The 60948-nt window shown below is 46.3% G+C and overlaps 1 protein-coding gene and 1 pseudogene across 2 annotated transcripts; both read right to left on the minus strand.

Moving 5' to 3' along the window:
- Positions 1–9584: 9584 nt before the first annotated feature.
- On the minus strand, positions 9585–53801 carry LOC142583267 (cytochrome P450 4V2-like). 2 transcript variants are annotated; one of them, XM_075693664.1, is made up of 13 exons: positions 53571–53801; positions 52662–52734; positions 47994–48260; positions 31040–31152; positions 30875–30960; positions 29409–29596; positions 15041–15110; positions 14833–14959; positions 14454–14606; positions 13321–13494; positions 12278–12344; positions 10786–10959; positions 9585–10313 (listed from the first exon to the last, which is right to left on the minus strand). In XM_075693664.1, the coding sequence occupies exons 3-13, from the start codon at positions 48229–48231 to the stop codon at positions 10135–10137; spliced, it is 1569 nt and encodes a 522-aa protein (XP_075549779.1). In that variant the 5' UTR covers positions 48232–48260; positions 52662–52734; positions 53571–53801; the 3' UTR covers positions 9585–10134. The 2 variants fall into 2 exon arrangements, with proteins under 2 accessions (XP_075549779.1, XP_075549774.1); XM_075693659.1 differs by lacking the exon at positions 52662–52734.
- A 2339-nt stretch (positions 53802–56140) lies between these two features.
- LOC142581991 (uncharacterized) lies at positions 56141–57001 on the minus strand (annotated as a pseudogene).
- Positions 57002–60948: the final 3947 nt, after the last annotated feature.

Genomic DNA, 60948 nt, shown 5'->3' on the forward strand with positions numbered 1-60948 from the left:
ATTAGTGAGATGGGGGATAGTATCATCAAGCACATCGTGCGCAATCTGAAGTAGGGCATCCTGCGCAGATAGATGCGCACGAAAACTCACTATACTGTGGGGGAAAAGGTGATTCTCTTCCATGTATGTTGTTAGTCGGGCAAGGATTATTTGCTCAAAGGCCTTGCCGAGAAAGGATGTAACAGAAAGGGGGTGGATGTTCTCGAGGGTGATGGCTTGTGGGGTTTTGGGATAAGTATGATTTTTACATGCTTCCACAAGGCAGGAAGGGCACTTGCTTCCCAGCACTCGTTAAAATAGGTGACTAGGTGAGATATGGAGGCATCATCAAGATTTCGGATGGCAGTATTCATACTTTGATCTTCCCCGGGTGCGGTATTGCGCAATTTGAATAGAGCTGCGCGAAATTTTGATTCTGTAATAGGGGCGTCAAGCTGTGGTTGGGGTGAGCCCGTGTACTCGGGATGTTAGCAAGGAAGACCTGGGGTGGTATAGGTGCATTTCACCTGCACGAGGAAGGCGTCGGTGTCCTGTCGATGGTTATGAGTGAGGCGGCGAATGCTAAGACACGTCTGAGTTTTAGATTGCGTGGGATCTAGCATGTGGCATAACAGGTGCCAAGCGCGGGTTGTGGAGAGATTGCCTTGGAGGCTGTCCCAAACCTGAGCCCAGTTAGCTTTGCAAAGAGTGGCACTATGATGTTCTATTTAGGATTGAAGCTGGGTGAGTTTTAGTTTTAGTTTCCTGTTGTGCTTTAGAGTTTTCCACCGTCCTGTTATGTTGTCTTGAGCTTAAAGAAGGTGGGCGAGCTTAGTGTCGATAACCGGGATGTTTGGGGTAGTATCGAGCGTTTGGGTATGTTGGCGGATCTCTTTCTGTAACTGAGCAGTCCAGGTGTCTAGGTCGAAGGGGGCCTGTGCTGGATGCGCTTACCTAAATTTACGGAGCTGGTCCCAATTAGTGTGCCTAGCGGTAAATTTGCGCTGAGGTCGGCGATAGTTTACTGCTATGCGAATTAGGTGGTGGTGGCTGCCTAGTGTGGCTTGCGTTCTTTCCCACTGTATGTGGGCCAAGTTTCTACCAAGCGTGAGGTCGGGCTAGTATTGGCAGTAACACTGTTGCCAATCCACGTAGGTAGGCTAAAATCATTAAAGATGGTCAGCGGGAGCACTAGCATTTCATTGTATAAAACTGTGCCTCTGTGGTTGGTGCGCCGACAGCCCCAGTCCCCGTGAGCGCTATTAAAGTCGCCGGTAACTAGTAGGGGAATTGATCCGGCCATTTGGGTTTCAAATTTGAGGAGTGGAGGAAGTAGGTGCATAGGCTGTCGGGGGGGGGGGGAATATAGCAGTGAAGAATGAACAGGGGAGATTGTGCAGGGCTGGAGCGTAAAATTTTGGTGAAGGTGTGAGCGATAGAGGAGGTAATGTCGTCAGTAATGCAAGGCGTTACAGACGTATGTAACCACCTGAGGAAGATCAGTGGAGTCAGAGGGAACAACATCGTATCCTGGCAGTTGCCTGCAAACATTGGCGTCCTGGATAGCGATAATGTCTGGTGGGGACAAAGAATTGGCGATAATCTGCTGCAGAGGGTCGCGCTTTCGCCGAAAGCCCCTGCAATTCCATTGAATCATTTGTAAAGAATTATGGCCCCTCGGAGGAGCCATGTTCAAGGGTGGCGGGTCGAAGGAGTGCGGAAGGTGGGACTGCGGGAGGAGAGGCCGTTGAGAGTCCAGGAATAAGGTGAGCTAAAAGCTCCTCTACCTTGGTCATGATGTTAGGTATGTCCCTATTCATTATACTGGTAATGGTAGCTTCAATCATAATCTGGCACTCTGCAGTGACCTGCGCAGTGATGCGCTCTGTAAACTTGGCTTCTAGCCTTTGGGTGAGGTCCTGAAATTTGGCTTCCAGGTCTACAGCTTGGTCTGGGCTCTCATCAGGCCTGCTCTTTTTCTGAGGAGGTTGGTCAGAGGGGGAAACGAAGAAGATGGGGGTGGTGGAGTGGGGGGGGGGTAAAGCAGAGGTGGAGGTAGAGAAGGCTGCCTTGAGCTGCCTTACCTTATCCCACAGAGCCTTCACTTCCGAGTCCGGGGAGGTCATGATGTTCGTCTCGGCAGCCTTGGAAGCCCGTGTAGAGGTAGATGGGAGGATCGTGCTAAGCGGGGGACGTTGGTAGGACACTTTGTTTTCTGTGGCGGAGGGCTGCGTCGTTTGGTGGTGGCATTCATTGCCTTGAACGAGCTGGTGACAGTGAGGTGCTGCCCTCCCCCCTCCCCCCCAGAGAATGCAGGTCGGGATGCAGGAGAGAACATCTTGCGGCTCATGCTTGTCCCCGCACCGCGGGCAGAGACCACTCTTGGGGTGGAGGCACGCTTCGTATCTGTGGCCCGGTCGACGACAGTTTGTGCACGCGTCTGTACTTCCCTTGTACGGCGTGCATCTATACAGTGCACTCATGTAGCGTATGGTGTCAGGGACTTGCCCATGCGCAAATGTGATCAATATGGAGTGGGTCCTACTACCTTCCGGGTTGCGCGTTTGGAGGTCCCGTAGCATCTGTTCCGGTGTTTCCGCCCAGTAAGCTTGCGAGATGACTCCGCACGCAGCAGTGGAAGGCGGTGCGATGTAGGCGGCCACAGGGTAACTGGTCTTTTGGAGGAACACTTCCTTGAGTTGGACGAGGTGAAGGGCCGTTGACTCGTGAGGTGTAGCGACCGTGAAGGTGTTATTCGTAGGGTGGATTCGGAGGTGAAACTCTCCTAGGTCCCGGTCCGTGGCGGTGACTTGCAGAGCTTGCATGAGTGGCTGCGACATGGTTTCGTTCAAAGCGAGGCCTCCTCTTGGTCCGAAAACTACCCTTATAGTGCCGGGAGGGAGTGAAACAAGTTGCTTACTTCGCAGTGCGACTGAGTGCGTCACGCGCAGCTGTTGCTGTTAAGCACGGTATTTCGGCTTGAAGGTCGCAGGGGCAGCGTCGGGCGGAGCACCGACGGCGGACGCGGTAGACCTAGCTCGAACAGGGGCTGCATGAGGAGGTACAATCAGCGTTTCCGGGCTTGCTGTGCCACCCTTGTGCGCGCAGAGTATCGTGGTCCACTCCCTGGGTCTGAGCATTGTCGGGTCGAAGTCTTCATCCTGCGATTGCACCTCCATGACTATTGGGGGTGGGAGCGCTGCCGGTGATAGGCCTAGCCTCTAGTGAGGCAAGACCCAGCGCGGCGGCTGGCGAGGAGCAGACTTTCCGACGTTGATACAGTCCGAAAAAAAGTTCGGATGCAATAATGGCCATAACGGTTGAAAATAGCTTACCTTTAGGAAGCGTTTGACATATGAGGGTCGCACGAAAAGAAGATTTCGCCCGGAGCCTAAGCGTGGCACGTCTGGCTTCTCGAACGCGACGCGCTTCCCAATCGCCTGAGGAGTTTGCGTTCCTACAATGGAACGCAAGCTCGTTGTGGCGGCGGCATGCAGAGCTGTGCGAGCACGTCCTGCAGTGCGATTTCGACGTCTTCGCATTGTAGGTGATGTACGCTGTGACCGAAGACCTGCGGCTGCCCGGCTACGAAGGCTACTCCAGCGCCACCACCTGTTCAACAAGCAGCTGGACAGCGGAGCACTGCTTGGCTGGTGACCACAAGCCCGGCAAGCCAAGGACGGCAGTCTACGTCCGCAGCAGCCAGGCTCATGGAGTTATCCCGGTTGCCGACATCATGGGTGGCCCCTTGGAGTCCTGCGCCGTCACAGTGCGGGTAGGCAGCCAGGACACGATCGTAGTGAGCGTATACGTCCGTCTAGGGAAGCCATGGCACCCCTCCAGCCTTGTCCAGCTGCCTGCATGTCTCGGTGGCCATGTAGTCCTGTGTGGGGATTTCAACGCCCACCACACAGACTGGGGAAGCAGCAGCTGCACCCGACGGGGCAAAAGCCTAACCGATGCCATCACCAGAGCTGGAATGGTGATCCTCAACAGCGGAGGTCCCACCTGCGTCCGCTGAGGGATGAGCACAGTGATCGACCTCTCCCTCACTACAGAGCAGCGCTCCTACTCCTGGGCCACAACTCCGTAAACATGGGGGTCTGATCACTTCCCCATGGTATTATCCCCTATCGTCTGGGAGGAAGCCCAGGACACGAACATACCCCGTCACGGATTAGTCCCTGTTCAGGAAGCGCTGAAGTGAGGTAGTCGGTGGCTGTGACTTCCTGGGTGCCATCGCGGACTGCGCCCAGGCGGCCACCATCCAGTGCTCTGCCAAACCAGATACCCCTATTCCGGATCTCCACCTGCTCAACCTTCGTGCCTCCAGGCGCCGCACAGAGCGCAGAGCAATCCGGACAGGCAAGGCAGAGGACTGGAGCGAGTACAGACGAGGTGATGCCTGCTGCAGAGGACCCATGTCCATGTCCCACCCATGTCGAGCACCCATGTCGAGTCAGATCTGCGGGCCGAAGGGAAGTGCCAGCTGGACGATGCAGTTGAGGGCAGTACGCAGGATTGCGAGTTGCGTAGCTCAAGGGAAGACAACTGCATGGTTCAGGGATCGGTGCAGCTCTCCGCCAGTCTAGGTTGCCAAGAGAGCGAGGATTTAGTTATTAATCATTCAGACTGTGCGGGTAGGAGACCGATCCGGGCCAAATAGATGTGTACCGGCCAGCACGAGGCGCGAGAAGGCAGCATAAAAAGGAATTCCAAGAGAAAGCGCCGCAGAAAGAAGCACAGTAAAGGTCGGGAAGCCGTAGATAATGTAGCGCGTCCAAAGTCGGCGACAGGCGCAAAAAGGCAGGGCGCGAAGAAAAGAAAGATGCGGTCGTCGTTGACGATTTTGGCGCATCAAACACGTTCGAGCCACCGGTCAAAGAGAGACCGAGAAGCATGGTCTGCACGGACGCGGACAAAGGGCACGGGGCAGTTACGTCCCTCGTCGTTCCGTCGTTCTTTTCGGAGTGCAGCATGTAGGGCGAAGGAGCGCCAGGTGGCAAGACGAGACGGGGTGGTAGGGAGTCGCGACGCGGTCAGTCAAGTTAGTGATGAAAGCGTGGCGCCAGGACGCAAATTGGCAGGAAACTGTAACGTCTTGGAGGAGCTGATAGCGTGTCAGCACTTTTGTTGTTCCTGGGTAGCCAGAATAGCTTTCGAACGGCGATCACCTCGAGTACGGCTCAAAAGTATGAGCCAGACGTAAACGTTTGGAACGGGAGGTCAAAGGAGCTTCCGTAGAAGTGAAAGATGTTGTTTTGTTTTAATTTTGAACATTTCAAAATTTTCGCGTTTTGAGACTAGAATCTTTTTCAATATGTAAGGTATGAGATTTGTGTTTTTGTTCGAGAATCTCCGAGATTGGAAAGATGCGTTTTATGTAAACATGTAGTTTCGCGAGGTGTTCATTAATGAGTAGATAGGCTTTCTTTTTTTTGTGTGTGTGAGTAACCAGAGTGTCAAGGTTATCGGTGAGAGGCCTATGGTAACGCGTGTGTGTATTAGTTAACCTTGTTTTTTATAAGTGTTTTTTATTTTCTAAGTTTAAGCGCGTAGGTTTTCAGTAAGTGCGTAATTTGCACTGAGAAGAGCTCTTAGTTCCATTAGCGCGTGTCCTGTGCGGACGGAAGGAAGCAGATTTTTTACTGGGTTGCTCGTGTGTGTTGAGGGCAGCCGTATTCTGACTTCTCTAATAAGCGTGCGTGGAACGAGTTATTAGGAGACGCATTTTTTTAAAGGGTTTTGCGGAGCGCGTAAGTTACGCAAATTAAGTTCTTGTTTAGGTTACATGTCCTGTAGGGACTAAAGGAAGAAACGTGAGTAAGCGTAATGAAAGGTTTGCCTACGACGCAAGTACGCGTTCTGAATAGTGGCCACAAGGCTAGCGCGCTTGTGATTACGTACTTGTGGCGTTGAACAAACTGTTCAGTGGCACCAGTACGTGCGATAAGTACGCCACTGCGATAGGGTGAGAACAGGCTGTTCAAGAAGTTAGGCCACTTAAGTTATGATCGGCTGTTTTCATTAATTGTTTGCAACGACCCTTTGATTTGCAACGACAATGGCACTCTGGTCTTGTCGGCATTAGGGGAGATATGGATAGCAGTTTGGAAAGGTGGTTGGAACTGCTTTGTCAAAATTGGGGAAAGAAAAGATCAGGGTTCATTTTGACTTATTAATAGCCTGGCGAGTCAAGGGTGAAGAGCCTGCGCTTACGCGTGGTGCAGCGCTATATTGTTTTGTTTGACGTACGTTCTCCAGGGCCCAGGATTCCGAAGTTCGTCACACGAGGCTCGTTACCAGTACCCTACATGTTCTTTCAGCGTTTCTCATGGCCAGCGAATTGATTTCACCGGCCATTTCGAACTTCCGGGGCGAGGAGGAGCTGTTAGATACGGGACCTTTTTCTGAGCCTACTTCGAGTTCACCAGACCACATCGAATCGCGTCACATCTAATTAAGGAGCGTAGAAGCACATCTACCACGTTCCCGAGGCGCGGCACGTGCAAACAAGTTGGCGTCCCCCACCTCGTGCGCCGCATGTGGAGCTGTTGTCCCACTGCTTGACTCTTCCCGAAAGTGTAGCGGGAGCCTGGAACTGTTCCAGGTAACGTGGGTCCCGAGGAAAGCTGCTTTGCAGCTCTGAAAGTTCGCTCAAAGACAACCCGTCTCCCCCCATCCGCCTATTGTGACGGCGCTTGTAAGCCGCGAGGCAACGACGGCCGTAATGCACCGTGAAGCCCTGGGAGCAATCCCCCCCGTCCGCCTTTGTGACGGTAGTTGCAGACCGGGAAGGCAATATCGCAGACAAATAATCCCTCGGACAATTGTAGCCCAAGGAGTGACCCTCTGAGCCGAAGGCGACGTAACCTACCATTGGCCGAAAATGACGACACCTGAGCGGGCTCGCCGATTGGCCGAAAATGACGCCACCTGAGCGGGCTCGCCGACTGGCCGAACGTGACGTGACTCCGAGACACCGAAGGGGTTAAAAGCCAGAGACCGGGAGCAGCAAGAGAGCATTCCTTCATTCATCTCTTTCGAGCTTCTTGCCACGGGCCGCAGCGTCCGAGTTGCTGCCCGCCCATAATGACTTTATGACTGTTAATTTCTTTGTACTCTCTCTGTATATAATGTAAATAAACCTCCAGTTTTCATATCAAAGTCCTCCTCAACCTCGGCCAACTCCCGCACCCAACGGCAAGGTCCAAAAATCTGGGGGACAGCAATTGGGATTGTCCTCCAGACCCAACAACTGGTGGCAGCGCTACGGATGAACCTTCGTCCAAAGAGATCCAACAGTTTCTCGAGGCCTCACTCACCGAGCAGCATCGGAGGAAGAGCCCCCGCGGGGTACTGCAAACGTGTGGGCGTGGGAGGATCGTATGACCAGGTTCCACCACATCACGACACACTACCAGTTACAAAGACGCGTGTACCTATTCCCTCACGTTAGGTTAAACAGGACGCAAGCAGTACACTACAGAAATTATAAACGTATTCTTACAGAAACCCCAGACTTATGCACGCCGTGTATCCAGACATGTACACTACAAACAGATGCACATCGTGTGACGAGGTTGCCACACTAAATCACATGTTATGGGAGTGTCGGGACTTAACAAACAAGTCGGGCAGTGCCGACCCCTCCGTCTCTTCCACCGCCAGCCTCCGGTCGCGCTGGAAGACCGCACTGCTCAGCTCGAACCTGACAGCACAACTCTGGGCCGTCCAGCGAGCGGAGGAAGCCGCTTCGAGACAAGGTCTCGGAACCGCGTTCGCAGCGGGTGCCTAGAACCACTAAAAAGACGCCAGACTCGAATCATCGATGTGAAAATAAAGTTTACGTTCTTCTTCTAGACTTTAGTGCGCTGTACACATTCTTTTAAATATACTGAGTGACTCGTAAATCAAAGCTGCTGCGCTTAACTGTAACAAATAGTGCTAACTACGGACGAATGATAGGCACGGGGGCGATGTGGTCGAGTTCACAGGTGAAGTCGTTTTTTGAACACCATAATGAATTAAGCGCACTAACTTCCCTTACGGCCCCAAGTTTGCACGTAGACGCCGCGCTTGTATAGCGGCACGTAGCTGTATGTTGACATGTCCTAGTTCCGTGATTGAACTTTTGGAAAGCAGCACAAAACATAACAGAAAGTGGTGGTGCAGGCTGTTGGCAAATAGAGCCATGCCGATGTCTTGCGATCAAAATGGCGGCCGAAAACCGGCCTCACCTTACCGCAGCGCTGGGTTGTCAGCATTATGCAATTCCCCTATAACGTGGTATCGCGCATTACTTGCGCTTTCGACAACTAACATTTTCACGAAATGAAATGCTTACTACAGTTAGTCATAATAACGCGTTTAGGATGATATTAGTAGCTATTTGAGCATAAATGCCCATTGGCTCATCAAAGCTGTTTTGAGAAAGACCATTATAAGAACATAACAGTGCTTTTTGGTGTGTTAACACCTTTTTTCTTACTGCTACCGTCTCCACCACCTGCGAGCTTTGTGCATGCTTGCTAAGCTGCTATATATGCTTGCGGCACAGCTAGCACATGTAAAGCTAACAGGTCGCCGAGGCGGTATCACGTCTGGTATGCTAAAACACACTATGGCCATTGGCGGCCGTTCGTCTTAGCAATGGCCGACTGCGAGATGAAACTCTCGAGACATCACGCTGTATTAGTGCATGAACTTCTTGCGTTCATGAATCAGTACCGCATACAGTACAGTATACCAGCGTAAAAGCTGTGTATGCCATAAGACACATTACGCTCCTTAATATACATTAGATGCGCACACCAGCGCAACTAGATCACTGAACCATGCTCTGCACACTTCTTTGGTGCGCAGGATACTTGTGAATACTTACCAAGTAAACGCTCTATGCTTTTACCATGTGTGAAAGAATTGTTGATATCTGAGTGAGATCCGTCTGATTAGGATACCTTTATTTCAGGCGTTGAACGCCTAGATAGAGCTTCGAACTAATGTATGGGGAGTTTAATGAACACATGATAACTGTTTTTCCTGACATTGTACCTCACTGGACATTTCCACCATGCACGTTGCTGCCGGCTTTCGTAGATCCGATACGTTGAATAATGACGTATACAGCAAAACACAGGGCGCTTAATTCAACGCATAAAAACATTGGTTTATCGCTGCAACACTGGTTGAAGAATACAGATAATAAATGTTAAGCTGCGTTCACAGAGGCGCTCGAACTGAGCACATATTTATATTGACAAAGTTACCACAACCTTATGAGGCTACAGCCTTTCTAGTGGCTGCTGGAGATAAATGTTAAAGATTGCAAAAGGAATTATCTTCTGTACTGAAGTAAAGTTATTGGCACCAAAACGCATTGTCATGACAATTAAAATTTTCATGATGGGTTTTTCCTGATGTGGACGGCATAATGCCCCCTAAATAACACAACACTTAGCAGTAGGATGTGGTCTAGAGCACTTTTTGGATGTTTTTCTTGTACATGTTGATTAATTTCAGAAGTTTCCATGGAAGCCTAAATGTTATGCCGCCTTGTGGCTTATGTATACACAGAATCATAAGTTGTCATATAAATTAGACGAGAAGAACCAATTAATGTATGTACAACTTTATTGATACGCAAGATTTTCCAGATGTCTTCTTGCTTGTGTACTACTTACTTGTTCAGATGAGCTACCCCACAAACGCCCTCATTAAAGTTCAAAAAATTTACCTTTTGAATTATTTAGGTTGTTTGTCCACAATAACCCTAAATCTAAAGTCATTATGACAGATTCTTCTTGTTTGTGGACAAAGAAGAAGAATCTGTCATAATGATTTTAGATTTAGGGTTACTGCTACAAACTTAAAGAAACTTCTTTGCCTTGCACAGGCATGACATCCTAAAATCCATTTCATGCTGTGCCTTAGCAATCAAGGCTTTCGAGGACAGGAACACCACGTTTGTTCTCACAGTATTTTTACTGTGCTAACAATGTTGTTTTTATAGTCAGCATGCATTCATTCATTCACACATAAACATTTTGGAAATGCACACTAATTACAAGGGGACGCTTTTCCGTAATCCTGCCCGTGAAAAACAGATCACGCTGGGTTGACGGCTCTTTACCAAAGGGTTCTCCACGTGTGCGGTCAGATCTTTTGCTTTGTTTTGTTACGTGGTTGGATCTTGATTTCAATACCTTGTATAGCCTTTAGCACAACTTCGATGGAGAGTTGTAGCTGATCCATCCGAAGCTTGGAGGTGACGGTGAAACGCCGCATTATTTGGGTTAGCAAGATCTTGTCTTCCAAGTTAGCAAACCTTTGACCTGGTCAGAAAGAAAGTTGCTGTTTAGGTATTCTCTTTCACTGAAGTCATCTTTAAAAGGTTAGACTGAATGGAATTGACACAACCGTATTTCCCTTTTCCAGGAATGTCAGTTACAGTCACAGTTTGCACATTCTAGAGTAAGTTTAGCAGTAGCATTGAGGCGAAAGGTAAGGATTCCTACTAGATACGCCTTCGGGGACAAAAGCATTGTTTCTTCACTAAACCCTCATGTTACGAGGCTTCGATGTCTGAGTTTATTGCTTGAAACAATGGACTCAAACTCAAGTATGCACAGGGCTCACAGGATCTATAATGAAGTACAAATTGATGGAATTTGTTATGGTGCTAGACTAAATTTACGCGATTTTGTTATTACTAATACTGCTATGATAATAGTGTTGCTCCTATTGGCACGCGAATTTAATTATACCTTTTCAGGCCTTTCAAGAGCTTATATTTTAAACACTCACCAATGCAGTTTCTAAAACCACCGGAGAATGGAATGTACAAAAAAGGATTCTTTTCCTTGGTGTCGAGAAATCGTTCCGGCAGAAATGTGTCCGGATTTTCGTAGTACTTGGGATGCCTCTGTATGAAGTAAATAGCGGCGACAGCGACGGCTCCTCTCGGCACAGTGTATTCGCCTAGAGGGAGATAAATGAAGAGACGAGAACGTAAAATTGAATTAATTGCCGATATCCCTGTTTCGAACATACAGCCCATTACCGAATATAAAATCCAACCACAAAGTAAGGAGAGACTTTGTAATTAACTCCTTCCCGACAACATCAAGGGAAATTGGACACCGGTGATTGTTAAGTTTCTATGTGCCGGGAAGTCTTTATGTGGTATTTTTGTGCTTCACATGCTCTTGCACTAAAATACACTCGGCCTTCGCACTATCGCCGCAATGTTTGACTAAAGCGTATAGACAGTCGTAATTAAACGTGTCTTCACTGTGTCCTATAGCGTTTATTCAAAAGTAGTCTCAACACCAAGACACTACGGCTGTCGCCAGCAGAATCTGTTTGTATGAAGTATGGCCAATCGTGCACTTTTTTGCTATTGCAATGTCGTAGTGTGAAAGAGTCCTTAAAGATACCTTTCCTCCTTCCCCACAAGAACCACTTCTCTCCCTTTGGCTTAGTCCAACCTACCTTCAGCGCCTATCTCAATCAGTCTCGAGTACGTACACTTGTCGTTACTATGCTAATAAAATGAGAATTAAAATAAAACAAATACAAAGCCCAGTATGCATGAACGGCTTCGAGAAAAATAAGAACAACCTACAGAAATAAATAAAAACAGGTTTTTAAAATAATTTGGCGAGTTTGCTTGTACTATGTCCGTATGAATAAAGCGTTTCACTTGATAAAAAAAGCATCATAAGCTTAATTTTATGGCCATTTTAAGTGACATAATTCAACGACATGCGCACTACTCCCATTTTGTGCATGTCATAGTTATAAAGACAAACATTTTTACATTTTATAATTTTTTAGGGCTTATGCTAAGCTTGCGAAAAAATAAATACCGCGAGAAAAACATCTTTAGGTCCATCCTCTCAAACTTCATGTTGTATAGTAGATAAGTAAAATTTTCAGTTGTCGCCCTGTTTATGGCCAGCAGTTTGTTAATTAATTAAATTAGCATTGCCATCTAAGATAACGAAAAAATACTGCATTTTCTTGCACTGAGGAAAGATTTGCGTCGAGCTACTCAACACATTTTTATTTTGTAGAGACAGCAGTGTCGACATCACGCAATTTATTCGTCTGTACTTAAAAAATACTACAGGTGTACAAAAACGAACAACGTAAGAGCACTTAGACAAGGCTATTTGCTGAAATATGAAGTCAGCTACCATAAATTCAAATATTGTAGCATCCGCCGCGTTCAATATAATGTACATAACATTAGGAGCCAAATGCCTAAAATAATAGAAGCAAAGAACTTTCTCACCAACTTGCATGTCCTCGTCGACGTTGCGAGCTATGAGCGGAACTGGGGGATAAATCCTCATCGATTCCTGCAATCACCAACGAAGGTTTCTTGTGAGTAGTAACTTTTGTTGTTGTCTTGTTTTCACAAAATGACGTTAAGCGTTCTTTGAACAGTTTGCACCAGTTAACCAGTTACTGCTAATATTTTCATGAAATCATATGAACACCACACTAAAGACAAAAAATATATGCATGTCCCTAGCACCGTGAGTATCAATGTTGTGTGAAAATACTTGGAGGTTGCTGGCTATCAAGCTTCCTTTGGGGCTCGGCAATGCGTTACCAGGAGGACCAGCGGGTTTGTGCGAATTGAGCAAATCTGTTTATATAGAGAGGTTATGTTTGACGACAGCAGGAAGACCACGACGACGGAGATGACGACAGTAGGACGGCGAAGTAGATGGCATAATTTCTTCTCTATATGTGGGTTTATGACGTGCCATTTTTTCGGCGCTCGATTTGATGATATGCATGTACTGCATCGGTGCTGGACAGGGAAAAGGGTGAGCATTGCGCGCATACAACAGGACGCGCAGAAGGACTTTAACCACCGTAGTTCGTCACTGAGCCCGGTGCCCTTCAAAAACTGCAGCAACGCGCCAAATAGCATCCCAAACAACACACCGGCTAAGAGGGACGCAGTAATAGGGGTCCGCGGATCCATCTCTACCACATGGCATTCTTCAACGTGCACATAAATCTGAGTACACGAGCGTTTTGCATTCCACGTGCCATCGAAATGCGGCGTCCGCGGCTGGGTATCGAACCACCTGTGACCTCATGCTCACTAGAAGAGCGCCATAACCAAGGCGTCACCGCGGCAGATACAATAAAAACAAATACATCATGAAAAACAACACAACAGATAAGGACAAAGCAAGGCTCACGAGTAGATGAAGCCGGAATAAAAAAGAAAAAAAAAAAAACCGGAGGCCCGCATGCCTCGTGGTCCAATCGGCACATGCAAGGGATTTGCGTGTAGTGAGATCAACTGGAACATACCTTGACAACGCATTCCATGTACTTCAGCTGTTTCATGTCATCTATAGTGACATCCCTCTCCATGTCCCCAGCAAAAATGCTATCAATTTCTTCGTGCACCTTTGCCTGCACTTCGGGGTGATTTCCCAGCAAAAAGAGAGTGTAGGCTATGGAACTGGCTGTTGTTTCAAACCCCTGAAAGTAGATCAAGGGCAATTTTGACGCTGGCAGTAACCATGTCCTTGCTTTCTGTGCAGCACTACGTAGTCGCGTATGTCGCGAGATAGGTTCAAGCTAACAGAGTGTGTAGCACCGGGATGGCTGTTTCCTTGCATTTTAAAGCTTGTTTGGTCTGAATAAAATATTAGAAATCAAATCAGCTGGCATTAGATTTAATTACGCTATGAAGAAAAGGACTAAGGCGTGCCTAGAACTGTCCTGGCTATAATTCTACATCAGTCCAATATTTCCATCCTGGCTGCAGACAACGCAGTAACAAGAGTAAGTCACGGAATTCTGTAGCAGTATGTACAAATGAAACCCCATGTTGACGCTAAGCAGAGTGTGTTTGCTTTCTGTGGTGAAACTAAATGTATTTCCTTTCAAGGAAGGTTCGGTGGAATCCTCCTTGCTGTGTAACAGGTGTCACCAGAATGCACTATATTTTAGTTCAAAGACATGCGGGAAGTTTCTGTCGCAAAAATGTCATAACCCGAGGACAGCTCAATAAGGAAGGAGGAAAGGACTGCAAAATAGGGGCGCTAGGCATATTTCTCTTGCAGACGATCGACAAACCTTGACAGTGTGCGGCACGTGGTGTAAACAACACGCTATCGAGATAATAATGATGATAATAATGCGAAACATCTGTACTTAAGCTACTCGAGTTTGATAATTAGAGGTTACTAAAAAAAAACTAAACAGTTCATGTAAAATATGCGGGTCTTTTCAAATTCATTTCATAGCTATCACATCCTCCTGCCCATTTTTAAGAAGTGTTTCGCAGAAACGCTGCTGCCGCTTCGTATGTGGCGACTGAATCAAGAATAGCAAACACAGTCCTTGGTGTTGCATTCTGTGCTTTGCCTTTTGCACGAAGGCTAGATTGTAAAAAAAAAGACACACACAAAAACACAAATGAAAATAAAGCTAACCCCAATGAAGATAGATGTGACCTCATTCCTGACTTCTTCTTCCGTTAGCGTGCCATCCACCATGTGCATATGTAGGAGAATGTCCAGGAAGGACTTCTTTGAATCCGCTTTCACCTTGCCGACCTTGTATTCAGCCAATCGTTGTTTCACAATCTAAAAAAAAAGGCAAAGCAATGGGCGTGTCGGTGAGATAGAAGTGGCTGTAAGCCTGCGAGCCAGGTGGCACTTCATTCCTCTGTAATAGTTCTAACAGCGCTGTTGCTATTGATAAGATGCAGATCAGCGCCTGTGGGTGGGAATAATAAACATGTAAACAAAACAACGGAATGAAAAATAGAAAGCGAAGTTTGAAAGCGGTCGTGCTCCAAAGTATCTTCACCTTTCTGTTGTACTCGTGGATGAACTTGATATTTTTTTTGAAGTCTTTTGAAGCCTGGCTCATGCTGTAAATGATGTCGGACCAGTGAACAAGGTTCAGCATCCTCGCTATTACGCTGGCACCAATCCTGTGAACCAAGAAGAGAGACCACTGTGAATTATTCGTTTTCTAGGAAAATATCATCGCTGTTGAGCGTGTTTGTTCGTACTCATCGTTTATTTCGAGCAGCCGCATCCTTTTGACCTCTGCTTCATCAATCTGCACACCCAGCGCAGTCTCTAGATGCAAGAGGAAAAAAACAGAAAGAAAGGTTACATTGAATGCTATTCGTCCCTTAATGTACTGCCTCTTTCAAGACGATTGCCATTAACACGGACGTGTAGTCTCATCTATCGTACAAGAAAGTTCAGTTGCACTTGGACGGTCACATAGTGGAATTTCGAAGTATTATTACTCTCAGATACTATGTTGCTTTGTGACCACCATTATTATTGAGAAGTGCACTACACATCAGGGCCCGCATCCACAAAGCTCTTTGTTCCTATGCAATATTCGCCACATATGGCTTGTCGCCTTCGCTTTCTGGCATCAGGTCTGGCTGGAATTTTCTCTTACGAAATATTTCAGCATAACAACTTTTTGTGACTATCGGCACAGAGGTCGAATTCACGACTTTTTTCGTTCGTAAGTGCTGTTTGGCATTTCTCGGCTGTATTCACGAATGATGTGTCCGTCTTCAGGATAGGCTGATAGTTGCTGCTCTTACAAACAAGTCTAGCGTAAGTTTTTTTTTTTTTGCTAATGGGCTCTGTGTTTCTGCTAGATTATGAATAAAGACAGACCAAGTTTAACGCTGTGCTTGGCTTACTTAATGTGCCACTTGTACTTTACCGGCACTTAATACTAGGCAACAAGCCGAAATACGCGATTTCTTTGATGAAGATATATATATATATATATTAAACACGTATCCCAGTCCCTTTGCACCGCTCTTAAATTATAGCCGCGATGGGATGACTGTTAATTCCACTAGCGCATCTTCAAGCTACCAAAAAAATGAAAAATATAAAGCAAAAATAAAGAAAGAAAGCAGTTTCATAGGAAGGCGAATAAATGAAAGGTATAGCGAGGTTTAGCGCTGTTCTCGAGCTTATCGGCCCAACGCATCACGCGAGACAGCCGTAAAGTACCAGGCGTCGCACCTCGATGGTGCACGAGATGAGAGCGACGGTAAACCATCGGCGTCTGTTATCGCCCTAATGAAAGGATTAGACATAGAGTTCGCTTGATGCTTACTGTCCGTTCCGTTGAGACGAGTGCGTGCAACCAGTGTGTGAGGCAAGCGCGCAGCTACACAGCAGGAGAGCTAGTGTGTGGGCGCGGAAACGCTCCAACAGCGGAAGGCAGAACGTGCTGCCCCGAGTCCACTGCAAAGTCGATTAAGCGGAGCGAGACCACCGCGGCTTTGACGTTTTCGCGGCCAAATGCGCTGCGTGTCTGTGGCGACCTTTCAACCCTCGACGCGCGGTCCGCGCATGCGTCTTCATTACCGAGACAGCACGACGACGGCAGCTACTCTAACGGCGCGAACGCGCCTCGAGCGTCCGTATATAATTGCTATCGCAAGGAAATGAAATCTTGAAATGAATTCAACACCATGTCCACAACATAATCATAAACCTGCGCTTACGGAAAGCGCAAGAGTGGCACTGAACAGGTGAAATAGGGAAAGCTTATGTGATAACGCACCAGCAGGTAGCCAGCAAATTGTACTAATTTGCCCTTAATTTTTCTCTTACAGCTTGAAACGCTCCTTTATTGGAATATTGTACAGCGAAAGCTTTATACCCAGAATATACAACCCTTTCTTTAGACTACACAGAGGTAAAAAAAATAGACAAGGAGAATAGCAAACATAGCGTTTTTTCAGATAAGTTCTTTGTCGAGGCGGACATACTTTGCCACTAATAGCCTAAGTATCAGAAGACTAATGAAAAAATAAATTTAACGAAGGTTGTTATTTGAACCTTGGGGGCAGTTACTTAGATGCCATTGTAATGTGTCTCCCCCCCGATATTGTATAAATTATGAAAATCGCAGCTAATTCTAGAAAGTCGTCATCCAATTTCAACGCTCCTTCCAGGCACTATCGAAACCGAGCGCCGTTAGCGCAGAAAATTCGACCCTGTTATCATATCACACGGAAATTTCCTGTATCCTCCGTGCTGGCTAGTGGCTATAACGTTGCGTTGCCAGGTTGAAGGTGCAGGATTTTTATGGCGGCGAAATGCAAAAAACGTCGGCATACCGCACACTGGGCGCACGTTAAAAAAAAAACCCAGGTGCATGGTCGAAATTAATCCTTGGTCCCCTACTTCGGCGTGTTTCATATAATTATATCGTGGTTTTGGCACGTGAGACCCCAGAATAGAATTTACATTTTGGAACGCCCCGTGGCGAACAGCGTGACGAAGTTTGAAACTGTACGTCACGCCCAGTTGCGACCGATACCGATGGGGCATGTCTTGCCTGGCAAGCGTCTGCCGCGACGTGCCATTATTCGAAGTCTGTCAGCCGAATTGTCACAGGGCATTACAGTCTGACGTAGCTGTGGCGCGCGCTCGGTTTCGATAGTGCCTGGATTGAGCTTTGAAACTTGATGACGAATATCTGGAATCAGGCGAGATTTCTGAGATAAAAAAAAAATATAGGGGTACATTAATATGTTTCGGCGTTATAATTTGCCATTTGAACTGGAAAATTATAAAGGCTGTAATAAAAAAGGTTAAATAATATTTTTTTATAGATTTGTCTTCTGATACTTGCATTGTCAGCTGCAAAGTACGCCCGCCTCACCGAAGAACATTATGCAAGAACGCCACGCTCGCTGCGCTCATAGCCTTCTTATAAACAAAATATGTATGGTCCCCCCCCCCCCCAAAAAAAAAAAAAAAAGGAACACCCGCTATAGTATGCCATGGCAGGCATGCGTGCGACAGAGACACTCAATGTCGCCGGTAGCCATAGTCTATGCCCAAGGAACGGAGCCAACACGCTGCTTAGGAAACACTCGACTGAATTTTAGAAGGCCCGGCGGGCAGAAGCAGAACGCCATAGTTCGATCGCAACTGAGTGAAGACGAGATAGATACTTGTTGAAAAAACACCGCGAAAAGGCGCTTGCCCGCGTTGGGACAGGGTCGGTGCACGCTTCAGGGAAGTTTTGCTGAAGAACGCGCTCGGTGCCATTTTCAATATGTGCCGCCGTTTGTGGCTCGAAAACAACGTTCGCACTGCGCATTTCTGAGAGATACACTTTGCGATAAAGATGAGGCTTTCGTACGAGCGTGTGGGACGAGCAGGCCGATGTTTTCGCGAAAAAGAAAAAAAAAAGATTGCCTCTGTTTCCTCAGAATTACTAATACCGATCTCTACCCGTAAAGTCCAATTTAGTAGGTGCGCGCCTCTATTCTCCTCGCAGGCTGTTTACGTCTATGCGGCGGCTGATGCACGAGGGAGGAAAGTTTGCATGGGGGGCTGGCCTTAAACTTTTCTGCCGACCATGGTCATAGCGCTTTCCCGAGATCCTAGAGAGCATTAGTGCGTTGAAGGGCTTCCGAAGAGAGCCATGTCAGGCAAGACCACTTGTCTCGCACGCTTGGCGAGAATATCATGGTGAATAAGTGAAGATTTCCGTGAGCAGCAGCTCACTCAAACATGCCACATAATTGAGGTCTTATTATAGGGGGTTTAAAGACTGAGCCAAGTTTTAAAAGGACATGTGTCTTTGTTAAAGTTCTTGTATTACACCACTTGTTTTAGCAGTGGAAAATTTCTTCATGATGACGTTAGCAATCTACTGTAGCTGGCATTTATAGCTGCGTATTTACGTATTTACAATAAATAAATATAGCTAGAATCGCGGCCAGTACGCCAATGTAGCAACATTATGCGGTGAGAGAGACAGATAAAGAGGAAAGGCAGGGAGGTTAACCATATATCAGTCTCTGGTTTGCTACCCTACACTGGGAATGGGAGATAGGGGTTAGAAAGAGGATAGAGAGGAAAACGTTAAAAAAAACACGCACACACGGAGGCGTTAAAGAGGTTCACAAAGGCCGGTAGATCGCAAAAAGCGCAATAGTGCTTGCACGGCCTTCTTCTGTGACGGTAAGTCCTTTAGATGGTATAAAATTCTTTTTCCCGATAGCGGTTGGTCGTCCAGCTGGTCAAGTTCGTGGCAAAGGCATTCCCTCTGTGGACTGTATTGCGGGCAGGTGCACAAAATATGGTCAATCGATTCTTCATGGCCGCATTGGTCACATGTTGCGCTGTCGGTCATCCTTATACAAAATGCATAGGCTTTGGTAAAGGCAACGCCCAACCACAATTGATATAAAAGCGTGGCGTCTCCACGGCGAAGCTGTGTTGGCGCTCGAAGACTTAATGTGGGATTAAGTGAGTACAGTCGCGTATTTCATAAATGTGGCTCTTCCATTGCGACGCGATGCACTGCCGAGCAAGTAGGCAGCGCTTCCGTGCTGCGTCAGTTCTAGAAAGTGAAATTGGGACGTGGTGCTCCTTAGTATGAGCTGAGCGGGCAGCTTGATTCGCCCGTTCATTGCCGATAATCCCGCAGTGACTTGGAAGCCACTGGAAGGTTATTTCATGGCATGCATCACTTATATGGTTTAACGTCTCTGTAATATGAAATATTAGTTGGTCGTGCGGTCCGCGTCGCAAAGGTGACAGTAGAGACTGCAGTGCCGCCTTCGAATCGCAGAATATCGTCCACTTGTGTGGCGGTTCATCACCAATGTGATAAAGGGCGGTAAAGAGCGCTGCGAGCTCTGCTGCCGTCGATGTCATCGCGTGGGTCGTCTTAAATTTGATTGTTGTAACTTTTGCTGCTATGACGATGGCCGCGGCGGAGCTGTTTGGAAGGACAGATCCATCAGTGTAAATATGCGTAGAGTCACGGTAGTTCTCGTACAAATATAGTAGCGTGAGCTGTTTAAGGGCTGGTGATGATAGATCAGCTTTTTTTCTAGATGCCAGGTATTGTGCGGTTGATTTTTGGCTGAGCGAGGCACCATGGAGGAATCGAAGGTCTCGCAGCCGGAGTGAAACAAGCTGGCAATTTTTCATCATATGCGGTTATCGTTTGGCTGAAGATGATGTGTGGTCTGTCCGCTGGTAGAGAGGCTAAGTGGTGACGAGGACTCCTGTCTAGATGCCTTATATAGGTCCTGAGCACTTCAGTTTCAGTGTGGGTCTTGACAAGGTGGTCTCTAGCGATTGCTATCGTAGCCACTGTTGAAGCACTCTGAGGCAGGCCTAGACAGATCCGGAGCGCTTGAGCCTGAAGACTTTGTATTGTGCGTAGATTCGTTTTACCTGTGTTGGTTATTGCTGGCAAGCTGTATCGCATAAATCCTAGAAAAAGCACCCTGTACAGTTGTAACATGGCACTTGTCGACATTCCCCAGGTCTTGCCAGCGAGAAACTTGAAAAGGTGGCAGATGCCTGTCAACCGTTTTTTCACGTATGATACGTGAGGGCTCCATGACAAGTCCCTGTCGATTATGACACCTAGAAACTTGTACGATCAAACCCGTCGTATTATTTGGACATTTATCATTACGCTGTAGTTTGCCATGGGTTTGCGCGTAAATGGCACTAGTGCGCATTTCTCGGAGGAAATTTCCAGGCCTCGATTACGGAGGTAGTGAGCAGTTTGGATGGCGGCTCTCTGAATTCTCGATCGCAACTGTAGGCGTGTTACTACAGACGTCAATATGCAGATGTCATCCGCGTACATTGATAGCCTGACTGTGGTTGGCACGTGCTCAAGGAGAGCAATAAGTGTTAGATTAAATAACAGAGGGCTAAGTACACCGCCCTGGGGGTGCCGCGGTAGCTATAACGTAGACAAGTATGGCTTTCCTCGGTGCTTACAAAAAAAAGGATCGCATGGAGAGGTAGCTCCGTATCCATTGAAACATCCGACCACCCACTCCTACCTCTGCGAGAGCAGAGAGGATGGTTTCATGCGTAACGTTGTCATACGCCCCTTTAACGTCGAGGAATAAAGAAGCGCAGAGACGCTTAAGGCATTTCTCATGCTGAATGTAGGTGACCAGGTCGACGATTATGCGGTGAAACTTTATATATTAAAGCGCCCTCACAGAACTTAAGAAGGGCACATCAAGGCCTCATGGTGCGTGTCATTTGCAATACTGAGATCAGAGCGGTAGAGTTCGCAGTAATTAAGCTGCATTGACAAGCTTAAATTACAGCTTAGCTCTAATTTACACTTGTCACACGATCAAATCAAACCGAAAGTGCCGAGAAAGCAGTGCGCTCCGTCCATCAACAAGTCTAGCGAGTAACTAGGCTATAGTGTCAAGGCCTGATACAGCGCGTCAACATCGCCCACTTGCTCATTGCAATGAATTATTTCAGCGGAATGTGCCGACTCACGATTGCTCTCCCTTGACCGTTCATTGGGTCTTCGACTACTGCCTCGTCTATCTCAATGCGACGCAACTTTACTGTGTCGCCTGTGGCTGGGTGCCACATTTACAAATGCTTACTGCTTCCGCATCGGCATGATTGACAGTGGCTCGCGTAACTTTTGTGATTGCGACGATCATCATCTACTGCACTTTTTTTGATGACGAAAGGCAGAATTTGCGTGCTGCTTTACGCCGAGTGGACAGAGAGAGATATGCGCATTTATTATGACAGAAAAGTTGAGTAGTCGGCCTAACTCAAAGTTCTGACCTGCAGTGGGTAAAAAAGTAAAATAAAGACTTACAAGTGCTGATCACACGTACTGTGGGAAGTCGAAACTTTCAATGGTGTTTGCGAAGAAGCCTGTCCTTGTTTAGCGATTATTTGAAAGTATTAAGTCCACAAACGAGATTGACACAATTTCGCCGGGAACCTCCTGGCTCAACATAAGCTAGTGGCGCTTGGGCATGTGGATTCCACGCTTGAGAACGAAGATGATGTCTTGTACTACCAGGCGTGAGTTTTCGCTCAACCTGTGTGGATGCGAGAAAGGAGAGTTGCTTCAGCTCTGCGAAGTCCTTTAATCACACAAGGTTGCTGTGGTAGAGACCACAACGGACGAAAGTGACTTAAGATTGCCTGCTTCGTGACTCTTTTTGCGTCCTGAGCAACATTTTTGGCCTGAACTGCAATCCTTTGTGCGCAAATCTGTCAGCTGCCTCGGTGCCTGCGACGCCCATATGTGAGAATAACCATCGGAAAACGATGGCAAAATCAGTTTTGTAATTCTTTAACAGCATGTAACGTACATTGAATGCGCTTATCAAGGATGCAGCACAGCCTTGCTGTCTGAAACGAGAACAGCAGGCTGCGGCTAGTAGGACTTTAGTTACGGTAAGGTTGCTTCGATGGCAACACTTTAACATGCCATAGAAGAGCCGTCGTGGTCATGTCTGGTAGCCTATAAGGTAGTGAGAACCGGGATCACATAAGCCGCTGCACTAGCTCCTTTCTCGTTTTCAACAGAGCCGTCAGCGTATAACTGGAGATGGCGGTGGTACATTTTGTCAAGGTGTTCGAACACCAGAGCTCTTGCTTCCGCCGCAGGTGTAGGACGCTTGGCGCGAATATGAGGAATATTTAGTTGACATTCAAAGCTACTGTACGACCACGGTGGCTTCTGGCACTGTAGTTCTTGCAGTAAATTGCGGGCCAAATACAAGAGCGCCACAGGGGCTTTTTTGAAGTTGCCCTTAATATCGCCCTCAAAGTCCCATTACGATATCCCTAAGTCACTCCATGGGAATGGACTCGGGGCAGATATCGGAGCACCACAAACAGGTGCTAGCAGTAAGGAGAAGGAAAGGAAGGAGAGGCAGGGAGGTGAACAAATCGCGCGTCCGGTTTGCTATCCTACGCAGGGCAAAGGGGGTAACAAGGTGTTGGATGAGTCTCAATCGTCCTCTCTCCGCATAAACTCGATTCCCACATTGCGTGGGATCGGTATATTTCTTAATATTTTTCCTGCTTTCACCTCCACCAGTGTAGGGTAGCAACCTTCCCTGCCTTTCATTATCTGACTCTCTAGACGCCACCTTATCTTTAGGGCTATTTGGTTTTTCTTTCGTTACCCCACATAGATATAGAGCCAACCGAAGAAGATGACTATATCCTAATGCCACGTAGATATGGGTATCTTGCACTTGTCATTGAAAGGATGGCTGATGTCGGTTAAAAGGATCCTCAAACAAGTTCTACTATTCAGTTCCCGAGCGGAGGACGCTACACATTCTTAATGTAGCACGCTGGTTTCAACAAAGAAATTAGCCAATTGAGCAATTTGAATAATTCATTATGTCTCACCGTCGTTGCGACGTGGACAACAATTCGCAACTTGCTATGGTACTCAAATGGAACGTGCTCACATGCACAACGAATTTTAAGCAAAGCTTTCGTTGCGGAGCAATAAGGATCGTGATTCTGCGGTGGCTGGTCTGTGAAGCTCAGAACACAATGCGGAGAGGGGGCGGGGGGAGGGGTAAGAAGGGTGACTGTGTAGAGGAAGCTGTGAGATGGGTACGGTGGAGAAAAGGAGGGCACATCTAGCGCACGGCTTCATTTGATTGGGTGTGTCAGGGATGACGTCACTCCTGCCGAGAAAGTTGAACATCTGCGCTCGGTGAACGGTGATGAAGCACGCAGCATGTGGTTAAATCTTTTACTTCAGATTCTTCCTTAGTTCTAAAGAACGTATGAGAAATTTATTTATTTATTTATTTATTTACATATTGCCACGTAGACGGCATTCCAGTACCACTCAAATCGCTTCCAACGTCGCAAGCGTTGCAACAAAGCGAAACACGTCCATCACGACACGCGGAGTGCGCCTGCCTGCCAGCCTGCATGCGTGCGCACGAGCTCCAATGGGAAACGAGTGCGTGTGGCTTCATCAAGCGAGGTTTTTTAGACTATCTGCGCGGCGCAGGCGACAGAGTGATCTTCTTTAGTTCCGGGCACAAGTTCGCCCCTTAATAAATAGCTTACTTTTATAAACCTGTGTTGACTAATGTTGCCACAATATACTGCAGCCCTAATTTAGGATTATAGCAGGAGTGGGAAACGTCACACAATATCAGTAAAAGACAACAAAGCAAATACAAGCAAATAATTAAACCTAGTGTCATTACTAATATTAACTGGATGCCAGCATGGATTCGGAATAACGTTTTCAACTTGCACGCAGCTTGTGAAACGCTGCATGGTTTTGCCAACTCAATAAATAATGGACACCAGATTGATTCAATTTTAATGTACTTGGAAAATGCTTTCGACAAGTTTTCGAATAGAAAAGTTAGTATCTAAGCTCGAAAAAACACTACAGAACAGACAACTTGTAACTTGGCTGAACGCTTATCTAGCAATGGGCAGCATATATCTTTTTCAAAGATCACCCGTCGAGCCGACTTCCAGTTGACCCTGGCGTCCCACAAGGCTTTGTGCTTGGACCATTACGTTTCTTAAAATTTATTAATGACATTGTGCGCGATATCCCCGTTATGATAAACCTATTCGCCAATGACTATGAGCTGTACTCCGCTGCCAAAAATTCTGCCGATCACATAATACTAAACCAGGTCTTTCAGTAAGTTTGTGCATGTGAAGTCTGGCAAATTGCCATTAACGCTAAGAAAAAAGTGTTTATGAAAATTACGAAAAAACAACCCTGTTGCCTTCGTCTGTTCTGCTAATAATGTGTACCTCCCTGACGTTACAGAGTATAAGTGTTTAGGTGTTTTGATTAGCGATAACCTTAATTGAACTAAACATATCGATCCTGTAACCGGCAATGCATGCCGTAAGCTGTACCTACTCGAAGAGCTCTTAAGCTCTATACTACAAGTGTGTCTGCTGTCATACAAGATAGTTATACTACCAACGCTTGATTATGCTGCAATTATTTGGGGCCCATACACAAGAACAAATAGTTACGAACAGGAATCAGTGAAAGAAAAAAAGGCTGTTCATTTTGGTCTTAATAGTTTCGGCCGCACATCGATAACTGATCTATTGTCGAAAGCCAATCTACAAACCATGAGCCAGAGAAACAGCTGTTCACGTTTGAGGTTTCATTATTAATTAATTAGAGGACATTATAACATAGAAAGGACGAAATTGATTAATTTCTCATCTGGATATGCCACTAGGCAACGCCATAATCCATTAATAACTCCATTCACTAATAGAAGTAATTGTATTAAATATTCCGTTTTCCGGAGAACTGTTACCGAGTGGAATATAACCTAACTAATCATTCTATGCTGGTACCCACGCTAACATCGTTTGTATATAATTTAGAGTGACTGCATTGCATATTTTGTCGCGTTATGAGGTTTATGTGAAACCTGTATTGTTTTACTGTTTTTGCAAATTTTGTTGACTATTGAATTTATAAACCACCCTGCTAAAATATCACGAGAGGGGATTGCAGTATAAATAATATAAATAAATAAATAAAGAAAGGAATAAATAAAGAAAGAAAGAATAAAAGCAAACACATACACAAGAACAACAATAATGCAGATGGAGGAATTTACATGCTAGCAAGGTTCGCCTGTGGCAAATGGCTTCCTAACTAGAAATAGAAAAAGAAAGGAAAAAGGAATTCGTGCCGAACTCATCTACGATGATGGTCCAAATATGCGAATTGCCGAAAAGGGTCATATGTATGTATGGCATGTACTGCAGCCAGGGTCCACTCTGGCACTTCCCTCTGGACACGCTGCGCCATCTAGCGGCATGTCTGCGAAGTCTGGGCGTGGCCTCCGAGAAGTGTAGCGTGCTGACGTGTGCTAATGCTGAGGACTAATCGCGCCCTACCCGCGGCATTCGTGGCGCAGCGCGCTATAATCGGTCTGCCGTAGTTGAGGAACTAGTGTAACGCGTGTGCAATTGCTTACAGCACAGTAGAAACTTTAATGCATTGTTTGCCATTGTACATCTCTGTGAACGATGTTAACTCCCCATTTTTAGACTGCACTACCTTCGGGATTGGCCCATATTTTTGGTTAAATAGCCGAAAAGAAAACTGGTCTGACAATGACAAGAATGCTATTCGCGATAAAATTTCGCCTGTAGTAATCTCACAGTGATTGACGTTAAGCTGATTAGCATTCAAGCGAGGCAGCGACACAGCGTATAGCTGAAGAAACCATTATTTACAATCTGTAGTGGTCATTCTGAGGCTTCCGTCGTTTCGGTTTCGCGGACGCCACAACGAAGGGTTCAATAAATGCGGCTTCCCGACCGCAGCCAGTTTTGTCCCGCTGGCACTGTAGAATTGGGGTTCAACATATCTGACTTCGAATGAACTACGGTGCGATAGCACAGGCTTCTTTTTCGGGCGTAAAACTTTAATTTTCATTGTCAGCTAGGAGAGCACGCGTTCTCACTTTTATCAGTAAATAGTTGCCCTGTGACTCGATACGTATACATGCCAAGCGTCTCATTGCACTGCCTTGCACGATTGAACCTGTTAAGGGTATCATGTGGTATTTCCGGGTCTGATGGGTGGTGCTCCCGGCTTGCTGTGCGCAGGGAACCGGGTTTGAAACCAACCGTCGGACATGTCTTTTTCTTTTTGTTTCACTCGCGAGAGCGACTTTTCAAGGGATAGACAGCAGACAGAAGCAGCACGCCTAAACGGGAAGGAGGCTAAGAATGCAAATCGCATTGAAAAACATCACTACGCTCTTACGCGCATGGAATGCAGCGCGTTCAGCCGTGTTTCCTAAGAACTAAGCATGCATGCCACACGAAAAGGACTTTCCGCCTTCAGCATCCAGCGTATAAACCAAAGAGGCACCTCAGAATTGTGAAGGTGGAAGGGATACTAAGCTCGAAAATAATAAACCACAGCCCCACATCGACAGAGACACTCCGCGCTGCTCGTTCTGCATCCGACATGATAGTAACTGTCGTTGAAAACACACTTAAGAGCGCTAAATTTTATTTAGCCCGTATGATTCCTGCATAACCCTACACACACACACACACACCCACACACACACACACACACCCACACACACACACACACACACACACACACACACACACACACACACACACACACACATATATATATATATATATATATATATATATATATATATATATATATATATATATATATACAAACTTCGACAAGAAGAACGTTATAATATCATGTAGGGATGGCACATAAAGGGAAATGCAAATGTGGGTTGTCCTTCTCCACAATCGTTTTCGCTGGTGGCAGAGCGTAACTGGCGCGAGATCATACCGTTTTGTTGTCTGCTACGGCTTTTGTTTCATGAAACACAGACACACACAAAACGATACAGCAAGGTGGCATCAATAGGAGACATGTCACGCGTTCAATTGCGACAACGATACCCTACGGGGCGTACCGAAAGAAAGCACACTTGCATGCATGCGAAGTGGAGACGTAGTTATTATAACAGACCTTGTGCGAAACAAAGGGGGACTTTCCACGTAGATGTGTGCCAAGCAAAGTCACGGAAACGCCTACATTTATTTCGGGCACGCGCGCGTTCGCGAAAGGGAAAACGCAAGAAGGTCCTGTCCAGTGGAACATACACTAAGGTTAAGTTCTGCTAGGCTTCGACTTCATACCAGTCAGGCTAGAAGGACGTGTTGTTGGAAGAGTTCGTTCGTTATATGAAGACACGCATGGTACTCAAGGAGGCACTCTTTATGTAATGCTCGTTACCTGCTTCATCCGGTCACATTTGATGATTTTGGTAACCGACCGAGGAGGTTTGCAAGTGATTGAAAAAAAAAAAGCTCGAAAGAATTTTAGGTGAGGGATGGGGGCTTTTCTGGGGAGATTATTCTCCGGTGTTGAGCAACAATGGTCTCGTTTAGCCGGAATTTTTGTTCACCTAAGATCAAACCGGCAAATTTGAAAAGTTCTTTCTGCCCCGTCACATTGATAGTACTGCGGGTCGGTCTCTATATAGAGGATAAGCTTGGCAAGCATTCTCTCGCTAGCCAGCTTCATAGAAATAGAGCAGAGTGTATGAGAACAAACAAACAAACAAACAAACAAACAAACAAACAAACAAACAAACAAACAAACAAACAAACAAACAAACAAACAAACAAACAAAATACAGGCGTCAACGTTCTTTCTATGTCTCACTTTATACACCTCCTAGTTCGTGTAGTTCATTTGCAGACGTATAACAAGTCATTCTTGTTAATTTATATCTTAATTTAGTTCATATTAGGCAACTTTGTTACTGTGACTGTTCTCTAAGAAATTAAGCAAGAAAGACAATTGTTTCTAAAGTGCAGGAGACCTCTATAAAAATCTGCGCACTTTTCAAAATATCAATTACTTTTGTGGGCTGAAGAGGAAGTTTTAGCTAGGGGCCTTCTAACAAAATGGAAAAGGAGAAATGTTTTTCCTTGGCAACCACTGCATTGAATTAGAGGAGGTTTGTTCGATTTCAAAGACAAAGTGAAAATCTAGTGATGGTTGCAAGTTGTCTTACTTATGTGAACAATTTTAAATATTGTGAATATTGCAAAATTTAGAAAAACTAATCTATCAGGTTTACAGCTCTGTCGCTTAGAAATCTATATTACAGTTCTGAAATGTATCTAATAACACATATAAAGCCGGCAAAATTAATATATGATAAACCCCTGCGAAATATCTTACTAACTTGGGAATAAGACTTTTGCAGAACTCTTGCAAACATTGCAACAAGTCCGCATAAGCTGTAAATGAATACACTAAGTTTGTTTCCTTTAGATGCTCTAACAGATGCAGTTTACAGAACTGATAAATCTGTTTTTGCTGCAACGCTACTAATATGTAAACGTCGTGCTTCTATTTTTTTTCGAACTTGCCAATTTCTGGCAATTTTTACTTAAAGATTAAGTTTCTAAATCAAAGTTTCACGTCCTAAAGTTTCTAAAATTTAGCTTTCTCTCCCAAGTTAACCAAATTTCATAATTTTGTCCCAGGGTTATCTCAGCAAAGCATTTGTGCGTTTTACACGTATTTCAATAGGTGGCGTCAGAGTTGGGCCCGAACTAAAGCTTCCTCTTCAAGAAGCAGAACTAGAATTCTTTTTTTCTTCTGTACACTAAAGTCAGAAATTTATGCATAATGAACGTTTACCAGCCCTGTTGAGATTGGGGAAAAATAGAAACAAGACGGAATTGTATGCCTAAACTGAACAGTCTAATACATACTTATGTATGGGTTTGTCATCGTTTGCAGAAAAAAAGTATTTCCAAATATTCATACATATTTTGAGCAACACAATTATAATTTTTTCCATGTTTAGATAAAGGCTCAACTTTTGTTTTCAAATGAAATAATTCAAGATAGCGTGCAGTGACGTGAACAAGACGTTCTTTTTTTAATTACGCTTTAAGGCACCAATGTCATTATGTAGCGCAATAATTATTCCACGAAGTGGAGTAATTAACCTTAATTAATAAATAATTAATTACTGGAGCGAAGGGCTCGGCGGAGGTGGTACTTACCGAACAGTATGCCAAACGCGGCCAGACGTACAATGGGCAGCACGTCGAAGAAATCTGTTCCCACGGCGTCGAGCCTGCGCACCATTTCTCGAGCTCGGCGATTCATGATGGGTGCGTAATCGTCCAACACTCGAAAGTGGAAGGCAGGAGTGATCACCTTGCGTCTGCTTCGCCACTTGTCTTTTTCACTGCCGTCAATGATGCACAAACACCAACGCAAACGCAAGTTTTTTTTTTTTACAGTGACTGTCCGTTTAGATTCGCATAATGCAATGACCGTCAGGAGGGCACCAAGTAAAGTCTCCATCTAAAAGTTTGACAGACGTAGTTGACGTCTAGGTATTGCAGAGCGTTCACAATTTCTAGAGAACGGGCGCATGAATAGTGTAACTGTTGTGTAGCGAACAGTTATATAGATATTATATTCTGTAGTGTTTATATTTATAACAGCCAAGACGGAATGTTTCTAATGGCGAGATATAGGATTGTAAGCAAACTAAAACCCGGTGGCACAAACCCGGTCGCCCCTGTGGCACGTAATCTTGGACTGCACTATCAAACTATCCATGGCATCGGCCTACGAAGACGGCAAAATAGGCTGCTCTATCACCTGGATCGGCCCCCCAAAAAACAGCTAGATACTGCACCCACCAGCCCGCCCACCCGCAATAAAGTGGCTACACTTGGTAAAGAATGCTTCGCATCAATATACGCGGCGAAATATAAGGCACTCTTTCCCGCACTTGAGACAATATACCAAAGAAAAGGAAGATATATCAATTTAGGAAGAAAAGGGTCAGCTTCTTCTGCCTACGTTGTATCCGCTCCGCATATTATTGACTTCCAATGTCTAAAAAATAGCGAAATTTATGCAGCGTAACTAAATACTTGTGTTAGCCCATGCACTAACCGCAATAAGAAAAAAAGGCGCATTCCCTTGCACCAATTCCTCATAGCATTTAGTCCCCCCCCCCCATTCAGTATATTAATTTCAAAACACGCTTCCCGAAAATTGCTTGTTTCATAAAAATTAAAGTAATTTTTATAGCAACAGAGAATGTAACATGACTGCCTAAGAAAGGATGAGAAGGAGGGCGGGGCAAGCAAAATTCTAAATGTTGAACTTTCAGTCAAGGCGTCCACCTATAGACATCAAATCCGGACAGTTTAATCTGCTGCGGCCATAACAGAGCTTGAACAAGTATTGACCCTTGCTTAGTATTACCAAAAATAAAAAATGAGAGGTATTAAGGTATTTTCCTGTCTCCTCCTAACTATAGCTTCGTGGCATGAAGCTAGTTAGCCGGAACTCTTGGAGTGTTATTGACAAATTACTGCTACCAGCAGGTAACTAGTATTTCAGCCGCGACACTATTCAGCGGCTGGTCAAAATGACCCCAGCTATGAAGGTTTTTCTGAGAGAAATTGTACGCTATAAGGAAAATGAGTAAAGTGGATACACTTACATCATCAATATGCCATGTCCGATCCATGGCTTCATCATGTCGTAGAGAAATGCTTTGTTCAAGTTTTGACTGTTAGTTAGAAGAACCTGAAAAATAGAGGCAATAAGGTGTTCAGATTATATTAACGCCGTTATTAATAATAGGACGTAAAAATCGCCTCCTTACTTCGATTGCTTTTGGCGTCGTAGCTATCAGGAAGGGCTGTGGACCGTAGTAAGCAACTGTGACTTCCTGGTCGTATATTGTCTTGAACATGCAGTTGAAATAGTTGAAGATTTCTGCGATTGATGCACAAAAGAGAGATCACATCTAAATAGCGACACGCTTTTTTAGCAATCTTGCTCAAGAAAAAGCAGTTTGCACAAACATTTTAAATGTCAGAGACCTGTTTTGGCGGATCATACACCACTCGGGGCCTCTCGGTAAGCGCTGAAAAACTTTTCCTTTTTTTTATTTTTACGCACAAGGGTTACGTGCTGTTCAAGTTCAGTGAAAATATGTCGTGTACTTATAGGCACAATTAAGACCGCGTGCATGCGTGATATTCGGGAAACAAGAGATTAGGGCCACCGAGAATTGACCCTATGTCGTGCAGCCTATGACGCAAGGGGCGGACAAATTAGCGGATCTCTCAGGCATGTAAGGCACTCTGGGCCGTACTTATCGGAGACAACGTAGCCTTGCTGCCTGCGGGATTATCTTACTGAGCAATGCCGAATGCTCGGTTGCGGTAGTCGGAAGTTCAAATCGCCTCCCCCCCTCCCCGAGTTTTTTTTTACATTCCCCAGTGCACTACATCTGCAGGCTTGGAGTGACGCCTGACACCGGCATAAGATGCCGAGAGCCAGTGGGGCTATACTAGTTCAGGTACAACCAAAATAGGAAGGCCCACCAAGCTTGAACAAAGACACTCCCTCACCAGAACAGGAATTGGCCTCCTTGGTGCAGTATTCGCCCAGAACCTCCCTAACGATATCTTCGATTAACCAATGGCCCTCACTCACCAGCGGCTGCGGAGCACCTGACCAAGGCGGCGGTCAGACTTGGAACGCAGCAGAGGATGCCAAGAATCTATGGGTCCGGACAGGCCGCCAATGGAAACTGACCCTTGCAACGTTTAATACCCGAACCCTCTCGAGTGAGGCTAGCTTAGCAGCACTCTTCGAAGAACTATCAGACATCGTTTGGGATATTATCGGTTTTAGTGAGATTAGAAGAACTGGTGCGGCTTACACATTGCTGAACAACGGTCATGTCCTATGCTATAGAAGTCTCCCGGATAAGAAGCAATAGGGGATAGGATTCCTAATCCATAAGTAGATAGCGGGCAACATTGACGAATTCTACAGCATCAACGACAGGGTAGCAGTAGTCGTAATCAAACGCAATAAGAGGTATAGATTAAAGCTAGTAAAAACCTACGCTCCAACGTCAAGTCACGAAGATAAGGAAATAGATCAGTTTTATGAAGATGTTGAATTAGCGATGAGAAAAGTGCAAACGCTGTATATAGTAGTAATGGGTGACTTTAATGCAAAAGTGGGGAAAAAGCAGGCGGGTGAACAGGCAATTGGCTACTACGGTGTCCATTCTAGAAAGGCTAGAGGAGAGATGCTGGTATATTTCGCAGAAAGGAATAAGCTGAGAATAATGAACACCTTTTTTCAAGAAACGTAGCAACATGAAATGGGACCTGGAAAAGCCCTAATGGTGAAACAAGTAATGAAATTGATTTCATACTTTCTGCCGATCGCAGCATAGTGCAGGATGTACAAGTGATAGGTAGGGTAAAGTGCAGTGATCATAGGTTAGTGAGGGCCAGGATTCACCTCAATTTGAACAGAGAAAGAGTAAAATTGCTCAACAAAAAAAAAACAGGTCAACTTAGAGGCAGTAAGGGTAAAAGCAGATAAATTTAGGCTGGTACTTGCAAACAAATATGCAGCCTTAGAACAGAGAGATGATGATGATGATGATGATGATGATGACATAGAGGTAATGAATGAAACCGTAATGAGGCTGGTTTCAGAGGCAGCAATTGAAGTGGGAGGCAAGGCACCAAGGCAACCAGTAGGCAAGCTCTCCCAGGTAAGAAAGGACCTAATAAAGAAATGACAAAGAATGAAAGTGTCCAACTCAAGAGATACGACAGAATTCGCGGAACTGTCAAAACTGATCAACAAAGCGAAAATAAGTGTAATTATAAATTGTAACGTGGGAAAGTCTGAAGAAGCCGTAAAAAATGGACGCAGCCTGAAATCAGTGAGAAGAAAACTTGGCATAGGACAAACCGAGGTGTATGCACTGAAAGATAAGCAGGGTAATATCATCAGCAGTCTTGAAGGTATAATAAAAGCCGCGGAAGAATTTTATACTGACCTGTACAGTACCCGGATTACTCAGGAGTACTCCACTCGAAACAATATTGAACAATATACAGAAACTCCTCCTATAACTAGAGATGAGGTCAGAAGGACCTTGCAAGGCATGAAACGGGGAAAAGGGGCAGGAGAGGATAGAATAACAGTAGATTTAATCAAAGATGGAGGAGACATAATGCTAGGAAAACTGGCGGCTCTCTATACCAAGTGTCTATCGACTGCAAAGGTACCAAAAACTGGAAGAATGCAAACATTATACTAATCAACAGAAAGGGCGACGTTAAAGAACTGAAAATTATAGGACCATTAGCTTACTCCCAGTATTATAAAAAATATTTACCAAAATAATCTCCAATAGAATAAGGGCAACATTGGACTTTAGTCAACCAAGGGAGCAGGCTGGCTTCAGGAATGGATACTCTACAATGGATCACATCCATGTCATTAATCAGGTTATTGAGAAATACGCAGAGTACAATAAGCCTCTCTATATGGCTTTCATAGATTACGAAAAAGCATTTGATTCAGTAGAGATAGATAGTAGTTATTGAGGCATTGCGTAATGAAGGAGTACAGTCCGCTTACGTAAATACTGTGGAAAATATCTACAGAGATTCCACAGCCACCTTAATTCTACACAAGAAAAATAGGAAGATACCTATGAAGAAAGGGATGAGACAAGGAGACACAATCTCTCCAATGCTATTCACAGCGTGCTTGGAAGAAGTATTTAAGCTATTAAACCGAGAAGGTTTAGGAGCAAGGATCGACGGCGAATACTTCAGCAACCTTCGCTTTGCCGATGACATTGTTCTATTGAGCAACACTGCGGACGAGTTACAACAAATGATTGAGGACCTTAACAGGGAGAGTGCAAGAGTGGGGCTGAAGAATAATATGCAGAAGACAAAGAAAATGATGAATAACCGGGCAAGGGAAAAAGAGTTCAAGATCGCAAGTCAGCCTCTAGAGTCTGTGAAGGAGTACGTTTACCTAGGTCAACTGATAACAGGGAACCCTGACCATGAGAAGGAAATTCACAGAAGAATAAAAATGGGTTGGATCGCATACGGCAGACATCGTGAGCTCCTGACTGGGAGCTTACCGTTATCATTGAAAAGGAAAGTATACAATCAGTGCATTTTACCGGTGCTGACATATGGCGCAGTGACTTGGAGACTGACAAAGAAGCTTGAGAACAAGCTAAGGACCAGCAAAGAGCGATGGAACGAAGAATGCTTGGCATAACCTTGAGAGACAGAAAGAGAGCGGTTTGGATGAGAGAGCAAACGGGTATAGCCAATATTCTAATCGACATTAAGAGAAAAAGATGGCGCTGGGCAGGTCATGTAATCGGTAGGTTAGATAACAGTTGGACCATTAGGGTTACAGAATAGGTACCAAGAGGAGGGAAGCGCAGTAGAAGACGGTAGAAGACTAGGTGGTGCGACGAAATTCAGAAATTTGCGGGTGCTAGTTGGAATCGGTTGGCGCAGGACAAGGGCAATTGGAGATCGCAGGGAGAGACCTTCGTCCTGCACTGGACATACATAGGCTGATGATGATGATTAAGATGATGATGATTATGACAAGGCCTGCTCTACGACCCCGCTTAAAGAAACTGTGTTATTAAGATTGCTGAAAGGAACAGCTTTAGATGAAAATTTGGCTTTTCTCACACATTTCATTAATTCGCCAGCTTCTCAGGGAAGGAAGATGTCATGCCAGGCTAATGACCTCATGATAACCACTGTTCCTTTGGGACACCTTTGATATGGCCTTTTTTCGTTATAGAGGCAGGAACGAGGCTGTGGATTTCGCAGTCATTTGAGACATTGTTCTGATCACTGCGTTATCGTTAACAGCACTCATATTTGAGGATGACTTCTTGGGCGAGTTGGTGTTTACTTAACATGATGATTTTTAGCACAAAAATTTGAAAAAAAAAGAAAACAGAGTTTTTCGCGCTAAATGCACGATGCTAAGCAGCACTCATAATTTGCGACAGAACCTCGGACTGGGATTGTGCTCACGAACGTTCAGTGTGCTTATAAACTATATAATAAATTGAACTTGCCCCGTATTCACAAAGAGCTCTTACGCTAGAATATTTCATAAGAGCAAATGCCAGCCAATTCTGATCTAAGACATATCATTAGGCCGTCCAATGGCGAAGAGCAATAGTCCACAAAAAGCTTTGTGAATTCGACCCCGATACTGTATTACCGCTGCTCAAGATAAAATACACTGGCAGGTTTCAAGGTGAAAAGTTACTGGTAATCCCTACAATCATCATCATCATCATCATCATCATCATCATCTTATTTTATGCCCACTGCAGAACGAAGCATCTCTCTGCGATCTCCAATTAGTCCTGTTCTGCGCCAACTGATTCCAATTTGCGCCTGCGGAATTTCCTAATTTCATCACCCCACCCAGTCTTCTGCCGTCCTCGACTGTGCTTACCTTCTTTGGCACCCATTCTCTAACCCTAAGGGTCCACCGGTTATCTAACCTACGCATTAAATGACCTACCCATCTCCATTTTTCTAATATTGTCAATTAGAATAACGGCTATCCCTGTTTTCTCTCTAATCCACACCACTCTCTTCCCTGTCTCTTAACGTTACGCCTAACGTTCTTCGTTCTGTCGCTGTTGGTGCGGTCCTAAACTTGTTCTCGAGCTTCTTTGTTAACCTGCAAGTTTCTGCCCATATATTAGCACTTGCATAATGCAATGATTGTGCACTTTCCTTTTCAATGACAGTGGTAAGCTCCCAGTCAGAATTTGGTAATGCCTGCCGTATGTCCTCCAACCCATTTTTATTCTTCTGTAAATTTACTTTTCATGATCCGTAATTGACCTAGGTAAACATACTCCTTCACAGACTCTAGAGGCTGATTGGCGATCCTGAGCTCTTGTTCTCTTGCCAGGCTATTGAAGATTGTCTTTGTATTCTGCATATTAATCTTTAACCCCACTCTTACATTTTCGCTGTTAAGGTCCTGAATCATTTCTTACAATTCGTCCCCAGGGTTGCTGAACAGGACAATGTAATCTACAAACCGAAGGTTGCTTAGATATTAGCCATTGATCCCCACTTTTAAGCCTTCCCCGTTTAATAGCTTGATTACTTCTTCCAAGCATGCAGTGAATAGTATTGGAGAGATTGTGTCCCTTGCCTGAAGCCTGTCTTGATAGGTAACCTTCTACTTTTCTTGTGGAGAACTAAGGTAGCTGTGAAATTTTTGTTGATATTTTCCAAGATATTCACGTACATACCTGCAAATGTCGCGTGAAAACGCAGTAGAATTTCCCGCACCTCCAAATAATCTATGAATTATACAATCCGCTGGTAACGAAAAAAAAATCCGAGGGCCCCTATGCACTACTTATGAGTCGTGAATGCGAAAGCGTTAGTGTCTAATTGAACGCCGCTGAGCGGTCCTCCGAGTTATGAACTCCTAGCGGGCATGCGAGCGCCTTGAGACGCTTGGCCAACGTCTCCTAGGTAGCACAAGGCCGGGGCCCTTCGATCAGCACGTCATGCTACCTTGCCCGACTGCCATACAACCTAAGGAGGATGCTTCCAAGTAAGCCGCGGTGATTTGTTACCGCTTCCGTCACGCCAGGCTTGGCAATGCAAAATTTCGGTCCAAGTATCATGATGTCATAAAGCAGAGTGCACGGGCCGGCTATCTAGGAGGCGGTGGTTTAGCCCAGTGGCTAAGACACTCGCCTTTTGAGCATGGGGTCGTACGTTCGAAGCTCACTGCCACCAAGGTGTTTCCTTTTGAATTTGTTCTCTTTTCTATTACATTAATTTCTTTACAGCGATTTCCGAGGCGAAGTTAGAACGGGGACGAGGGATTGCACGGACAAGGAAGGCGCGGATAACACCGGCTTGTGAAAACGAGGGTGACGTCGCGTCGCGGCGATGCCCTCTCCCCTCATACAACACCTGGCGCGCCGGCGCGGCCGTAAGTGTAACCCTTTCACCCGCTCTGCTCCGTCGAGGCGCGCACGTAACGTGGCATCTCTGCCGATGGGAATTTAGGTGCCATTTCGCTGCTGCATACGCCGCTTTTTTTGCTCAATGGCCATTTGATGCTTTCGCTTGAAAATACAATAGAAAATATTAGAACATTCGTGATCTGTCAACACAAAGCATAAAATAACAGTGGCGAAAGCAAACAATTTTTTTTAGCAAATTCAACAATAGTAAAAAGTAGGACAGTTAGAATACAGTCACGGAAATTCGATCTGAGTAAAGCAAACGGAACGCACATTAAGGTATGAAATGCGAATGCCAGTACAAGGCCTTACAAAAAAACCAATGCGTGTCGCCATATTAGAAGTAGTAACGTTATACTTAAGTTCACGTCTTTAGAGGAATCTAAGTAGCTAGCGGTAAAATTAGAACACAGACAGGGCTTGTAATTATATTTTGCAGCTTTATGTCTTAACAATTTTGACTTGTTTATCTAAAATTATTATTACCTGTTGTTTATCAGGTAATAGATGAAAAATAAGCTAGCTTTAGGAGCCGGCTGTCCTCCTTACATGAACACAGTTCACTACGAAAGGCTGAAATTCTGTGTTCGTATTGTTTAACTTACAATTGTCTTACCTTACCTGACGGTGAAAAACATTGACATTTCTCGATTACGGCATAAGTAGGCAATTAACTGATCGTCAAAACAAATTTCGCAATGTTTTTTAGGCTGAAATTATTTTGGACAGGCAGGTTACCGCAGGATGACAAGTTAGTAAGGGTGTTGGAATACTGTTTTTGCAGCGATATAAATCATAATAGGTTACTTATTGAGAGATCTATGTATACTACATTTACTTTTGAAGACATTTATACTACGATGAGCGCGCTTATATTACGTTGCAAAGACTTATACTCAAACCAAGATGTTTCGATTTGTCAGCCCAATGAAGGAGGAGGAAACAACTTTATTGAAAATTTCAGGTAGAATGAACATGGTTATAACAGCGCCTTTTGAGGGCGGAACACAGAAAAAATGCACAGAGGACAGACGCCGACGTCTGTCCTCTGTGTATTCTTTCTGTGTCGTGTCCTCAAAGCGCGCCGTTATAACCATGTTCCACCAAGCCAGCAACAAACTAGCCTATATAATTCTCTTGGTTCAGGTAGAATGGCCTGAGAAGCCTAGGCTTCCAATTGGCCTCGGTTGAGGCGACCTGCAGAGCCCAGGTCGTGAGACCTTCTTGGATGGTCTTGTCTTCTGTCCTTAAGAGGGCCTCCCAGGCTTCCTCCAAGGGAGCTGGCAGTAGACTTTTTTTTCGGGGGGGGGGGGGAGGGGGGGCTTGCCAGAGCATCCCCATAAGATATGATTTTAGGTGGCCAATTGGTTCTGGCCACAGTTTAGGCAAATTGGCTCCACCTGTTCGCACGTAATATATGCCAATTTGTGTGGGCAGGGCAAAGAGTCAGTTTGATGTAAAATCGTGGCCTATTCCATGGATAGCTCGTTATTAAGAATTGAATAGATTTTCCTAACCTCATCGAAAAATCTGGTAAGTTTATTAAATGAGTTTGCTGGCTCACTCCAGGAGTCCACCGAGTCTTAGGAGCACCCCACCCAGTTGGTTAAGCCTTGGGCTGTTGGTGCGCTGCCTCATTCACAGCATTTCCCGAGTGAGCAGGGGCCACACTAATTTGGTGGTTCGGTCGGTTTGGAGATAGTTGATAATACTATCCGAACGTTTGCTCACGTATCCCTTAGTGTAATTTGTGACAGCACGCTTGGAATCGGCCAGATTTTTTTTTCGGTTTAGAGTGAGTGCTAACGCTATGGTCGCCTCTCCTGCTTTAATGGTGGACGGCGATTTTACGGATGCCGCAGTTCAGACGGTCCCGTTTCTAGTCACCGTACAGATGATGTAATGTTGAGGGCCCTGCTTGGCGGCATCTACATAGACCACTTCTGTGTCATGTTTCAATTTTTCATCAAGTGCCTCAACCCTTGTCTATAGTCACGTCTGCCTGCCAGCATGTGTCTGGGCAGGGGGCGCCCGTATAAGTGCCTTCTTATCTCGTCTGATAACCTTCTTCGGCTCGCTGAAGTTGCAACTGGTTCAACTCCCAGCCATTCTAGGATGTATCGACCCGTCTCCGACCTGGACAGACGTTCCCTTTGCGATATTTTGTGTGCTTCTATAAGCTTGTCTAGCGTGTTGCAGACTTCTAGTTTGAGCATTTTCTCAGTGCTTACATAACGTGGAAGGCCTAGGGCTGCCTTTTATATCATGCGAATTGCGTTCTCAATTTTCGTCTTGTCGCAGAGGCGGAGATGGTAGTGCGGAAAGGCCAGAGTTAGGCTGCATACGCCAGCTTCCCTCATACCTCTGCGTTTTCTAGCGATCCCTTTAATGAGGAAGTAATAAGCTGGGCCTTTTTTTTAACCTGGCATTTGTTGCGTTTTTTGTTGGGCTAGCATGCCGAGCACACGAATCGTTAAGACTGATTGTACTGGCCTGCACTTCATGCTCCCTGTTATGTGGGCATCAGTCCTGTCGTCACGAAGCTTCTTAGACTTGTCTCTGATAATTAGTCGCTCAGATTTCTGCACCGAGCAAGTTTATTTTATTTATTTATTTATTTATTTATTTATTTATTTGTACATAAGGCAGCGTCAGTGAGGCTATTGCAGGAGTGGGATGAACAACAAACATACAAATATTTATAAACAAGCTTGCATGCATTGCTTCAGTGGTAGTGATGGGATGTTGCCCGGCAATGAATTGCGGACTATTGTTGATGGAAAAAACATTTTAAAGGAATCAGTGCCGGCAAAAAAGGTTGACATATTTAGGGTAAGGTGACTCCTCGTACATGAGGGTTTGGAAGAAGCCAAGTAGTTAACTAGAGATGAGAGGCAAGGAGAATTGATTAACGTGTGAAGGAATTTTAGGCATTCAAGTTTGCGACGCTCTGCAAGAGGAGTGAGACCAAGTAGGGGAAGAGACTTGGACGACGAAAATTCCTTGTCATATCTCCTACAAACAAAAGCACTGTCTTTTTTTTTGCTCTGATTCCAGTTTTTTGACATCACAGTGTTCGTATGGATTCCATACAGCTCAGCCATATTCGAGGATGGGGCGAATGAGGGTTTTATATGTAAGAAGTTTAGTCCTTTTTCGCCTTTTTTATCCCCTACATCTGACCTCCGTGGAGATGACGTAGTGGTCGCTATCTAAATTCAGCTCCATTTTTTCCCATTTCCGAGGGTCAGTGTTCTTAGGGAAAGCCAGGTCAGGTGATGTATTCCTAGAGATGCTATTACCCGCAAGCGTGGGTCTGTCCGGAACATTGAAAAGGGGGAAACAGCTCTTGTGCGGTTTCCAAAATTTTCGTGCTCTTCTTTGTACATTTAGAGTAGCCTCATGCCGAGTGTTGGGCGGTGAAGGCGCCCAGGAATAGTAACGGCGCCTTCTAGGGACTCCTTCACGCCATGGCCTGACTCTTTAGGAGGGTTATAAATATTTAGTACGAATAGTGGATCAGCAGATCGGTTTTTTGGGTAACATTTGTTCCATAGTATGTTAACGTTCTCGAGTTCTAACTGATTGGCCGTGAGATTCGTATGTACCATCAGAGCAGTGATCGGGGAGGTTTCTGCCGTGGTAATTTCGTTATAGGCTGTATAGCACGAAGTTTTGTCTGCCACCCAAGTTCCCTGGAAAGCAATTGCGTCCGGTCGTATTTGGGAATTTCGAATTGTGCACTCTAGGGATTGGCGTTTTCAGCCAAAGCTTCTACAGTTCCATTTCCAAATCACAGTTACGTCTCACATGATGGGGGGTCCCACTCGTGCCGAACTAGCACTCTGTGATCTTATTGGGCTCCTCCCGATGGTTGGTGGGTACTGCTACATGGCCGTGGACTCTCAGCTGGTTGGGGTGGCAGGAAGGGGTCACTTGGAACGCCGTCTGCCTCCGACATACTTATCTTTCTGATGATTCTAAGAACAAAAATACTGTGATCGTGAGTTTTTTCCTCTATCTCTTTAAGCATTTTGGTCTATTCTTCCGCAGCTCTAGCCTGTTCCTATGCTAGCATTTCCATGCCTAGCGAGGCGATCTTCTGGCACTGCAGCCTCCTTTTCAGGGGCGGCTGCTTGGATCTCCGCTTTAGGCTTAGAGCCGCATCCGTTATCCACCTCCATGTTGTTACTCTGTTCATTATCGTGTCTAACGGTAGCCACGTTTTCACGTGCATTTTTGGGTCAAAGGGACCTTTGAATTACGCTTACTTTCCAATAGTCGAATTTTACTGTTGGCTTTAGCCAGTTACTGCTGCAGGCTCTTAACCTGCTCTGCCAGCTCCCTTGGGTTTGTCTGTTTTGTGGTCTTGGCCTGGTAACCTGGTTTGTTGCCATTCCGGGTCATTCACGTGCTCGTCGCGCTCTGTTGGGCACCTCTGAGTCTGTATGACGATCTGTCCCGGCTCTGACTCCGGCCTCGTAGAAGTGGGAAGGATTTCTAGCTATCCCTGAGAGTCTCCTGGCTTCTTTGCCTGGAGCGGGATGGTCTGGTCACTACCATGGTTGTTTTGTGCCCACTCTTAGAGTTGGTAGCCGGGTCTTTGTTGGTCTGTTTGGTTCCGATGAACCGATATTTACAGCTGCGGCTGCCCATCTGGTGTTTCCCTCGACAGACGATGCACGACGGGGTGCAGGTCAGCTTCTACCCCTCCGGTGGTGGCAGGTGCTCATCTCCGAACCCTGTGCACCTGGGATCTTGTGGTCAGGGTTGTGGGCATACGTCGGCACGCTGCCCCAACTTGCGACAGTTGAAGCACGCGCCTCCAGCCGCTCCCTGAAGGGGTACACGTGCAAAGTGAAGTAACGGTACTGGATCAGTGTTGGCAAGTCTTTTCCAGTGAAAATGACCACAAAGCTACTGGAGTTGTCTAGTTTTCATGCGTTCACGATCGGTAGCTGTGGATTTTTTCTCACCATTTCACTTTCGATCATTTGGTTTGTCTCGTCGTTGTGGGCTCTGTAAACCACCCCTCGAATGGAATCGTCAGCAGCGGGTACATACGCCGCCACCGGCATGTCGGTGTTGCATTTCTCGTTCTGAAGTTGCGTGATCGTCCTGTACGCGTTAGCCCGCTATCGGTCTGGTGTGCTGATGGCGATCGTATCTTCTTGATAGTGTGAACTCTCACCCGGTCGCCTTGCTCGGATTGTTTCACATGGATTTTGATGGTTGAGTGGATTGCATCCAAGAGTGTGACGAGGCCAGTATTGGCTAAATTTACAGCACACTTAGCTCGAAGCACCACTTTATAGTCGTCTTCGGGTAGGCAAGGCATGGGTTTGCGTCGCGGTAGCCGCGGCTGGAGTGCCTTGCACTTGGCGGTGGTGGAAGCGCCTTCAGCAGTCTTGGGAGGGTCGGCTGTTTTGCGGCCGAAACATTTTGGCTGGTCGAGCGGCTCGGACGAGCCTCATGAGTGTTGCCATGTTCCATTGTTCAACTCCGCAAGGGCAATATTTTCTTGCCTTGAATAGCGTATTCCATGTTTGGCTGCTCGGGCTGGGCTGGTTAAGCCTAACGGTCACCTCCGGGCAGCTGCAGGATCAGTAGTTGAGTTAGGCTGAAATATATAGGCCTAGCAGCGGAGCAGCGTGGTGCGCGTGAAAATGGCTAAATGCCAAGAAAATCGTAACTTGCCGGTTCGGTTCCTCCCACGGTCCGTGCGAGTGCAGCGTGACCTGCCGAAGGCCCATAGCAAAATTGGGATTTCTACATGGGCCGGTTGCCGAAATTTTTTTTGAAAAGGTACGGAGCGCATGTGAAATGTGACCGCACCCTGCGAGAGCACAACAGGAAGTCAGCGCAATGAAACTACAATTGAGTATCATGTGAGCATGGTTTTCGTGGTTGGATAACATACTCGCATGCTACAGAATCCGTTGGCCCTTTAATTAAGAAACATTTTAGTTAAAATATTAGATAAAAAATGACAGGCTAACGTAAAAATATGCGGATCGCACGAGTTGGGAGAATCGGTTTAAGGGAAGCTTTCATTGGTGCTTACGAAGAAGGTTGTTCTTGTTTAACCACCATTGGCAAGTATAGAGCGCACGACCAAGTTGGACACATCTTCACTGGGAAACGCCTCGCTCAACATAAACTTGTGTCGATGTAACATGCGGATCCCTCGCATGACGACGATGGCGTGACAGTCACGGCGTGACGTCGGCAACGTGACGACAACAGCACATGACGACTATGTGACGATCACGATGACATGATGACGATGGGATGACGATGTTCGGATGACGACGGCGGTAAGACGACAAGGGTGTGACGACGTCATGACGATAAAGGTATGACGACGATGACATTACGACGATGAAATTATCACTGTGCGTTATGACGACATGATGGCGACATTGGCATTACGACACTGGAAAGAAACCCTCTAATACACGCAAAGTGCATCGAGCGGCCAGTCGCGCGGCAATTTCGCGTGTATTCGCGGGCTTCTTTTTTATTTAGCGCGTATTGAGCAACAGAAAGCTGTGTCGGGAGTTTATCATGTTTCTCTACAACGTCTTCCCTGACGCTTTTCATCTAATCGTAATATTTCAGTTCATTCATTAATTAAAACTGATTACGTAATCAGGTGGCATGCAAAACATCATCATAATGTGAGCATCTCCAAGCGACGGCAAACAACGTCACCTTGGTTCTGTCCAGATACGTGACATTTGCATACTTTTACATCTTGGAGCATTATAGTTGGGGCACCCTGTATATTGGTAAATCTTCACCATCGCTAGATAATAGCTTACTTTTAGATAAATAAATTGCATAACTTTCACGAACGGACCAGAGCGTCCGTTCGGTAAGCATTGTGTGTTGGCTGTTTTTAAAGGAAAGAAAAAGGAACGAATAAGTACGTTGACATATGCGTCGTGACAGCATGGCGTCATCATGAATTTTTCTTTCTTTCCACCGCGAAACCATTTTCGTGGAGCAGCATTTGGTCGTGCAGAAACAAACTGCCATTTTTTTTTCCTTCTCCCGACTTCTCGGTTGGCGCCGACGCTTCTAGTTTGAAGTATCAATTGCTTCGCTGCCGAACCAGTGTGACCTCTTTTCGTACCCACCATGAGCATCGAGCACCGAGCTGTATGGATGGATGTATTTTATGAGCAGCTCCTTGGAAAATGGCGTGGTAGCTGGGTACAACAAGCTCGCAAATTTTAGCAGTTTCTGAATTTATTCACGGCCTTGAAGATCCCTGGTCTGCATTAACAACCACCGAATTGAAATATTTCCTTTGCCTTGAAATTTTTTTTTCACTCTGTCGGCTCGATACCTTTCACCGTAAAATTTTCCAGCCTACTCTTACTATTCGTCATTGCGATTCACTTGTCTTTCCATTATATATTATCGTTACAATCCAACGTTTCGGTCAGGAAAACTACCTCCGCATTGTCCTCTTGATGTATAATGCGGCAGGCCAACAAAATATGTTCCAGGATTTCTGCGCTATTTTCACGCATAAGCCACAGACAAATGCTTCCCTGTAACTCTGCGTTTTCAGACATCATTATATGGCTTCGATCAGCCACCCGCTGCCTTTTGAGATATCATAAACGCTTTCTTTCATTAGTTTATATTCGACACAGCTCCCTAGCCTGTTTATTTTCCACTGCGCCTATCGTGCATACCGTTTCTGCGTCTTTGATGTCCCATTCAACACCGTTTTCTCTGCCGCTGTCCATCCCCATTAGATTAATGCTCACACGTGAACTTGATGGTCATTTTCCACCCTGAGTCAACGTCATTCTTATTCCTATTTAGATGCCCAAAATATCGCAGCTGCCCACCTAGTTTCCTTTATATTTCGCAATTGATTTCAAAGTTGAATTTTGTCTGAGCCTCCCACACTGAAGTACCCCAGTGCATGTGTCTTTGCACTGCCTCGATTGTAGTTTTTATGTGCGATTCTAGCCTTATTCTTGCAATAGCCCTTTAGTTAATCTTTGGGCACGATCACACCTATAATTGTCCCAATTGTACTTCAGCGCCAACTCGGTAGCCTGCACGGCGGCAGGTACATGGCCTTCGAGATGGCGTGCCCGATTCTAATATACTAGGCTAAGCCGTACAGTGGCCTCTTTCTTGCCTCCCTCATGGATGAAGTTTGAGGAAGCTGGACTCATGGCTACTAAATTACCGTAGCCTTGGCCTAGTGGTAGGGCGCCCACCTAGTCTGCTGGAGGTCTTAGGTTCTATTCCCACCACCGCCTGGCCCCTGACTACTTCTTTGAAAATGGGCAGAAGCGTATCCTGAACTGGTGCTCGCCTTTCTTCAAGGGTGATACGCTGGGGGAAAAAGACTGGGACCTTAGAAACCTGCCTCAGCCTTGTTGCCCCTCGGAAAACACGGCCCCTGAACGTAGCTTGCAGTTTGTACCTTGCCAATCTAGAGCATGCGCCACCACATGGCAGTCAACGAAAAAATTTCGAGAGGTCAAGTGCTTTGAGATCGGCGCTCACCGGTAAAACATCGCCGTGCTAGCTGTCTCACCACAGACAACATAGGGTGTGTTTCAATCCTGGCCAGTATTGGAAGCAGTCTATCTTGACAGCTAATAAGACAGCTCCGAGCCCAAGTAATTGAACGCCCCTGAAAGACGTCTCTGCGACATTACGCCACCTCGCGTCGACATGAAAAAGATACGAAAAGCAAATGTCATTGCGGTATTTTAAGATTTTTCGTGTGCGAACCTAGGAAATACACAATGTAACTTACATAATGAAAATGAAAAAAAAAAATGTTACTACGTTTTCTGTGCGCAGGCACCTTCTCGCCATGTTTCAACGCATTTTGCTGAGCTGCCATTGTGTTTGGAAGTAGCCTGCACTATTTTGGACTTCGATGCTGTCTTCGAGAAGCTGTATTTTTTTCCGGCTTAAGATGTTCGTTCTCGGCTTAGCTGTCTGTTCAGCCGTCTACAGCGAGTATTGGAGAACATCCAGATAGTACATATAGTCACAATGGTATATGCGGCTTCATTCCTGAGACGGCCGCGTGGCGGCGCGTGCAACGGACCTTGCCCGGCGGGCGTGGCGGGCAAATGGAACGGGTCACACGCGTTAAGGCGGTTAAAGGGACATTAAATGGGAATCTTAAGTTGAGCTGCATTAGTGCATTACGCTTTTGCAGTGGCAGAGTGGCCACTCTTACCATCAAAGAAAGCCTGTGAAGAAATACAACAGGCGTAAGCGAAAGCCGAGAGGCGGTGCTGTCCTGACGTTTCCACGGCGGCACCTACGTTTCTTGACGTATACAGCTTGCCATGAGGTCATATATTTCAATAGCGTCTGTAGGGTCTGCTTAACTGATCATCGTTTAAGAAGGGCTACATTGCATTCAAAAGTAAACTACAGAATTGAAATGGCAAGTTTTATACAATTTTCATGCGACAAAAGGACCCGAATACGAGAGCAAACTTTAAAATTCCTGACGCCACACTGGCTTAACGACGCTGAGGATTTGCATCCGTAATCATGAAAATTTTCTCGCTAAATGAATGAATATATACGTAGTTTCTAAATAATACTTTACCCATCTAAGCTGATTTAGTGTGGCTCGGTAGTGTCTCTTTGAACTACCAACACAGCCCACTAGAAGTGCCAATTTGACCGGCAGCTGGCAACCTCGGATTTTAAGCCACGCGCGACCTCTCCTCGCCTGCCATGTGGCAGTTCCCGTAACAGATGTTTGCCTGGCGGGGGCAGCAGACGAAAGAAGGGGGTCATGTTTTTGCGGAATCCTCGGTTCAGTTTGAGAACTCACTGTAATTTACCAGCGCTCATTGGCACCCTATCTTGTGCCTCACGTCGCGTTGTATGTAGCGATTCAAATAAGACATAGTTTGACACGAAGATAAAGACTTGACGTTGCCAGCAGGGATTAAACAAGGATGAACATGTACTAAAAACGTTATAGGCAGATGTGCAGTAAGATTACGTCGCGCTTGGTTTTTCTGCATTGTTCGTGTTGCTATAGAACAATCAGTGTACAAATTTTCTGGATGTGAAATGCCCATGGGCATTTACACTGCTAGAATAATTACTTGCAGCTTGAATAAAAATACTCAGTGCTAGTTTCGGTTAAAGTAAATAACTTTGGTTTTGGCGGGCTTACAGTATTGGCGGGAATATCATAACTCCATTTTACGCGGATTGAAGAAGGAACAAGAAAATAAATATAGTCAAGAAACGTGCAGGCAAACATTGCGGTTTTATATTGTTTTTGTCCTTCGGACATTCTTTCTGCTCCTTGAAATAACGTCGCATTACTTATGAAGAATAAAAGAAAAGCGATTTGGAGAGCCAGATAAAACGGGCCGCTTATGCTTTGCTTATTTTTGCTGTAGCTTATTCTAGGCGTTGCTATATTCTCCCTGGCTAGGTAACCTGTTCGTGCAATGCCGTCTCGAGATGTGAACTTACTCAGGATGGAACTATTTTAAGCGCAAACAATTTATTTGAATTTTTAAAGCGAGTTGTCAGTAAGGTGTTGAATTTCAGCGTTCATGAACGAATGACAAGTGGCACACTCGTGAGATGTCACATCGTACCGTATACGCCTGGCGCGGACCACTAGAAAACGCACCAAATTGCTTCGTGCTCTGCAACTTGGCGCGTTTTCTAACCGCTTTTCGTTTCTTACTTGCTGTGACTTTCAGGTTGGGATCCATTTTGGCCATGCTCTGCCGCATGTCGAAGGCGAGGGAGAACGGCCACCGTTGCTCGGGATGGGGCGCGTTGCGCAGGCACCAGTACATACGTAGCCACCTGGCCACGCCCACGATGATCTTCGCGAGGAGGGCGGCGCCCAGTACGGCCATCACCGCTGTCACTGCCGGGCTGGAACCCGACGTGGGGCTCATCTTCTCGTCTGCCGACATGGCGGATCCACCGTCCGTAGTTGCTGCTCCTGTCGGGACCGAAGCAGTTTGCTGCGTCGCGATGTGTGCGTAGGCGTAAAACTGTCGTTTTTGTGCCGCGCATACGGCGCTTGGCGCTACTGGCTTTCGTTCAGCGAAACACCTTCTCCCCAGAACAAACAATGAACGCCACACCGGGCGATGGTGGAGGCGAGGGTAGGGGACAATGGTGGCGGCGCGGTTGCCCTATAGGTGTGAAGAGGAAGGTGCCTTAAAAATGTATGTATATGTACGTATGACTCGTGGAGGCAACGTTTCAGGTGTCTGTAGTCTTGTGTCGATCCGTCCGAACCACGGTTCCTGGCGAGAACAGTCTCGCGCAGGTACGCTCCACTGAGCACAGATAAAGGGGACTCGTGACTCACGTGCGTCACCTTACCCCACAATGCATGCTCTTAAGATTTGGGCTGCTGCATCTATCTGGCTCATCACAGGCCGTACTACGACATTCACTGCAAGGACATGCTTTTTACCGAATCACGGACGTTCGTACGCGGTCGATGGAAGGCTTCAAATGGCTTGTACAATTGTTCTCCCTCTGTCTCGACAGGTTTTCTTTGTTATGACTCCGTTAAAGGTTGCTAGGGTTGCATTAATAATAGACGTTTTAGCAGAAATATTAGTAATGATTGTTAACTTTTCACTGATGTTATACATCGTTGTCGAGAACATGCGCTGTGATTGAAACGATCATTTCGATCGTTCCCACACGGCTATCGACAAACTGTCGCCTGATAATGTGTAGATACTCACTAGCTATAAAATATGATTGGACTATACATTATTGCCCACAAAGGTAAAAAGAAAGAAAATAGAGCCATATGATTTTCCGAAATAATATATTACAGAGAGAAAACAATAACTTGTCTCTAACAACGTTCTTGTACATAAGTAGTACAAGAACAAAAAGAACATAACCAAAAACGAATTTATTACGGAAATCCGGCTTCCAGCCTCCAGTGAATACCAAAGTTACGAAGTGGAGCCCTACCTTCCATTCCCGCTCCATTCCGTAAAATATAGATCTCCGCAATTCCACCCCTTTTTAGCCCCTCGGAATTTTGAGGGTTAGACCATTCCAGCTCCTGGAGTGGCTGACCTGGCCCATTCGATTCCCCCAATTGTAGTAAATGTAATGTGTTCTCTATATTTGTTTACTACTTGCGTTTCTGTGCCTAGTGACAAAAAAAAATGTTCAAGGCCTTAACAACGTAACAAATGATGTTACGTACTATTTGCGTCGCAAAAAAAAAAAAAAGAAAAAACACGCTTTGTGGCCTCTTGTTTCCTCAGGGCGTTGTTGCCGCTAATATTTCTATATATTAATCATTCGTGCGACGTAAAGTAGAAAATAATCTTACATCATGTCCCCCGTGGTGGGTGACCGCAATTATTTGAGAAAAAAAATTGCGGCCGATCCTACGCACCTTGTTGGAATCTACACACAGCGAAGCTTTGTTTAAATGTAGACTAATGCTGAAACCAGTGTTATTTCTTTGTTATTGCAGTGTCAGTGCAAGGTCATACCGAAGGCCCTCGCCCAAGCCACATCTTCCCAGTTGCAAGAAGTCCGAACGTATCAACTCGAGTGTGCGCGCGTGCGCTGTCGCGTAGCTATAGCTGTACGCAATGTGACACACTCGTCGTTCTCAGAGGGGTAGTTGGCGTTGGCACAATGAGCGTATACGTGTGATTGTCGCCTAAAGGTTATAGAACATCGTGCTGCATTTTCTGGGGGACCGAGGTTTGATCCCGCCATCAAGCACGTAATTGATTTTATTTTGTTTAAGTTAGACCTATTCGGCAAGACATAGCGGAAGCAGCCAGCAGCCACGGTCAAGAAAAGTCAGGAATGACCAGGAGACAGTAGCGTAGCTAGGTCGCCTGGCACCCGGGGCCGATAGCTCTTCTGTCACCTCCCCCCTCCCCCCCCCTGGTGTTGTCGAGGAAGGCGAGGATATCGACAATTTTCGGGAGTCTTGAGACGTATATGACACCCCCCCCCCCCTACTGGCCCCGTGCATCCCCCCCCCCCCCCCCGTTGCTACGCCATTGCCGGGAGAGCTCGCGAAGAAAGCTTCGCTTTAAAAAGCGACGAACAAAATCGAGGGGTTCATTAAGAAGGAGGACGCTGTCAGAGTAAATTACTTCTGAACCGTTGGAATCGCGGAAGTCTGCAGCCTTTTATTGTTTCACATTTTACTCGCCCTGGTTTCTTATAGTAGCTTTGGCGTTGCGATGCTTAGCCCGAGGGGGCGGGGTCAAATCCCGGCAGTGGTGGCCGCATTTCGATGGAGGCAAAATGCAAAAAATATTCGGGTCTTGGACGCACATTAAAGAATCCCGAGTGGTCAAATTAATCCGGAGTCCCCCACTCAGGCGTGCCTCATAATCATATCCTAGTGTTGGCACGGAAAACGGCAGAATTCCTTTTTTTTTCACATTATCTGGCATATTACTCGACCGACATTTTCAACACACATCTGTCATCGCCTGTTACCACACTTTCTGTGCACACAACAGCGGGCGAAATTACATGTAGGGCTTTCCAAATAACCGTGGGCTTGCGCAGGGTGCAACCGTTTGCGACGTGGCTATTTTTGGCCGGCATCCTTTTGATGCATGTCTATCATGTTGTGTCTAAATCGAATAAATCTTGGTAACTTGACTCCTTAAATAAATTTTAAGGGGGTCGCTAAAAATAATAAGCCAATTCTAACAAAATGTTTGTTTAAATGCTCTTCACCAGGGTTACGAAGAAACGTTTCCGGGTCATCAGAAGTGTAAATACCGTGTTGTTTATAATGATCACGGCAGAGGTAATACTTACAGGTAGATACTGAAAAAGCTGCATTGAGTAAATATTGAGCAATGTTATAAATTGGCCAAGCGTAGTTTAGTCTAAATTACAAATTTACCAGTTTTGCAACCTCGCTTAATATAAGATTTAGTGCTTCGGGACTATGTGCCCATTCCACTCCAACTCTCACTGCGGAACCTAGAGCTTCCACTCTATTCCCATTCCATCTACCAGACTGGTTCCATCGTTCCATTCCCATTCCATTCCGGGCGCTTGAAAATGTGAAATGATTTCGGAATAATCCCAATTGCGGATTTGCCACTCTGTAACTCTGGTGAGTAGACAATAAAGGAATGTACGCCTTTAAGGGTGTTTTCTTGTGCCTATGGGCTCATGACACTGCCCAGGCGGCGCGTCGGAGCAAGAACTATAAGCGCCTCGCGCGGGAAGTTGAATCAACACTGCCACGGAGGGACGGTTGTGCTAGCATCGGAACTGCATGCGCGCTCTTGCTTAGAGCAACAGATATCGCGCCAATTTTGCTTTGCTACTGCAAGCCAATAGCGAACCTATTCGTTTCAACCTATGACAAATGTTATAGGCAGCCGGACCCGTTTTCGGCGTGAAAGAACATGTTTTCATAATTTTAATTTTCATAAGAACATAATTTTTTTAACAGCAGTTCGACAGCGTTTGCGAACACGACTCGTCTCGGTATTGGAGTCGCTGGCTCTTTCGTGATACTGCTTTGACGCTCATGCGAGCCCTCAATTTTCGCCTGCTTCCGCGTGCTCAAACTGATTAGTCGCTTCTCGAGATAATGCACAGAGGTAATGATGAAGTGTGCCCATTATATTTACGCATCTGAAAGGTCAAAACATTCCACTGGATCACTGCTACTGCGGTCACACTTAGAAGATAGCGAAATGGAAAACTAAGATTTTGGGACTCGCTAAAGCAGTGGACCGCCTCACGCTGGGCTTGTGGTGTGCATTATTATTAAATCAAAGGTAATTGAAAAATATGTATGTAATTAACTCGGATCGAGTTGCAAATCAGAGTGAATCATTCCGGTTGAAGAAAGACATTGAGAGAGCAAACATTTTATCACACACACACGCGCACGCACGCACGCACACACACACACACACACACACACACACACACACACACACACACACACACACACACACACACACACACACACACACACACACACACACACACACACACACACACACACACACACACACACACACACACACACACACACACACACACACACACACACACACACACACACACACACACACTGCAGGCATGGCGAGGAGGGGAGTCTAGATCAGGTGGGTCCCCCAGTCACATACAGAGACATATTAAAATGTTACACAAGAGCAAGATACACCATGGGACCGCCGCCGCTGTCATTCTCGTGAGAGGAAGAGGTGGCACTCCGCCAACTCTAAACACACACATTTCCCAACTTCATCTCTCTACATACATTTTACTTTTCTGAAATATAAACCAGTCAAAAGGCGAAAAACAAACGAGAGACTTGGCCCATGCAACGGCGCACAACGATAAATCTTACCCTGACCGCTACGCAGACTCTTGCGCGGGCTGTGGCAGCTCCCTCACGGCGTTCCATGTCACGGTGGAGTGCGCTGCAAAATTATTCCTTACCCTACCAGTCATTCTGCACCCATCCCGCACCAAAGAGCTGTGGCAGGATGCCTTCTGCGACGGGCCTCCCGAGGTCCTCCAGGCTCTATGGTTCAACGCCCGTGCTACTAGCGCCAACGTGGGCGAAAATGTAAACATTTCATTTTTGCGTCTTTGGCGTAAAGGAAGTTTGCGCGCGCGCATGTGACATCGCGCACCCGGGCTACGCAATATGACACACGCTATAGTTGGCGTTGGCTCAGGGAAGTCCGGAGAAGTCCGGGAAGGTTTGCAAAGAAAGCTTCGCATTAAAATAGCCGCGCAAGCTCCGAAATTGCCGCATAAGGTCAACCCGAACATGGGCATCAATGTAGCAGCCATATCGAAGAAGTTGCAGATGTCATATTTATGACTTCAAATGGTCCACTACATGGGCGGAATTAGTGACTTCTGTTGCGCGCAAGCGATAAGCCGGGTTGGCTTTTTTTGTTTGTTTGTTTCACTGCCTTTATATTGCGGGGAAACAAACAACCACACGAGAGATCTTCATTGACAATCTTCATTGACGTTTTCGAATCGTTCCAAAACACAGTGTTGACCAATCTATAATATGGATAATAATTGAAAAAGGTAATTCATTAGTAATTACAACCTTATTAAATAGGAGATATAAAAAGAAATGGACGCTTCTTGAGATTGCTGTTCAGGTTGCTCTTTGCACCCGCAAGAAGGCTTCGCTTTTTTAAAATAACACTTGGTACATGACAGCTGGGACTTCCTGTATACACAGTAATTCTATAACCACACAGACGTTCGCAGTGCGTCGAGGCCTACTCACCTGTATGCGCACACAACGTTTTTGCCACGACGATTTCTTCGGATATGTAGCCCATCTTTCGTTGCTCTCGTATCCTCGGGTCTCGGGGCGCCTGTGGTCGCGCACATGGCAGCAGAGCAAGCGCGACGCCGATTCTCGCTCACCACCACGCGCCGGTGCTGCTGCCTGGCGCTCTGCGGGCGCCGGATGAGTTGACAGGTGTCTTTCCGCTGATTGCCTTTCAGTCACACGGTACATCACTTTTGGTCGACAATCGAGGATATCTCTCGCTTCTGCTTTCAGAGGTTCATTATATAGGATTTAATGAAAACGCACCCCACTGCCATGGCAGGCAGCGTTGGCACATGGTTGACTTCGCTTTGAGGTTTAGCACCTGCACGTATACGTGTTGCTTAATCATCAGTGAGCATAGGGTCGGGTGCCGAGCTTGGTGATTTGTCATCGGCCTGCCAGAGAAGCGGCGTACCTTATGACGACCCTGCTGCCGCCGCGTGCGTCAACCCGCTTCTCGATCGCCACATGTGTCCTTGGAACTTGTAGCAGACTGGGCGGGCTCCCTTTGTGCATATGTATTTACACGTGTGTTGTAGTATGACAGCATGACATAATTTTCGACAGCAGAACCCAAGTACTTTCTTCGCAAGGAGATGCTGTGCCTTTAACGTGTACGGCAACTTCGTTGAACACTCATCGCATGATGGCTATTTTCTTTTGAATACGCTGCGTTTTCAACGAAGGAAAGTGATTCTGTCAATGGATATATTTTTTTGGTCTCAGCAGTCCTCGGTCACATGGCAGCTGCCTTACCTTAATGCATGGTCCGGGTCTAATTAGAGCTTTGCGTGGTGTTCTACATCTTAGGAGACCCGTACTTAGAAAAAAAAATTGAAAAGAAAGAAGAGAAGAAATGACAGAGACAGTACGTAACAGTGATAGGTTGTCTAAAACAGAAACAATAAATATATACAGTATCAAAATTTTAGCCGGCTAATTCTAAAGTTTATAAGTACTGTTTCTCTAAGAGAGAAGAAGTAACAGGCATCATCCTTGATGCCAACCTCTCCTGAACATACCTTCATTAATAATAATAATAAAAAAAATTATCGACATTTCTCCGCTTTACCAGCAGCAGTGTACGTGCGTTGTCTTAGCGCGGTAGAAACTAGTGGAGAATTTCACTGACGCCGAATTTGTATTCCACAGGTTCATCTGGAGGAAATTTGCGTGTTTCACTTCCTAATTTTCGATAGGCTCGTTGCAAAGCGCGCGGTTTGTCTTATTGCACCATCGGCGCTGGGATTCACCCAGAAATTCAAGGACGCGCGCTTCAGTTTCACAGTCTGCTGAGAGGACGAGTGTGCCTGGTTTTATACCTTCCTGAGGGAAAGGAGGGAGGTAAATATCTCCACATAAAGCTTTGCTTTCTTGCACATGGCCATATCTTCCAGCGACGTGACGCTCGATTAGCATTTGAGTCATGAGAAACTGCAAAAGTAGCGACAGTAAAATCACCGGGATGTCTTGAGGATCATCATAAGCATTATAATCACCCTCCTCCTCCTCGTAGCCACCATCATCAATATCATCATCATCATCAGCAGCAGCAGCAGCATATATTTATGTACTCGGCAGGACGAAAACCTCTCTCTTCCTGTTACCCTTGTCTTGCACATTCTGATTTCCAACTTGCGTCTGCAAATTTCCTCATTTCATCACGCGTGCTAGTTTGCTGCCGTGAGGTGATCACAACAAGGCCAATTCCACGCGTTGTTTTGAAGTGGCTGCATATGTCCTTGTTTGAGTGTCTCGGCTTTCTTTCGGATTGCACTGGCATACGGTGATGATGATGAGATGGTGAACGGCGCCTAGCGTACGTCCCAAAGCAACGCATGTAGGTCATGAGAGACGCCATAATGGAGGGATCGAGGTTGAAGTTTGATCACCTCGGGTTACTTAAAGTACGCCAAACGCGCGGTGAACGAGAGTGTTCCACCCCCATCGGAACATCCCACCGCGGCGGGGAATCAAACCTGTGACCTCGTGCTCAACCATAGAACGCCACAGTCACTGAGCCAGCAGGTGGGTACTGGGCTTTAGCACATCCCAATATCACAGGTGGATAAAGTAACTTCGCCATCGCTCACAGCTTAAGTCATCATCCGTAACCGATAGAAGTGACGTGATGCCTTCTAGAAGTTCCAGTTGGATGAGTTGATCGATGATGGAACAGGAGGAGGGAGTTGATTCGCAACGACGAGGAGGAACACGCGCACCCGCTCTAAATCCACTGGTCAAGTTCATATTTTCTCCCGCAGCGGGAAGAGACGTCGTGCTTTCTATTAAATAGGATTCACCTGAAGAGAAGACGAAAAATTTCATACCCTTTCGTGAACCGGCAACGACTGGCAATTTTCGCGATGACCCTGCATACAAGTACATTTGGATTAGTGATATGCGGGCGCTGGCTCCAGGACTCGGACGACTGTGTCAGGTTGATCACTGCAATTCACCATTAATCAAGCAGCAAGCGCTAACCATTTTCTTTTGATAGAACACTCGTCGCACAGCTTTCAGGGCATATACTTCGGGCAAGCGCAGGGACGCCGACAGTGACGAGCGTCGTTTCCAAATCGGCGGTGGTAGCAGCAAACGCCAGACGTTGTAGTTGATTGTGTATTGCGGGTGCCCGTGCGTCTTGATTAGCTGGAACTGCGGCTGCATGGGAGACGAGGTGACGTGCGGCGATGTTCCGCTCCACAGATGATGCGTTCCAGGCGCTGACACAAGGGGTCGAGCGGAGATTGCGCTGCGGAAGAGCAGGGAAGTGTTTGCAGGGTGGTTGTATTGTCACCCGGAGACGATGCCGTGGCAGCAATGGTTGGGGTGGCTACTTCCATGACTTTGTCGGCCAAAGCGGCAAGTCGGGTAAGGTCCATGTTAGAGGCTGTCGCCAGGACCATCTGCACGTTAGCCGGGAGTCGCTGCAAAAACAATTCGTGCAACAGCGTGTCGTAGATGGATCTGGCGTTGTTCCCGAGCAGCTGCCTCATTCGGCGAAGTTGACTAGGGTGTCGGTCGCCGAGTTCTTCAGCGGACAGAAGTTGCTGGATGCGTGAACGCTGTGAAGCTGCTGTGCACTTTAGCAGGGCTGCCTTGAGATCGTCATAGGCGGTGGTAGACAATGGGGAGTTCAAAAACTCTGCTACCTCGTCAATGGCGGCGAGCGAGAGCCCTGCGACGGCGTAATGGAACTTTGAGGCTTGAGAGCGGATACCAGCGACTTGAAATTGTGATTCGGCCTGAAGAAACCACGCCGAAGGAGGCTGGTCCCTATACTGTGGGAGGCGGACAGCGATGGCCGAAGAGGAGGGCTCACCGCGTTCCTTGGAAGGGTTCTGGCCTTGAGCTCTCGTAGCGTTGGTCTGGTCCATGGTCGTCTCTACCACAGGAGCGTATGGCAGTATCACGTCCGCGGTCCCCAAACTGTGACGACGAGCGACCACGTAGACCGGTGAAGTCTCGGGCTCTCACAGGAGAGGAAACAAAAGGACACTCGATCTCTTAGCGTAGCATTCTTTTTACTTTTCCTTCGGAACGCTAGCCCGTGCCGGAGCATGCCATCTGCTCGTGCCTCGTGTGGACGCGAGCGTCTACGTAACTCTTATGCGACGCCGATGCTGCTGCCGCTACAAATTCACCGCTCCCGGCACTGAAGACAACATGAAAATTACACATAAGAAGAGTAGGACAAGCTTGTGCAGATGCTTCTCGGTACAAAGTTGTCAAATTCTTCTTCGTAAAATCTAACGTCACGAAAGACGAAAAGAAAAGAAATGACGCACAAGAAGAAAATTATGCATTGTTAATGTTTATCCACCGCGAAGGCATAAACTGTAATCTGATGCAATTTTTGTTTATGCACAACACCAATCAAAAGGTATGCCGAAATGCAAGCAGTAAATCGGGCGGATGCACCGCGTGAGGCGCCAGCCTACGCAGCGATGTTGCGAGGGTGAAGGCGATGTATGATACTTGTCGAGGGAATAATGGCTATGACAGGTGCGTCAACAGAGAATGACGACACATAGCTAGCTACATATCAGGGTTCTCTACACTTTCTATCGCAGTCGCACATACCCATTCTGAAGGATTGGCGGATTGGCCAAGAATGGGCACATACCCAGAGGCACATACGCAATGGCTAAATAGGAGAATACGTTGAATATAATGTGCTATTTACTAAGAGATCGTTCACGCTGAGACATTAAGGCTGTTGTTACGTTCGACCTGCGGGGGCTGGCGATCTTCGGGGAAGCGACTGTCGAAACCTGCCCGGCCGCTGCGGCGACTCGTTTTGTGAGGACGACAATGCGCCGCGTCCCCAGCCAAACGGTGCCGGGATGTCTAGACGCAGTCGGCGGACCAAGTATTGTTAGTGGATTCGCCGTCACCGTCACGGTTTGTTTGAAACGGGGGAACTCCTGGAAGATGTTTTGCGGCGCCGTCTCACGGGCCTTAGAAGTCGTCAGCCAATGGACAGACGCGGCGGCCACTGTCTGCGGGGTCAACTCGGGGATCAAGAGGCGCCTGCTCAGGGCAAGACCCGTGTCTGCGAAAACCCTCTCACCTTGTTGTAGGCAGTGAGAGCTATGCGGAAGTGAGTGTGTAAACCCTCCCTCTCGAAGGTGGATCGGCTATGATGAATTTGGACGCTCTGAATTGCTCGAAGGTTGAACCGACGTTTTCCCTCACCTAGGGATCTAGGGAGGACAGAGTGTTTATAAGCAGCAGTTGTCGACTCTTCAGTGTGCATTCTCATTCAGTCATGCTAGACTGATGAACTGTAACGTTCTCATATAGATACTGTAAATAAATCCCTTATTCCTCGTTCTCGATGAGAACAAGCCCTTCCCTTGAACAACGTCCTCAGCGTGGATGAGTTCGACGACGGCATGGGCCAGCTCCCATCTATTTCATGCCCGACTCCAATCCTTACAGTTTAGAGCGGCACGTACTCCAATTCGGCGGCAGCAAATTCTAATGAAAAGGCCCTCTTAGTGCCGATCGTTTTCAGACAGATTTCTCTCACCGCTGCCGCCGGAATCCCCTCGATGCAGACCAATCATAACGCGAGAAAGCAAGTGAGCTATACCTTGCGGCACTCTTCAAACCTGCCGACCGCGTTCGAGCTGGACATCTCAAAAGAACGTATGAGGGATCGATGTTGAGCTAGTTGGTGTTGCAGATGTGGACGGGGTAAACAGCGCTTAAACGAGGAAAAGTGAAAGAACGACAACGCAACGTTTGTGTTGTCGTTCTTTCACTTCAAAAAATGTCGATTGTCGTTACAGTGGAGACGTTAATACAGCCTGTAAAAAATGACCCGTTTCGGTACGACGAGCGCCACGCCAAGCACACGCATTATGCCGAGAAGTACAATCTCACACAAATTCAACGCGAGCTAGGAAAACTTCAAGAAAGTGAAGAGGGCAATCTCCGCACACGTGTGTAAGTGATTACACGACAGATCGAAATATCGCATGCCCTCCTTGTTTTCGCAGTATTTCGAGAGCTGCCAGCAGCTCCAACGGTGTGAAGGGTGAGCAATGGGAACGACGCAGCATTTTGGCGTCGGCAGATTCCATGCCGCTCTAGACGCCGAATGTCCCAATGCAAACTAGCTCTATGAGCTCGGTGTGCTTTAGAGGTACCGAGGAGCCATTATTTTGTATTCAGGTTTTATGTAGGGATTTTTGTTGTGATAGCCATTATACGGATACTCCAGGCGCATCTCCGCCGTCGGCGTCGCCGCGATTGTCTGCATAAAGTCCAAGTGCGATAACACTGGGGTCGTGCGCTGCGTGCTGCATGTGCGAGTGAAAACGTGTGAGGGTGAGCCGATGATGCTGGCTTGATATCACATGCGCAAGGGAGAGAGGCGGGGAGGAAGCGCACCGTCTTCCACCGCGCGCAAGGCACCGGGGGCGTTCCACAACGGCAGTGGCTGCGTATGGCGCGACCGCGCGCGGCCGCGCGGGCCCTATCTTGAAATCGATCTGTGATGAGCACAGAGTCTAGGATCACCGAGGCCTGATAGCTTCGTGTGCGCTGTGTTGTCGCCGCTTAGTTCACGTTGAAACGAGAGGCAGCACGAACGTCAAATAGCTCGCTACTGTTGCGACTCTTCGTCACGCCAGCGTTTTGATAGCATGAATGTCCGCGCTCATCAAGTCAGATGTGTTTATATTTACCTATGCGCGCGCGACATCTGCAGGTTGACGAGCTTATACGCCCGATAAAACTAATATCCTTACTTCGTATGGCTGTCTACTAATCTGCCATCACAATCGACTTCTTCGCCTTTCGGGCGAAAGTGCGACTCTTTTCTAGGAAGATTTTTAGATGAACCCTCCCGGACATTGCTGACCATGGCTGTTGCTGGGAGGTGGTGCTGCTGTTTCACCGAATAGCTAACACAAATAAAATACAATAAGGCAGATACAACACATTGTGACAATCGATGTTATGTAAAGCATTTCGCGCTAAGTTGGATTTCCAGCACTATTGGGCCTTCTCCAATGAGTTACAAGATGGAGCAATGTGTTCATGTAAAGCGAGCAGTTGGGTTTGACGCGACAGAAGCAAGACGACGGCTATAGTATGACAGCGATAGAGTTACAACATATCTTGTTTTTACTCCGAGAAGAGACGTAACAACTTGATTCATTTCGACGTGGGCCCGATCCCGAAGGTCGTGCACTCTAACACAGCTTCTCAAAGCGTTACCTGCCGCGAGGATATAGAACGGGAGAAAATTACACGCTCTAGCTCGTGACGCAAGGGAGGGCGTTGTAAATTTGTGGCCGAATGGAACCTCACGCGCGCTCACCTGCTGTAGCTCGTGCTATGTGACATGACAAATACGCCAGTTGTCTGAAAGATAGTTGGTGTTGGCACGGGAGAAGCAAGCGTACAGTCATGGTCTAAAGGTTAGATCATCACGCTGATTTGCTTGGCGTCAGAGGTTCGATCCCACCATCGGGCCACTTGAATTGTATATTTATGAAACGAAGCCAGAGAGGAACCTACCTACCTACCGCAAAGTAGCTGCGAAGAGGCATAGAATGACTCGCATTAATATACGTGTAAGATGGTGTGATCCACTCTCTGCCTCTTTGCAACGAGCTCAATCTTAAACTATTAGGTCAGATCTTTCTTCCTCTTTTTATCCGCAAATGTACTTCTCTCGTTCCACCATCAAGTAGCTCTTTCTTGTTTGCTCTTTCTTCTTCCTTGCTGCTTGCACCATGTCGCGCAGCACGTATACGCACGACAGTATATAATGCAAAAAAGAGGTGAGGCGTGCAGACAGGACACA

This window comes from Dermacentor variabilis, chromosome 1, assembly GCF_050947875.1.
Source record: "Dermacentor variabilis isolate Ectoservices chromosome 1, ASM5094787v1, whole genome shotgun sequence".
NCBI classification, from domain to species: domain Eukaryota; kingdom Metazoa; phylum Arthropoda; class Arachnida; order Ixodida; family Ixodidae; genus Dermacentor; species Dermacentor variabilis.

Excerpts from the sequence above, each read along its gene's own strand:
- LOC142583267 (XM_075693659.1), bottom strand. The coding sequence starts at position 53,625 with ATGGGCTACATATCCGAAGAAATCGTCGTGGCAAAAACGTTGTGTGCG. Across the intron at positions 14,960-15,040 it reads CTGCTCGAAATAAACGATGA|GATTGGTGCCAGCGTAATAG; the intron begins GTACGAACAAAC and ends CTTGGTTCACAG. Across the intron at positions 10,960-12,277 it reads CGACGAGGACATGCAAGTTG|GCGAATACACTGTGCCGAGA; the intron begins GTGAGAAAGTTC and ends ATCTCCCTCTAG.